We start from the raw sequence: 58,455 nt of genomic DNA, 5'->3' as shown, positions 1-58,455 counted from the left end.
GACCATGACATTCACTTAATAACTGTTGCAAAACAAGGTCATAAAAATCAGATCACTTGTGACCACCCACTTTACAAATGTCACAATTTATTGCTGTAATTGGCAGGCTCTAATACAGTCATAAGTTGAGGACTACCCTATAGTGCTAGTTGGGCCTACAGTATATGCCTACCAGCATCACTCTTTAATACCTTCCAAACTACATGCACTATCTGATGTTACCTTTGTGGATTTCTTTTGGTTTAACAAAAACTTAAACTTTCATCTTTAGTTGTACTACAGTCCACTATTTTATTTAGAAGTGTGTTTACTTTTTCAGGAAAAAAACAAAACAAAATACAAAAATCGTAGAGAGCATATTGGGTGGCTAGAATGGATCACAGAGAACAACTACTGTATATCAATCTGCCTTCAATGCTATTTTCCACAATCTCCACACAACATTTTTTTTTAAAGTAGTGAAAATATCTTAACATTCCAAAGCAAAAACAGTATAATTTAGAATGGAGGGTGGTAATTATGCATTTATTTTTAAATAAATTATAAATTTATTTATAAAGGTATTGTTTGCTCCCTTTTCATCCTAAATGGATTGTTGTCATGCAGTTATCAAATAATTGGAATTTAGAAAGATTATTGATCATTCATGTTTTAAAATACAACTTTTTAAGTATAACCCAATAAAATGTTTAGAATAATTTTATTTAGCGGTAGATAAGGAATTATTGAGTCTATCATCTCCTCCTCTATAACTGTCTGGTTTGGTTCTGCAACCCAACCGGACAGACACAGGCTTCAGAGAATAATTAGGACTGCAGAAAAAACAATTACTACCCACCTGCCTTCCAGCGAGGACCTGTATACTGCACGAGTCAAAAAGAGGGCTGTGAAAATATTTACAGACCCCTCACATCCCGGACATAAACTGTTTCAACTCCTTCGCTCAAAATGATGCCATAGAGACTACACACCAGAACAACTAGACACAAGAACAGTTTTTCCCCCGAAAGCCATCACTCCGCTAAATAAATAATTCTCTCAACACTGTTCAACTGTTTACGAAATCTGCACTCCTATTACTGTTAATCTTCTCATCACTCCTTATCACCCATCCCCTCCCACTTGTGATTGTAACTTTATCGCTTGTATCCTTACAATTTATATTGACTGTTTCCTAGTATGATTTAATTGCTTATTGTACCCTATGACAATCATTAAGTGTTGTACCTTATGATTCTTGATTCTTAACGAATGTATCTTTTTTTATGTATACTGAGAGCATTTACACCAAGACAAATTCCTTGTGTGTCCAATCATACTTGGCCAATAAAGAATTCTATTCTTATATACAGTAGGCTTTTTTAAAAATAGCCCAATGTTTTAACTCCCTCTGCTGGATTCATGGTGCAATTATTGAGAAGTTGATGGCATTAAAAAGATAAAATACATGAATTTGCTCAAACATTTGAATTTCTGGGGCTCTAAATATTTTTTAATTTGTAATTAATATCTGATTGGTGGAGTCCTTGGTGTTTCCTGAATTTGTTTGCTTGCAGACATTTCATTACCCATATACTACCGTATATAAACGTTTGCACTGCAGTTGTTAGGTTAGTAACACGGTTGTTAAATGAATCTGACTTCCCCATTGACTTTGCTTGTCAGAAGGTTGCAAAGGGTGATCACATGATCCCAGGACATTGCAACCATCATTAATACATGCCAATTGCCTGGTGTCTAAATTTTGATGAGGTCTTGAGGGTGCTACAATGATCGTAAGTGTGAAGAATAGTTATAAGTCATCTTTTTCAGTGCCATTGTAACTTCAAACAGTCACTAAACAAATGGTCAATGACTATCTGTACTTACAAAGTAATAAAGGTGGAATAAAAATCAAATCAATCAATAAAAATGTATATCGTGTGTTGCCAGTTAACAAAGTAACAAAGCTATTTCGTTAACTGGGTACCGTTCACCACATTCAATAGAATAGAATAGAATAGAATTCTTTATAGGCCAAGTGTGATTGGACACACAAAGAATTTGTCTTGGTGCAAATGCTCTCAGTATACATAAAAGAAAAGATACATTCATCAAGAATCATAAGGTACAACACTTAATGATAGTCATAGGGTACAATAAGCAATCAAATCATACTAGGAAACAGTCAGTATAGATCATAAGGATACAAGCAACAAAGTTACAGTCACACAGTCACAAGTGGGAGGGGATGGGTGATAAGGAGTGATGAGAAGATTAATAGCAATAGTAGTGCAGACTAGGAATTGAAACAGTTTATGTCTGGGATGTGTCTAAATATTTTCACAGCCCTCTTTTTGATTCATGCAGTATACATGTCCTTGATTGAAGGCAGGTTGGTAGCAGTTGTTTTTGCAAATGACATTAGTGCAAAATTGAAATTCAGGAAAATTATGCATAAATGAACATGTTGCACACTATATTGACATTGTTTCTATATCTATCAATAGTGCAGAAAAACCATGGACTATATGACAACTGACTAACTCTAACCCTAGTTTGGTCTTCTCTACCTTTTTTTGTTCTTCAAATGTATTGGAATAAAGCTCCTATCATCTGTAGCCAGCAATGAGTGAAATGCAATGAGTAATTTTGGGCCAGTCACTACCTTTTTACTTGATAGGATTGTGGTTGTGGAGAAAATAGAGGAAGGAATGCTATGCACATTCCCTCCTGCTCTTAGTGGAAAGATAGGACATAAATCCAACAAGTTAAAGGAAATATCAGTTTTATAATTGTAATTATGCTTCTTGTTTTTATTGCCTGTCATCTACAACTTAGATTGTGTTGCCTGAAATTATATGTTTTGTGCGGGAACAACATGTAACTGTACTGTATAGCAAGCCTTTTATGAAAAGAATATGCCACCTGTGGTGTGAATGTTGGAACTGTAGGAATTCATCTTGTTAATAAGATGATTCATGTAATAAGATAACCTATATTGTCACTTTTTTCTGTGAACCAACTGGCACACATTTAAAAAATGAAATTCTGATGCCCACTCTCAAAACACACACACAACTACAGAGCAGAAAAAGAGTCTTCAGAATTAACAAGGTTAATATTATATGGTATAAAGCTATTACAGTTACAACAACAGGGCTGTTATGGGAAAAATATGAGGCAAAAATATTAGATATGTTTCCTGCCTTTTAGCTGACCAATATATGCCAATAAAAATGAAAAGTGGTATAAAAAGCTAATCATCATCTTTTCCTGGGAAATTTTAAGTTATTAACAGATTCCGAGAGGAAAAAGAGTGATAAAAGATGAACTTTTAAGAAACTGGCATTTATATTAATTTACATTCAATTTTCCTGTGGGAGCTGTGGGTCTCGTGACCTTTCTCTATATATTAAATAATGACAATGTATAATATTGTTGGAATCCATGTGGTTCAGTTCCCAGCTGGGAGAAAGATGCTGGAAACAACATGGGGTTTGATTGGAAAGTTTATTGTTGAACACAACCCCACACAAAGACAGAGTGCAGTTCTGGGTCAGCTGAATAAATGATTGAATGAGCGGATGGATCTTTATAGCTTTCTGTGACTTTGAACTGTTCTGGGGGTTGTGCAACGAAAGGGCTTGTGTTTTGAAAGGGTGTTGGGCAATTCCTATTGTAGCTATTGGCTTTCATCCTGTGTTCGATCTTGGGTGAGGGGCTGCTTGTTCGAATCTTGCCATTATGCTTTTGTTAGCTGACAAACTTTGCTGCAAGGAGTTTCAAAATATCCTGTCTTGAATGGGCTTCTGCTGGCAGCATTTGCTTTGCTTATGAATGGAGCCATCTATATAGTTGACCTCCTCTTTCAATAATCTCTTTATCTCCTTAAGTGCTGGCATCTGCTGTGGGCTATTAAGAAAGATTGGGGGATGCTTTCTGCCTCTAAAAACATGTCTTTTGTTACCAATTTGTTTAGAGCTATGGATTGCTCTAACTCTGCTATAAGAAAACAAGCTAAACTTAAATCCATACAGAACAGAGGGGCTGTTGGTTTGTAGGAAACTGGAGTTCAGTGTGCTGGATGGGGGTCTCATTCTGCTCAAATAAGTAGATTCTCCTTGATCCTTAGTTGTCACTGGTTTTGCAGTGATGGCTGTGATAAAGGAGTGCACTTGCACAGTTACAACTCCTTCACCAGTTGCAGCCTCTTCTGAGCCAGTCAGATGGGGCAAATTGTGGAAGCAGTTTATAACCATTAACCTTTTCTTAATAATAATTACATCACTTTGAATTGGTTTATTAACCATAGTTTATCATTTTGGGGTTGAATAGTTTGTCATTATCTGCCCCCCTCACATTTTTCTAGGAATTCCTTTAGTTGCAATCTTCATAATAGCCAAGGGTATGAAATTGATTTTCTTAATAAATATACATTATTATAAAGCTTTTCCTGCTATAATGTATGCTGAACCCATTCATTTCTTGAAGAACCTACTCTTACTGGAGCCCCTAGAACTGGGCACATGTTCTGCTCAATCCCTTTTTCAGTTTTCACCCCCCAAAATGTAGGTATGGAGATAGCTATGATACTGGTATGTGTGTAACACACATGTGAAGATATTTATGTAAGGATTGATAAAACTGAATTTTTGGGATCCTCCTGTAATCTTAGGTCACTTTACTCTTAGGCCACTTTTAATCATAGTTAAAGACCCACTTCTGTTATCCAATTAGTAATCCAATAGGATTACTCTTACTATTGAAAATTGTCGTTCACAAACAAATAAAATTCAACGGGATTAGTTTCTGCATGTTACATATCTGCCCGCCACGCAGCCTTTCTTAATCTCGGATCTCTAGATGTTCTGCGCTACGCAATGGTGTCCGCAGGGTATGGTCAAAAAAAAAAAAGATATAAACAACAAGCGGAGCTTCGTTCGCCCCGCCGCGGTCACTATCTTGATTTTTTCGACCATGCCCTGCGGCTACCTGGGCAGCTTCTGTTACCCTCGATAAGCAAGATCGCTCGCAATTCAACAAATGCGGGGACAATCAGGTTGATAACCAAAGGGAGGCTTAGAAACAAATTACACAGCGGTCCAGCCAACGTCATCTTAGACATACTAAAACGCGCAAATGTTCCAAATCCCAGACCTCAAAACTCAGCAGAAGCCAAACGTCAAAAAAGATTCAGCCTTCGCACGATGGAGAAACAAGTAGCTCTGTTTCACGGGAAGCCGCGCTCGCTCCAAGGCGATTGTTTTCCAGGTGAATCAGCGCGATTTCTAATTGGACCCGCATCTCCCTGGCGAGCCCCTTTTAAGATGCCACCGTTGCGGCATCTCTCCTCGGCGGCAAAATCTTCCGGAGATCCCCTGGGATTTTACCTCTAACGCGATCGCGCCACAGGTTCGGGCGTTTAAAAAAAGAGAGACAAGACACACACACACACACACACACACAGAAACAAAGTGGCGCGCCTTGTTATGTCTACAGTTGCAAAGACTACAGTAAAGACTGTAGCGGGCTCCCCGGGCTGAAGTAAAGACTGTAGCGGGCTCCCCAACTGCGTAATTTGCTTTCCTGCAAACTCTGCTCCTTTATGTACGTAGAGAGGAGGCCAAAGGAACCAAGCCCCTCCTATGCCGTGAGTGAGCAAACCCGGAGAAACCAGCTCTTCCCCTTCCTGCTCCCTCTTGGGGTGTTGCCTCTCGCCCGTCGTCTTTGTTATTGGATGGCTCCTCCCAAGTACTGCAAAAAGCCAACGGTATTTTTTTTAAAAAAAGACTTGGCCATAACGCCAAGGCCTTTAGATTTTTTTTTTTTTTACGATTGGGCCCTTGCGTGGATCGTGTTTTGGCTCCCTTCCTGCTTATTCATCTCCCTTTCGTTGTTTAACCTTCCTGACTAAAAATTCTTAAGACTGCACAATGCTCCGCTTTTGGGGGGGCTTTGTGTTCCCGGAGGCTGCCTGTGAAGCGCCCGAAAGTAAGTCGAGGTACGAAAACCTCTTCAAGAAACTAGATCGCAACCAGGATGGTCGAGTAGACATTGCTGAGCTACAAAGTGGCCTTAAGGAGTTGGGCATCCCTCTGGGAGACGACGCGGAGAAGGTGAGTGTAAGGTATAAGTCTTCTTTAAGAGGAGGAGGGAAAAGAAGCGCGGGAGTAACTCTTTCTTTCTGGATTCTGGACCCCTCATAAAGGAAAATCTTGGAAACCCGAAGGCTGGTGTGTAAACCTTCACATATCTCAATACAAGATTTATATATACATACACACACACACACACACACACACACACATACATATACATATATAAAAAGCGCCAGCCTTCCTTCCACTCATCCCCATTCATTCCACTTGGGGATTTTAAAGAGTTTTATTGTTCCTTGGCCCTACTTTTCCCCTAGAAGGTTTACTTCCTTATACATTATTTTATGCCTTGACGTGGCTCTTTGCTGTAAAAGTTACAGGCAATTCCCATTCATAGGGAATTTGTGGAATTCAGGTTGTGAGAACAGCTGATTCGTTCCAGTGGACTGTAAGTAAAATGTGAGTGGTTCCTCACTCTTAAAAAGAGGGAACAGGAAAAACAAGACAACTGCAAGAAAAGTGGAGTGTGCAAATGACAGGAAACCATAGATGGCCAAGAAAAAGAAAATAACCAGTATTTATAATTTTTTTAAAAAAAGAAATTTGATGGTAGACTTCATGTGACAACCTCAACAGTTATTCTGAATTTGTGATAAACCGAATAGCTCTTGAAGGAGGTTTCTAGATGTGTTTCTTTAAGAAGAAGCAATTTACCTTATCTGATACAATCTATTCTTGGATTATAGCTGTAAAGGAAGGCAATTTATCGTAACTGTACCATCTGTTCATAGATTATAATTCAATAAAGTTTTATTTGATCAGTGTCTTTATAGTAAATGAGAGATGAGATATAATATCCACACACCGAAGATTAGCCATAGCATCTCTAATCAATGTTACCAATTGTGAAACTGCTAGATATGAGATAATAACCTTCATTATAGACAACTTATCATTTTGGGGTATGGTACCAAATATACCTATCTGCACAAACGTGGAAGAAATATCACTTTGTCCAAAGAGATGGGCTTTCGTCACATGTGATAGCTAAGCAATGATAGATGGATTCCATAAAGAATAAGCCTGAAGATTGAATGGATTTCTACATCATGACACAAAAATTGTGACTTCCACACAGGATTCCCTCACTTCATGCTAAGAATACATTCCCTGAAAACCTGACATAAAGTGAATTTGCATAAAGCAAGACACTGAACTAGTCGAAAACCAATTGAATTGTATGTAACCCAAATGCATTGACAAATGGACTCATACAGGTAATCCTCACTTAGTGACCACAATTGGGACCAGCAGCTTGGTCATTAAGCAAAGCAATTGCTAAGTGAAACTGCAATTGTGTTTACAATCTTACTTCAGCTTTATAGAACTAAAAATGTTCTAAACGTGAGGATTGGTTACTTTTTTACCACCACCATAACTGCAAAGGATTGCTAAATGAGACAATTGCTATATAAGGACTGCCTGTACATTTGTAGAACTTTAGTCTTAAGCAAAATGTTACTCAAACCATTTTTCTTTTCTTGTCTCATGTCCTCTGTATAGTGAAAGCATTATCTGTCTTTCTCAATCTTGTCTACAGCTGGATTTCTAAGATGCACAGTTACCACGGCAGAGAAGGTGGTAGAATACTTTGTGGCATCATGAACTTTTATTATTCTTTGCTACGTTGTGATGTATAGATTTACCTACATTAAAAGTTTGTCCTAGGATTGATGATTTTGCAGCAGCTTAACTTAATTTGTTCAACTTTATTTCTTTTTGTTTTGAACAAGATTATGGTTTGATCTCTTAGTAAGAGTAGCAGCTGTTGCTGGCATGGAGGCAGGACATACAACTAGAACCACTGCATGACCCAATGATAAATGTCGGAGTGAGGGAAGAAACTGTTTAGTGTGAAAATGTTCAAGCGGTTTTAGCAGGATGATGGCTTGGCATGTTCTCAGATTTCTAAAGCAAATTGACTATGGTGGCCCAAATAACACAGTACTTTTGTCACATGAAGTGAATTATTGCATAAAAACGATCATTTACATAATAGCAAAACAACATAAAGCAAAAGAAACTTTCCCTTTTGTCAGATGTCAAGACGCAAGCATGTAAGGGCAAAGTTTGCATTGTGACATCATGTGAGTATTATCATTTTGATGTGAGTTCAGTTTGCTGAACAGAAAAGACAGAAATTGGAGATACTTAAAATTGTGAGGAAGAAAATGCTTTGAAATATGCCAGAGAAAATTAGAAACAACAGAGGAGGTACATGCAGTTAGAAGATATTTATTCAGAAAGGGGAACAACAAAATGAAAAAAAAAAGGCTTCCAGATTGAGCACAATGTGCAAAGAGCATAGGAATATGAGGAACATGATTTCCAGGAAGTTGCTTTGAGATTGATTCTTTTTTAAAAAAATAAATATTTTAGTCAAATCAAAATATTTTTGATGAAAGAGTTGCATCAGCTGTACATTGGGACCTGTGCAATTTAGCTGTTTTGATCATGAAACCAGTTCAATGGTCACAGAACATAGCAAGGGATCCCCACTTATAGTTGGCAACATAAGGCCTTTGTAGAGGATGACAGCAGATTTTCCAAGATCACATCTACTCAAGTTGGAGTCCTTATGCTATGCTGGCACAGTACCCTTGCCCATGGCCCTAATTTATCCAATTAACCCAGTTTTCTGAGTTTCCAATAACCTTTGGAACTATAAAAAGAGTGCATGGGCTGGATATGTATAATACTGATCCACAATTCATGAAATTCTTTTGGTCTATCATGGGATGTCCATCCAGCCTGTATGATTCATTGCTCACTAAACCTAGGCATGGAAGTGATTGATAGCTCAGTTAATCAAGGATAAGCAGCATATCATGCTAGTCATGTCAGTGTGTCTTAGTACACTTAAGATAATTTGAAAACAGAATGGGCGGACTTCAGGTTGAACTCTATTTTTTTAAACTAGACCCAAGAGATTCACCCATCTACATTTGGTGCCAAAGGCTTATATAGATAGTCCTTAATTTATGGCCACACTTGAGTCCAGTGAGTTTTTCCTCATTTTATGAGCTTTTTTTGGTCACAATTGTTAAGTGAATCATGCAGTCATTAAGTGAATCTTGTCAGAAGCCGCTGGGAAGGTTATAAATGGTGATCATATGACTGCAGGACAGTGCAACTGTCATAAATACATGCCAGTTTCCAAGTGAACAAATTTTGATCCTGTGACCATGGGGTTCCAAGATTGTAAGTGTGAAAACTGGTCATAAGTCATGTTTCAGTGCTGTTGTACCTTTGAATGGTCACTAAACAAATGGCTACAGGTTGAGAACCACTTATATGTAGGTAGAATTCAATTTGTCCCGAGTAGTACATATAAAGAGCACATACAATATCTTTTCTGTTCTCTTGGGGAACAGGTAGCCCTCAGCTTATCACAATTGGAACCAGGAGTTCTGTTGCTAAGTGATGCAGTTGTTAAGTGAGTCACACCTGGCTTTATATCTTTTTGCCACGGTTATTAAGCAAATCACATATTAAGTGATTTCATCTTTCTGCATTGGCTGGCTTCTTGTAAGCCCCTGGGAAGATCACTCAATTGGGAAAATCCCAGCTACCCCCAACTAATCAGGTACCGATTCATGCCTGGGAAGAATATTTTAGAGAGCTTTATACAGACCCCGACTATGTAACTAAAGAGAGCCAAATTAGTTTGGACCAAACTCCTTACTGGCCCCTAGTTACACCAGGAGAGATATCCCGGTTGATCAGAACCTTCAAGGCTAATAAGGTACCAGGTGCTGACAATGTCCTGCCAGAAATAATAAAAAAATAATGCCAGTTGGTGGGCTCCACTTTTAGCATCTCTGTTTACATTTATAGATAAAACGGGTCATATGTCAAGAGATTGGGGAATAGCAATTATCATACCAATTTATAAAAAAAGGTAATAGAAATGATTCAGGCAATTATAGACCTATTAGCCTTCTGAGTGTTATTAGTAAATTGTATGCCAAACACCTAAACTATAAACTTCAGGATTGGCTAATTTCCGGGGGGATAATCAAAGATGAACAAGAAGGAAGATCAACTGTGGATCATATTTTGGTCCTTCACCATCTGGTTCAAAAATACACGAATAAAAAAAAATCCTTTCTTTTCGTGGCCTTCCTTGATTTTAAGCAGGCCTTCGATTCAATATCCGGAAACACGCTCTGGGAGAAATTAAAATGTGCTACCATTGATAAATGCCTCCTTTTCCTCATACAAAAATTGTATGCTAATTCCACCTTGAAAGTGAGGTGTAATCCTCAAGGGACTTTAACCAGTCCAGTAAGGGTACAAAAAGGGGTACGGCAGAGTTGCATCCTGTCCTGCTCCCTTTTTAACTTCTATGTTTACCCCCTGGTTGATCTTTTACAGAACTCTGATTTACATCCTCCTAATGTAGCACAACGTCAAATTCCAATTCTCCTATATGCTGCTACTATAATTTCATAAAGTCCCATAGGACTGAAGAGAGCAGTTACGACAACAGTTGAATATTGTAGACAGAATAAGCGGGTCCTTAACTGTCAAATGAGAAGTTTGAGTTTTTGCTAAAAGACCTAGACAATACTCCTGAAAAATAGAAGGACATAGTTTAGAACAGGTTAGGACATTTAGATATGTCGGGGTGGTTTTCCACTCAAGGGAAGTGAAAGGCACTCCTGGATCACACATTGCAAACAGCCTATAGGTCCTCAAATGCAATTAAACATTTTGTTTTACACTGGTGGAGGGCAATTAGTACCTGCGGCCTTAAAACTTTTTGAGGCCAAAACATTGGCACAAATTCTATAGGGCACAAACAGGAATCCTTGAAAAAAAAAAGATTTGCTAGTAGAAAGTATACAAACCAAATTCCTGAGAGCCATCTTAGCTGCACCCAAAGGAACTCCAAATCCCCAGTTAAGAATCGAGACAGGCATGCCTCAAATTCAGGTAAGAGCCTGGAAGATGATGATCATTCATTCATTGGCTAAAAATGCATTTCCAGAGGGACTGACCCTGCTAGTACTGACTGATAATTACCTCTCCCCCTGGAAACAGGCAATAGACCACAAGCTGGGCTCCTATGGGCTCTTATTAAACACCAATAGCAGAACAGGTATGTATATGTGGTAAAGGAGAAATTGAAGATATCTCACATGTTTTATTGCACTGTGAGTTACATAGAGTTTATAGGTCATTGTATATTCTCCCCTTACTAGAGAGATTGCCAGGGAGGGCAGACAGTTTTTATGTAGGCTGTCTCCTCCAGAACTCAAATCTGGTTATTACGCGTACAGTGGCAAAATTCTGTGTTGCTGCAATGTCTACAAGAAAAAAAAATGGTTACAGAATTATAGCTGTCAATTTGTGCCAATTTTTGGAGATAGAACAATCTTTGGAAAATGATATTTACACACATACTTATTGGCTCTCCACTCATATAAACCAGGGAGTGACCCTAACTGTTTGAAAACATGTATTTTCTTAACAGGGATGTTTTTATCCACTATTAATGTATTATAATGTGTCAGTACTATTTTGTTATATATTGTAAGTAGTGACGCCTATAGCGGGTCTAAGACTGTAATAAAGTTATATTCTATTCTGGGAAGATCACAAATGCCAATCATGGATGACTTTAGGATTCTGCAACAATCATAAATATATGCTGGTTGCCAAGTGCTTGAATTTTGTTCTTCTGACTCTTTGGAAACATTGCAACAGTTGTTAAGTGCAAGAACTGGTTATAAGTCACATTTTTAGTGCCATTGTTACTTTGAACAGTTGCCAAATAATGGCTGTAAATTGAGGACTACCTATATTAGATCAGCCCATCATAAGGTACTCATAATCCCAAATGGATTAGGGCGGAAAGTACAAAATTAAAATATTTCAATGTATGTTGCTACCTGTGCATTTGTGTCATTCTTATAAACTATTTTATAAACAGAAGAAGCATGAGAAAATATTTTAAACATAAGCTATTGCAGGAAATATAAATCTCTGGCAAAAATACTCCACCAGCCTTCTCCCTTTCTTTTTTTTCTTGGTGATTCGTAGGAAAAAAAAATGCACATACAGTACAATTTTATTACACTCTCAAGTATATTTATTGTTTATTATTTTGGAGCAGAATACCATTTTACCAGTTTTGCTCTTTTCCTCTTTTATAATGCCCTTGGTCTTGTTTCTGAAATCATAAGAACAAAGTGAACTTTAACAGTTTCACGAGGCGCCTATTATAAGAATTTAAACTCATTATATAGAGTCAGATCTGTTCAATCAATGATGAGCTTCAGTACAAAGTTCAGTCTAAAGACAGTTTAATGAATCATGGCTTGCTCATAAATAGATTGGCATGATGTGATTAATACATTTGGAAACTTATTTGTGATATGTGTACTTTACACTTGCATGTCTAATCTAAAGTACACTAAAACAATGAGATATATGAAGTGGTATATAGGTTGAATAGATTTACAAACACACGAGAAAGGAGCATTTTGTGTTAGAAAGTTTCCAGGAGAAAATATGAATTCATAATTTTTAGTAGCCTACTTACAGAAATAACAGAATCAGTAATGGTCCTACCTGGGCATTTTGCCACCTGAAGCATAAATCCAAGTGATGTCTAATAAAAATATAATAAAGAAGCAAATACATGTTTCTTTTTCCCATTGATAGTTTGTTTATACAGTTGTCCCTGGATACTACACAATATTTGTTTAATGTGACTTAAAGCATTGTATACAGCACTTTAAATACTGTCTGTGGTCATCAAAGAACAAGAGATCCAACAAGGATCTGTATGACAGTGGCATTTGAGAATGTCTAGAAAGCATGTCTTCTTTATCCCGGCTACTGCCCTATGGAAGAGTTTATGCCCTGAGATTAGGATTGCCCTAACTCTGCTGGCTTTGAAGAAGGGACTTTTTCCATGGGCACTGGTCTGGGGTGTAAGTCAGTCTGAAATGCCTTGATATGAGATGTTTATGGGTTGGCCTCAGTTGTGTCATGGGATTGTTCAGTGTATTGTTTTGGTATTCATTTTAATCCATCAGTAGCTACCTAGAGTTGCAGCTTGCTGTATAAATAGACTAGATGAATAAATATAAAGCAGAGAACAATTGCTATGCACATTTAGTGTGAACCACAATTTGAAACTACCTGGGTGGTTCCATCTTCTGCTTTTGTGCTACCCGGAAATGACAATTCCCTCAGATTCATACAATATGCTTGGTCAAATCCATAGAATGCAATTAAAAGAACCACATGGGACAATGATAAGATGGTGGAATACTTATTTACATATTCAGGTAGAGTGGGTATGTGAACTAGTATGAACTAGAATATGTTCGATATCCACAGTAATCTGATCTTTCTGTAGTAATGTAACCAAACCTGTTGAATTCTGCAATCCTTCACCAAGCTATCTCTGCAATTCATGCAATGTTTTCCTATCAGAAATAGCAAAGGACCTCCAGATGGCAGAAGTAGATGGTGATTTAGATAGCATGCTGAATTAGAATTTAGAGCTCACAACTGATTATAATGGAATTTGAATCAGTAACTTTCTAATGAATGTTTTGTTTGTTTCAGTCTCAAGCTGCTTCTGGATTTTCATTCGTTACACTTATTTGAAATGTAGAACTAGAATAGAATGGAATACTTATTTGGGGTGCAGAAATTGGCACATTTATTTGATGGGAGCAAAGACGTACAGAAGACTCTAAATTTGGTTTCCATCTAGGAATTGATAGACTTTTGCAGTCCAGATATTGTACAACTAATACATCAGTGGCACATATTAATATTAGTATTAACATTTATTAGGGTAATTAGCATTGTTGTTTGAACTAGTCAGGTAAGTAAAGAATTGCTGGGCTTGATTCTTTAACATAAGTAAACTCACATTTTTGAAGATGGGGAAATTCAGTGCATGCTATTTTAGGCTGTTTACATTATATAATATTAAATCAGTTTAGTTTTTACCAATCACCCTTTGTGTGTTACTATATTTTATTATTTTTCTTTTTATTTTGTTTATATTGCATTTTATGTCCTTGTAAGCCACCTTGAATTGCTGTGTGCCAGGTGGAAATATACAATTTCTAAAATAAATAAAATATTTACCACATTTTGTACAAATCTAATGTATTCACAAGTTCAGTGCTTTTCTTTTGTATCTGAGCTTGTTGTCAGATAAATGTTGAATTCCTTGATACTTAATTTAAAAGGGTTTTTTTTGTTGGTGTTAGTTAACATATTGTTTTGTATAAGGCTAAAGTTTGATAAATCTGTCCTGCCCTTTTAAGAATAAAAGCTGGAACTTTCATTGGGTTTTGTAGGCATTGCCTTTTCAAAGTACCAGCTGCTCCCATGCCTGCTTATATTGCAGATAGGCTCAGGACCTATTGGATCACAAACCTACACAGGCAGTCCTTGACTTAGAGCAGCTCATTTAGTGACAGTTAAAAGTTACAACAGCACTGTTGTAACTGTTATGACCATTTTTCACATTTACGACCGTTGCAGCATCCGTAAGGTCACATGATCAAAATTCAGATGCGTGGCAACAGATTCATATTTATTATGGTTGCATTGTTCTGGGGGTCATGTGATCCCCTTTTGGTTTTTTAAAAATTAAATTTTATTGAATAAACATTAAAAACAATGGAACACAGTGCAACTTTCTTGGACATCATTTTGGCCATACAAGCTGTAGTATAGAGATACACATAACAGTTAATTTCCTTTTTCCCTATGTTATTAATATAGTGCTAGCTGCTTATTATTTCTATTTACATTTATCTCATATTTGTCCATTATTTTCCATTGTCTTTGGTTTACAAAACTTTAGCTTTCATTCCTATAAAGTGTCAACTCTTTCTTTCTTTTTCCTTGACTCTAGCCATTAATACATTTTATTCCAGGCTTCATAATACTCTGTCTCACCCTTATCTTTGATTTCTAAAGTTAGCCTGTCCATCTCTGCACAGACTAATATTTTCCTTATTTCACGTTCTGTAGGGGTATCTTCATTCTTCCAGTTTTGGGCATACACCAATCTCGCAACTGTTATTATATGTATCATTAAATATATTGTTCCTTTACTGTATTTCTCATTAATAATTCCCAGTAAGAACGTTTCTGGTCTGAACTCTACTTTCTGGTTAACCATCTCTTCTATCCAAACCTTTATTTTCCACCAGTATTTTTTTGCAATTCCCCTTTGTGACCTCCTGGCAAGCAAAGTCAGTCGGGAAGCCAGATTCACTTAACAGCCGTGTTACTAACTTCACAACTGCAGTGATTCACTTAACAAATGTGGGCCGTTAAATGGGGCAAAGTTCATGTAACAAATTTCTCACTTAGCAACATACATTTTGTGCTCAACTGTGGTCGTCTGTTGAGGACTACCTCTACTGGCTGGATATTGTGGAGATATTCTCCACCTCATCTGGAAGACAGTAAGTTGGGCAAAGCTGGTTTGACAAGCTTTGAAGGGAGTAATGTGCCACCTAGTCAGAGGTGAAGAATGTTCAGATGTTGTCAAGACAGGCCATTTCAACTTTATGTTGCTTTTTGACACAACTCCTTGCTTATCGCACCTCTAAAAATGTAATGACAGTGTTGCTGATAAGATAGAAAGCTGCAGAGCAAAAATAACAGATGATAGTTAAAATATTACATCCCTCAACATAGCTAAATCCATTGAAATATTACTGGAATTATTCTTGTGAAGGACTACATCTTGAAAATGTTGCACCAAGGTGCTGTTTCTGATGCATTTAAGTGCACAGAAGATAATGTGTTAGCAAAACAGTTAAGTAGAAAGCATATATACAAGGAGAGTGTAACTCTTTAAGAATGTGAATGGGAGGATAATCGGAGAAGCATGAGGCTATTAATTTTTTTTTATGGAAATATATGTCAACATTCAAATTAATTTCTCAACTGATGGATAATATTAAAGCAAAACACTTAAAAATGCATCTTATTCCTCTTCAAATAAATTTAAATCAAGTCTCAATTCTCAGCCAGCATGGCAAATTTTAGGAATGTTAGTTTTCAAAATTTGGAGGGCATAAAGGTTGAACTAATAGATGAAAAGCATGTTTCAAAATCATGGGGAAAAAATCATGTTTGTAGAAATAAAAGCATCTCTTACTGGTGCTGAAATGACAACAACTCTGCAAACCTCAAAATAACTGAGGAGCATTCAAAAACAAGGAAGCCCATTTGTTGTTTATTAAGAGTGGGCAACCCTCCTCTGATCACAAATATTAAAATACCATGGCATAGCTTCTTGCAACTTTAAGATAAGTATATTAAGATAAGTTATATCATGATGTAAAAAACTGAGAAGCTCTCTAAATACCTTGAGAACATTTAAGTCCCCCTCATCTCTATGTTACATGATCCTATATTGTGACCCTTGGCGGCCCAATCATTAAATGGTTGCCCTCCCCTTCAGCCAAGATCACTAGTGAAACATGAACAGTGAAACATGAATAGAAGAGGCAGATGGTTGGTTCTTCATGTAGTCTAAGCAATGAAAGGCTTTAAAAAAGAAAATCAGAGTGGACGCAATATCATCCTCACCAGATAGACCAAGAAATCAATTCCATAGGAAACCTAAAACTACTTTCACTGAGAATTACCATAATAGCAGAAACCTGCAAGTCTGATTGTGATGTACCTTATTCTTTTTTCTTATACTCTTATGAAGTAGGGAGGTGTCTTTCTGAACTGCTGCTGCATATTTTCTGCCTGTAAGATATATTTCATGCCTTTTTGATTTAGTAACAGAGCTTAGATATCTCTATCAAGGTCATCTTCTTTAGTGTATATAGTGGAATTCTGTTCAATTGGCTGATCATCACTGTAAAAAAGATTACAGTATCTAATTGTGCCCATACTCTCCTTTTGTGTTCCCAAGGGAATATACCTGGCTATTTTTAGGAAATAATTGGTTAGAAAAACCATAAAGTTACTTACTGCATTTCTTTATCATCAGTGGCTTTAGGAGGTGCATTTTCTTCTGTGAAATGAAGTAATATGATTCTTGTGTATGTTTATGTACATATGTGTGTTTATGCTTTCCCCTTAATAATATTATATCTCGACTTCCAGTTTGAGCTTCTTTGGTGACAGTACGAAACCTCGTCTCTGCGACAGACCTCGAAACCTCAGCTGCTCACCGCTGGAGCACCCCGAGCTGGCTGGTTTCGGGGCTAAGCCACCCCGTAGAGGTGGTGAAGAAGGGGAGACTGCCTGCAGGGTTGAGGAGAGCTCCATCTCTCCTCCCCAGCTAGCCATTACTCCCTTTCCCAAAGGCGGTTGTAGCGGTGGTCAAAAATGGCCACCATAAAGAAGAACTCGACCGGAAAAGAATGTGCAGGAGGAAGATAAGAAGACAAAGTTTTGGTTGACCAGGTCAAACAGCAAAAGCAACAAATAAGGTACCCTGGAATTGAAACTATTTAAAAAAAACAATAACATTGTTCCCTAAGAAGATTTTTAAGCTGCAAAGGAGAGAGAAAAGGGAAAAGATTTGGCCTTTTTTTTTTTCTCCTTTTCCTATACTGACAGCTAAGAGACTTAAGCAAAAAATTGGAAAAAAATCCACTTTGACATTAATAGGCATTTAATGCTGAAAATAAAAAGTCAAAGGGATAATAAAGATTTCTGAATAATCAAAAGCTTTTGAAAACAGGAAAGGAGAGAAAAAGAATAAAAGGGCAGGATCTGGAATGGAGGAGACTGCCTGGAATTAAAAAGAACTTTCAGCAAAATCTCAACAAGACTTCCAAAAGATACATTTTAATTGAAATATCGCAACAAAAACCCCAGGAAGAGAAAGTGGAAAAAGAAATAAGAAGAAATAACTTGGGACTATTTGGATTACTTGATGATTTCTGGATTTTTGGTTATCGTATTTGAATGACTAAAATCAATCAGGTGGTTGTTTAAAACTGTTTAAAATGGCTCCACTTTTAGAAGAACTGAAAATGGAACTTAAAAAGTACAAAGAAGATGCACAAGAAGGGAGAGGTTCTTTTGACTTCATATTTCAGTTTTTAGAAATGGAGATTTTGAATTATGAGAAACAACAAGAAATGCCTGCAGAACAAGAAGATTGCGACAAAGAAGAAGCCATCTTTAATGAACAAGCAATCTTGGGGAGGGGGGAGGAAAGAGGGGAAAGAAAGTGGAAAGTTTAAGATTGGGAAAAACAACTCCCCCCTCCCCCAAATAGAGTGAAAAATAAGTATAAAATCAGAAAGCAACAGAAGAGGGAAATGCAGAAGAGAGAATTAGAAGTAGAGAGACGGGGTATAAAGGGGAGGGAGACGATATGAGGGAAGAAAGAAAGGAAAAGAAGTTATAAAGGACAGACACAAAATATAGAGAAACGGCCTATTTAGAGATAATGGGTGAAAATTTAATGGAAAAAGGGATTCTGCAAAGGTACATAAGATAGTATTGTTATATTAGAAACAAATAATTTTAGAAAATATGAAACAATGTATGATTAAAATGTTTGATAAAATAGTATTGTAATTCAGTGGAATGCTTGTCAATAAACAAATGTAACAAAATGAATATTTAATGATTTACAAAACGTGAAGAGAAATAAAGGCAAAAATTAATTATGGAGATTATATATGTCTTTAAGGAAGTATGATATTTAATTGAAAAGAAGTGTTAAAGATGTTAAGATTTTAATAATTATTAATGATAGAACTGAATTGGAATGGAATGAGGGTTTATAATTACATATATTTATATATTTTTTAAAGAATATAGTGTGTATTATAAGAATGTACCAAGCAGAATTCGATAGGAAGTTATGTATTATGTATTATATTGAAGGTCATAACCTTAAGGTATATATTGAAGTTTAAATAAGAGTTGAATGGATGTAATTAAAAGATATAAAGGTGTCATACTCCAATTAGTAACTACAGGAGAAAATTTGTTGAATGAGAAAAGATAATATGAAATTGAAACAGAACAGACAAAAGTATAAATATAATGATTTGAATTGAGATGAGATAATCAAAATAAAATTGAAAAAATTAAAAGAGGGGAAAAACTATATAGAAAATGTAGAATAGTATAAGATATAGAATAGAACACAAAAAAGAGCATGAAATTGAGTTTTGTGTCTGTATAAAGAAGTTCAACCCGGGACTATGCTATTTTCAAAAAAGATGTTTTACTTGTATTTTGTATGTGTGAAAACTCAAATAAAACTTTATTATAAATAAATATTATATTTCAATATGTTTGTGCAGCTGTGTATTTGGAAAATATAATGGGTTATCCAAATAATCTTGGGAGACAGGAAGAAGAGCTGAACCTTAGATAATGGTTTGATAAGAGATACCCACATCCATAAGAAGGATGAGCATAGAGAAAGTGCATTAGAAGGTACTCTCTCATTTTCTGGAAAGCAAAGGCAGGAAAGGAACATGCTTTCAGACATTCAGGATTCTGCAGTATTTCTGTAACTTTGTAGTAAAAGTAGTATTAGTATTAATGGTTTTGGTTTCCTGCCTACGCTACCTTGAAGGACTAACAGAACTACCAGTGGGCTATGTGCGCTTCACTCCAGGTCACGTGATTAGGAGATTGGCTTAGAATGGAGGAGTTGATAGCATTATGGAAAGCTGCCCAATTCCGTATCAGAATTGTCCTTCTAACTAACAGACAGTGCTAAATCCTCTCAGACAATTTCTTTCCAGCATCCTGCTTGGTTGGAAAGAATAAAACTGGATGTAGCATAGAGGAAATATGGCTCTTCAAATTTTATTGGAGTCTCTTTTCCATCATTCTACAACCCAAACTTTTAAGGGACACAAATGAACAACTTTTGCTAGGACTTTAGATTCTCCAGTTCTATTCTAAAGAAATGTTGGATCTGATCCAATATATCAGTTCATGCTTTAATATCCCCCTATGTCTTGATGTATGGGAATTACATTGAAACCATATCTACTGAAAAAAGTGACATTAGAGTAAGTCATTTGATAATATTTACTTTAGTTACTGATAGTCTATAGAAATAACTAAAGTGAGAACTCACTTGAAATCACATACAACATTAATAATGTATCTCCTATATATATTTTTTTTAACAGAAAATTTTCAGGGCTGGCGACACTAATAAGGATGGAAGACTGGACTTTGAAGAATTTACACGTTATCTTAAAGACCATGAGAAGAAAATGAAACTTGCATTTAAAAGTCTGGACAAAAATAATGATGGTAGGATACAATTTGTGGCATTAATTGAATATGTTAAGAGAGCAAATTTAAATATAAATAAATAATAAAGAATTGCCACTATGAGTTGACAAGTATTCATCTGTGCAATATTAAATAATTTTTAAAAAATGTAGGTATTGATGAATATCTTCTCATTCGTTAATTAAGAAAAATTATAACTCACTAAAGAGTTCTTTAAATCCTCTAAAAGTGCCAGTAAAAGTAAAATTCAAGTTAAAGTTATTTATTGATATAGAAATGAGTAAGATACTGAAACTCTTCAAAATCGAAGATGTTTCTATCATGAGGTTAGTGCTACACTGACGCTTTGAGGGAAGAATGACTTAGAATTGTGGTGAAAAGCCAATCGAGGTCTATTTAAAAAGAACAGCAGCCTACAATATTACATTTGCTATGCTAAAATGCTTAATGGTAGCACAGGAACCAGATATCACTAAACTTCAACTTAGAGTAGCCCCAGCCAGCTACTGGATGATAAGGGATGCTGGGACTTGAAGTTCAGTAATATCTAGAGAACAACAGATTTCTTTGCTTACTTTAATGTCTTGGCCTCAGATTCTTAACCCTACTAAAGTTGCAGCAGAATTTGTAATCGAGAACTCTGTTCCAAGCAATAGTCCTAAATTATTTTTGGCAGCATCACAGTTGTAGAAAGAAGGACCAATGACATTTATTACCGAAAACTATTTTCTACAAAAAGGATTTACCACAGCCTTCACTATACAGCAGAACAGCCAGGAAGGGTTTTGTGAAAGTCCTCCTTATTTGTTAAGTATTGGGTAAGACGCCATTACCAGAGGGGGTATTTAGCAGGTTCAGTTCTGGAGAACTGGTAGTGAAAATTTTGAGTAGTTAGAGAAACTGGCAAATACCACTTCTGACTGGCCCCACCCCAAATTATTCTCTGCCTTCTGAGTCCCAGTTGATCGGCTGGGTCTTCTTTTGTTGCCCTGCACAGGAGAAGAGAGCTGGAAAGCAGGTTAGTGGGGTGGGGAGGGAATGGAGATTTTGCAGTATCCTTCCCCTTGCCATGCCCACCAAGCCACGCCCACAGAACCGGTAGTAAAAAAAAAATTTGAATCCCGCCAATGGCCGTTATCCAGATACTGTGCTGAATATTTCTGAAGAAATTTATTCTATTTTGCTGAGAACATCTGTGCTATTTTTTAGAAGCAGCTGATGAAGGAAGCCATGGTTATTCTTTAGTGTTTGAGCAGCACGTAGCGGGCCAGAGATTATAAAGTGTAATTTAAAACACCCGCCTACACTCACATATCACTTGTATTGTTCAACTATTGAAAAAGCATAAACATCAGGGAAAAGAAATTCTCATTTCCCCTTTCCTTACTTTAGATTTTTTTAAAATATTAGCTAAGGAATGGAGAGATTTTGGCTACAATGAGAGAAGAATACATGAGTGTATTTGTAAGGCTAAATAGGGGTGGGAGATGGCCATCTATGTTGATTTAAAATGTAAAATCCTTGGAGCAAAGGCGGTACAATAAGAAAATGGATATTAATTTTTTTTATTTATAAATGAAATAAAGTCACTATTATTTGCACTGCTTGGGAAATGTTACAAATAGCAGCAATTGAAAAGGTGTTCAAATCTTCCTTACATTCCATTTCTGACCATACATCGGGGCAGGTTTGCCTTAAATTTTACAATACCATGGTTTGTGGCACCAACAGTTTTAAGCACTTGTGATGCTTCAGGGTTCAATACAGAATATGTTTATTTTAAAAATATTTTTATAATGTATTGAGTTGTAGAATCTTATCAGAGTTCTTCAATCCAATGCTCTCTAAATGAGCTGAATTACAAACACTTAAAACCCATCCAGCATAGATAGGGATTTCAATTATTGCTCATTCATGAATATCACCTAGTGACTGGTTCATGATTCAGTGGAACATACCTTGCATGGCTATTAAGATATCTGGTAAAAAAAGTGCATGTTGAAGAGGTGAGCCATATACACTGCTCTGAGAGTACCTAATTCCTTAAAATTAATGATACGTATGGATAATAATATAATAAATAAGTAGAAATATATCTCTGGGAATTATAATAAGTTTTGTGTCAAAACTATCATATCTGTACTAATAATTAAGGAAGTTTTTATGCTGTGCAACATATCAATTACAAGAGCATTGCATTTATATAAGTGAAAAGAACTTATCCTGAGATACTTCATTCATAACTGAATATAATACATATCAGTATTCAAACTTCTTAAATCTGGATCAGTTGACCTGAAGTGGTGGAAGTTGAATAGCTATTTTCACTGTTCTCTCTCTCTTTTTTTTAAAGGTGTAATTGAAGCCTCAGAGATTGTTCAGTCCCTGAAGATATTGGGCATAGATATTTCTGAAAAGCAGGCAGGCAAGATTCTGAAAAGGTCAGCAGCTATTATTATGCCTGGTTATTGGAGTGACTCATGAGAAGGCATGTCCCTTGAAAAATAAAATCACACATTGGATGGATGTGTTCAGGACTGTACTCCATTGTACTTGCCTGGCTTTGAATTATTATATTAGTAATGTCATTGCCTTGAGGAAGGAGCCAAGGACAGACCATGATTTCTTGAGACAACTCTTGGGACAGGTTGACAAGCTTGAAACAATTTTGGTGGTATTTCTGGTATCTGAAACACAACATCCTTCTTTAGATTTGTGAGACACAACCTTCTTCCTTAGCTTAAGGTAAAAGGAAGGGTGGGTCATGTAATATTTACAGAACTATCCCATGATTGCAGATAATACTGTAAATTATCTCTTGGTCTGACTGGGAGGCTTTTTTAGCCTGTTTCCAAGGGAATTGAATGGATGTATCCATTTATACACCCATGAATTCCAGGTGTGGAATTCAAAGATGACTTAAACATCCTATATATGCCAGGTTTGGAGAAGATTTCTTTGAATCATGATAAACCAGATAACTCACTGTCTGGCTATTTTCACACAAGATATTGTAAAAAACCTAGTTACAAGCAACAATGGCTATTTCATACTGCATAATAATCATGATATAAATCAAATCAAAGTAAGATTTTAATGCTTAACTCAGCCTCCCCTATTAAACATTTATGGAACATTCATAGTTGATAATACTTGCTAACATGTAGCAATAACAATATATTAGGATTATAGCATACATGTCAACAAAAATGTTCCTCTTTAGAGTCTTATTTAGACTGAACGGGAACATGGTATAATTGTTCAGAGCTCTCCAGAAACATATTTATTAATGAGAAGCAAAAAAGAAATGTTTCTTTTCTATCTTTCTCCCCCCATCTTCTTGAAACATTCTTTACCTCTAATAAATTGTTAACCTCCATATTTGCACACCACAAGAAGCTCTTTGCTCTAGGAATCTTATACGTGTTTACAGGAAACTTTCCTTAGAGCGATAAGACGATTAAAAAGAAATAGTGCTCTGTTCTGTAGAACCTTTGAAAGCCAAATAAAATACCAGATTGAAGCATTTTGCACATTAGCCTAACATTAAAGATTGGCAAATAGAACAAGAGTTTAGAAGACTGGTTACAGGAAATTACTAACGAACAATTAGATCTAGAACCAGAACGCTTCCTATTGGAGATCTTCCAAAAAAATATAAAGAATACAAAATATTTACTATTACATATATTAACTGCTATCAGGATTGCCTTTGTTCAATGTTGGAAATAGCCATGCATACCCTCAGAGAAACTTGTTATACAAAAAATTATGAACTGCGCAGAAATGGACAAATTAATGTTGAGCTTAAAAGATAAAGAGACACTGATATTTTATAAGGTGTGGGAACAATGGTATAATTGGGTAGAATGGAGATAGATTAAAGATAGATAGTTATTAATCATAAGTAATAGATAAAATAAGAATGCAATTACACATAATTTAATATCTGTAAAGTATGAATTATTGTCATAAGAGAATCATTACAAATGGCTGTTTTTGAGTAAAATATTTATTTACTTTTTTTGAGGTTTTTAATGTAATAAAAGTTTGATAATATAGTTTAAAAGGAAAAAAAAGGAAAATGAAGGAATTTAAGATAACCAATCTATAGATTAAATGTATCTATTTGCACAAATTATATATATATATATATATATATGTATCTGTAAATATGCACAAAAGATAGAAATGTATGAGATTGATGTCATAGAACTGTTAATGTAATGATTATTTTTTGTTTTTAAAAGACATAAAAGACTAATAAAGTTTATTAAAAAAAAGAACAAGAGTTTAGAATGTGAGTGCAAGTGTAATGTATTTTGAACACGATTAAGTAAAAAAAATCATAATCCATTGAAATTATTTCATGTTGAATTTTTAGCATGGACGCCGATGGGACAATGTCAGTGGACTGGAATGAATGGCGGGATCATTTTCTCTTTAACCCTGCTACAGACATTCAAGGAATCATCCGTTATTGGAAACATTCCACAGTGAGTATGGTTTGCATTTTTATCGCAGTCCTGATCTGGACTATATCTAAACAACTTGTGCATTAGCTTATTCAATGATTATCCTTGGCAGCTGTTTTTTTTTAAATTAAAACTGAAATTCTTGACAATCTTTACTAGCTAAACAAACTGTTGCTCCAAAATTGATTGAAAACCTTGCTCTTTGTGTCTTTTTAAAAATAAAGTACCCTACTTAAAATGTTGAATTAAATGGAAAGCCAGTTTGGGGTAGTGGTTTAAGACTCCAGGATATGTAAGATAGGTAGGTAGGTAGGTAGGTAGGTAGGTGGGTAGGTAGGTAGGTAGGTAGGTAGGTAGATAGACAGACAGACAGACACAGACACAGACACAGAGCAACTCATTGTCTTAATGGACAAATGGGAGAAAGCCTGCCTGTTAAAGCCAAGTGTCTGCTAAATTAAGAGTTTATTGGTTAGTCCTAAACCAGTAACAATAGTTAAGAGAAGCCCAGCAAATATTGCTCCCTGCCTATATCCAGCTTCCAACTTCACATTTCTTTCCAACCTACCTACCTCCCATTTTGTCCAGTGTGTTATTTCTATCACTTGTTGGAGAATTTTGTTTTGGAGTATTGGGAGTTGGTATAATGTTGGTTTTATGGTTATTTTGTTTTATTGTATTCTTGTGAGCTGCCCAGATTCATTGTATATAAATAAGATAGGTGGTCATATAATTCTAAATAAATAAATAAGAGATTGTGGATTCACATTTTAACGTATAAATTTATAAATAGTGTTGAGTTTGGGTAAAAATGCCAGAAGGTTTCTTATTTGAAGATACATTAAAGAGTTATTTAAGTATCCCTTATTGTACTTCTCACTTTGGTAACTTGAAGTTTTATATGAAAAATACATAATATTGTATATTGTGCTTTTAAAAAAAAAACTAGGATGAAGTAATAGATCATTGGTTTAATAATATTTTTAAAAGCTTAGCTTCTTGAAATATCACCGCAAAGACATTGTTTGTAATCATACTGTAAGATTTTCAGCCTAGCCTAAGGATGTAAAATGCTTTTTAGATCAGGGGTGCCCTACCTCTGGTCTGTGGAATGAAATGATGGATTTTAGAATGTATCATTTATGCTTCTTTTCAGTTTTAAGCTGAATGTAATTGTGTTTCATCACAACCAATCTCTTTGCTGAAATAAAGGCAGATTGAATTTAAGCCATTCATTCTCTTGCTTGCTCTTTCTCATTCTCCCTTTTTGCATTTTAACAGGTATTAGATATTGGAGATAGTTTAACTATTCCTGATGAATTCACGGAAGAAGAGAAGAAGACCGGCCAGTGGTGGAAACAGCTTTTGTCAGGTGGAGTTGCTGGTGCTGTGTCTCGAACAGGCACAGCACCCCTGGATCGTCTCAAAGTTATGATGCAGGTGGGCCTCTTAAACAAAGCATCCAAGGTCCAACAAGCTTATTTGGACATGTTAAAAGGTGTGGATGCAAGCATCATTTCCAAAAGAGCTGCTTGCTTTCTCGCAGATGTTTCATTACTCAAACTAGGTAACGTCATCAGTTCTAGTGCAACGTCTGAGAGAGAACAAGCACGCTCAGCGAGCACCAAGGACCCCTCGTGTCAACCTTGAACTACAAATATTCTTCTTTATTAGAATTTACATGAGTCAGTTGTCATATTTTATCAGAAATAATTTGCTGTACAGATGGATAGACTTAGAATTGATCTATGATTTATCTGACATACTCAGAATTGGGGAATGAGAACCAATGGCATTTTTTTTAGTGTCAGGACTGAATGTAGCTCCTAGAATTATTGCACAAAAATCCATTCCATTTGCTCACCTAAGCTTTCTTAATTTCAACAATAATATTTAAGACTAGTGGTGGGGGAAGGAAAATTATTTTGTGGCTGCTATTGTTGGTCAGAAACCCTCGCTAATATTTTATAGTTTACTTAGACATTCTCAATAGATCAAGATTTTCTTTCAGCAATTCCTAGTTAAGATGAAGTAATAAATAAAATTCTGATGTGTGCTGAAAATAACACTGTTTTGTGTTTAAAGACAAAGTTCCACCTGCAAAGTGAAAAAGTAGTCAAAAAGCAGGTGAGGACCTGAACTGGGCCCGCCCGCCCTAGCCTCTTGGTGGCACTGCCTTAAAGAGAGCAAAAGAAAGGACCAGATAGTTGACGTGAGAACTGCTTTAGAGACAGTTGTACTAGGGACTGACGGCGTTTTCTCTTGACCACTGCAGCCTACCCATGGTTACATGATCAAAATTCAGACTCTTGGCAACTGGCTCGTATTTATGCCAATCTCCTTTTGCACACCTTCTGACAAGCAAAGTCAACAGGGACCAGATTCCCACTAAACAAACTGTGTTACTGACTTGACCACCAAGAGTGATTCACTTAGTAACTGTCTGCCCTGTTGGTGAGTCTGACTCAAGGGAGAGATGGAACAGCTGACAGGGAGTGGGAGTGTGGCTCTGGTGGTTGTGGAGGAAACTGGAGAAGGGCACAGGCCAGATGGCATTTAGAGTGAAGACCCAGGCCCATCCCTCTCTTCCTAGGGCATGCAGGGAGGAACGGATAAGGGAGCAACATGAGTGGCATGGTCTATGGGGGAGGAAGGGGCCTGATCCCCTTCATGGACTACAGCTGGAAAGACTGTTTTAAAAGGACAAACTGCACATGGCAAAGTTACTGGAAGCAAAGTGTGCATTCTTGTCGGAGCTTATCTGTGTTTTGGCTTCCTCCCAACTTTGGTTGCTGCCTTATCTGGTAGAAGTCTGCAATTAATCATCCTTGCCTGCCATAGTAATTCCTTCAGTGTGGTTTGTGTTGGGCTTTTTATTTTGAATTAACTTTACTTTGGGTGCGGACTGCATTTACTCCATCCGTAAACTGTTTTCTTTAAGAGTTTGATATCCAACTGAGGATAATTAGACATTGGGGCAAAGTTGGAGGCATTAAAGGGACTTTCTTCTATTTTTGTGGTTATTTTTGTGTGACGCCCTGGGTCATCACAAACTGTGGCAAGAAAGATCATAAAATGAGGCAAAATTTAACAAGGTCTCACTTAGCAACATAAATTTTGGGGCTCTGTTGTGGTTGTACGTCAAGGACTAACTATGCAGAAGTTCCATGCTTAAGCACCTGGAGCTGCCACATTTATGTTCAGTTTAGCCCAGCAAGGAAATTGGTATTGGAAGAGAGAGTTGAATAAATATAAGAGGGTTAGATGTTAGCTCAGCTGTTGCTCTTTTTTTCATTTAGCCTAAAGAAGGAAGGAGGCTCCCCATTCTTCTGTATTTTTAATGGCCTGTGGGCAGGGGAGCCTTGACAAACAGGTTTTGTGTACCTGAATCTTTCAGTTGTGTGTATCAGATGTCATGAGAACAGGCACTATCTAGTGCACAATCTGGAATGGTTCCAATTCCTTTCTTGAAGGATTTACTTACTTTATGCCTCTGTTGAAACATAAAAGAGAGTTATGATTCACCAGGTTTTTCTGTATATGTCAGTTAATTATGTTTCCTTTTCCTTGTAGGTTCATGGTTCAAAGGGGAAAATGAACATAGCTGGCGGCTTGAAACAAATGGTGAAAGAAGGAGGAGTCCGTTCCCTTTGGAGGGGAAATGGTGTGAATGTGGTCAAAATCGCTCCCGAAACAGCTATCAAATTCTGGGCCTATGAAAGGGTAGGATGTCAAGAAAAATAGAAAACTGTGATGTGATGAGCTCATTTAGAGTCCAGTTATAGTTCATGTTTGCTTCAAGTGATCAAGGACACATAGAAGATAAGTTCATTTGATTCTTCTGGTAGTCTTAGGAAACTGAGACTCAGTTTGGTGTGTAATAACGGTTGAGCCATCAGGCTAGAAGCCAGAAGACTAAGTTCTAGTCTCACCAGCTTGGTGACCTTAGGACAGTCAGTCAGTCTCTCTCTCACCCTAGGAGGCAGGCAAGGGAAAATCATTTCTGAAACACCTTGCCAAGAAAACTGCAGAGAGTTGTCTTGGCAATCTCTAGGAGTCAACATTGACTCAAAGGCACACAGACAAACAGAGTATCCGGAGATTAGCAGGAGGGAGGGAGGGAGAGAGAGAGAGAGAACAATTACATTAACATTGTTCAGGGAAATGCAGAAAACAAATCAGTATTATATCTAAAAAATTTTCCCTGTCAGAAATTCCCCCCCTTTTTTTGTTACATTGTAGGTTCCATATGCCTCCCTATGTAATATAAGAAGAGAAAGTGGGCAAGCGTTTCAGTCTTTTGTAACAGTTGAAATAGTTATATGCTGCTGAGCTAGGCGGATCACAACACCCTGGAAAAAGTTTACCGCATTACAGTTGGACATTTGCAATTCTGTATTTGATACTGGCTGAGGGAACTGCGATATGTCAAAATGATTCTCGTCAGTCTTCAGCGGAATGCACTTTCAAGCATCAGCCTTGCTACAGATGTATCAATCTTATTTATGGTTTTTCATTTTTTCCCTTCTAAAGCAACTCTAAAATAGAAAACGAGAAATTTCTTAAACTAGAAAATTACCCTGGCAACATTCTGCAGGCACCAGTGCCCGTTGCAGCTAAGTTTTGCTGCAAATATTTAGAAAACCCATATTTTCAGAACTTGTCCTTAGACACAGAATTGTCTTTATTTTATCCTTTGTGAAGACATCTTCAAGTAGCAGCAGCAGCAGTTGTAGGCTACAGAATAATAGAATAACAGAGTTGGAAGGGACCTTGGAGGTCTTCTAGTCCAACCCCCTGTTTAGGCAGGAAACCCTATACCACTTCAGACAAATGGTTACCCAATCTCTTTTTAAAAACTTCCAGTGTTGGAGCATTCATAAGTTCTGGAGGGAAGTCAGTCCACTGATTAATTGTTCTAACTGTCAGGACATTTCTCCTTAGTTTTAGGTTGCTTCTCTCATTGATTAGTTTCCATCCATTGCTTCTTAATCTGCCTTCAGGGGCTTTGGAGAACAGATTGATTCTCTCTTCCTTGTGGCAGCCCCTTAGGAATTAGGATATTATTATGGGCCATGACTAGAAAATACTCAAATTAATAATAAAACTGAAAAACGCTATGAAATCAATAAACCAATAATAAATGCAAACCAATAGAAACAAAAACTAAAGCAAAGCAGCAAACTCTGTACAAATTATATGAGTGATAACATTTATATCCCACTGCTGCAAAAAGTTGCATTTGTTTCTGAGAGCTAGAGGTTAGTGATATCCAAGGGATCGGAATTCAGCAGTGGTGGAGCAGGTTAGGGAAAGCTTTGCTACATATCGTTCGTTTGGTCCATCATTAATGTCTTCATAGGGATTATTCTCATTCAATTTTGACCATGAAAGCCTAATCTCACCGTGGGTATTTATATCAATATTGGATGTGTGAATAGAATAACTATATTAGGTAGCCTTGAATTGATCAGATGGTGCAAGAACCTACTGACTAAATTACTTGCTTTGACATGCACACAGACACAGAGTTCGTGTCCTACCAGGCAGAATCATTATTAATAGTTTTTGGGGTGTGTGTGTGTGTGTGTCTAGAATTAATGTGCTTTTTTTTGTATCTTGTTACTACTTAGTATAAGAAAATGTTTGTTAATGAAGAAGGAAAATTAGGAACTATTGAACGATTTATATCTGGTTCTATGGCTGGAGCAACCGCACAAACATCTATTTATCCCATGGAGGTAAGTAGTGGATAATATCTTTTTAAAATAATGCCCTGTTCCTCCCTCTCTCCTTCCCTCCCTCTCTTTCATCTGTCTGTCAATGTTGTAATCTGATAATAACTGTAGTTACTCTAAAAATAATTTAAGCCAAGGAAAGTTCCATTTTAAAGCTGCTTTGTGGAAATCATAAAACAACCACACCTTGTGCATCTGCAGAGAACCAAGTTACATCTCTCTTCTAGTTCCATTTAAAACATCAAAGTCTGAGGTGTCTTTATCTGTTGTCAAATGATTTTTAAGACCACAATGGAATTATTAGATACTCCATCTGAATTAGAAATTCCCTCATAGTTCTTCGCTGAGAACTATGGCCTGTATATTTAAAGGACCTAATCTAATTTGCATCTCCCAAGTTGTGCACAAGGTGTAAGCTATTTCTACATATTAATATACATTTTTATTTAAAATTTACAGTGATAGGGATATCAGCCAGAATGAACTGATGTGAAGGAAATGATCCAGCTTTAGATTGATCTGTATACCCTTAATATTGTTTGGGCCATATATTTGTTCTTAAATCCCTTTTTTCATACGTTAACTCTCACATGTGTAAATATGACTGATATTCTGGGTCTATGTTAAAGACTAAGTTGTGATATAATATTTAATTGTATTCTTTTCTGAACTACTTCCGTTCAATGTTAATTCTTTAGGTATTAAAAACAAGACTGGCAGTTGGTAAAACAGGACAATATTCTGGGATGTTTGACTGTGCTAAGAAGATTTTAAAAACAGAAGGGGTGAAAGCCTTTTACAAAGGTTATATTCCTAATATTTTGGGAATAATTCCATATGCTGGCATCGATCTGGCTATTTATGAGGTGAGTTGGTGTATTCCATAATAATGGAGTGAAAAAAATAAAGTGTTTTGTAGATAAAGAATTTGATTCAACTTGGAACAGGGACTCAAGATTTCTGTTCTTTTGATGCCAATGGTCGCAAATTACACTAATTTTTAGGGGCAGGTCAGTTTTCATGACTGTTCCTTAAAACAAGGCAGTTAATATATTTAGGGAAACTGTAAGCTTATGTGATAACTTTGAAGCTTTCTTACTTATTTGTGAAGATGCTGTTAAATATTGATAGTTTAGTTTAGTCTTATCTTAGTCTTATCTTCCCTGACTAAAACTGTTATAGAACACAATTTGTGTAACACGGTTGTTACACAGCTGCACTGGCTATTAGTTTGCTTCTGGGTCTCATTCCAAGTGTTTAATCATTATCTTTGAAGCCCTTTATGGCATAGGTGCAGAGTATCTGAGGAACCATCTCATTCCAATGGGACTAATCTGCCCCACTTGTTCCATTGGAAAGAATCTACCCTGGATCCCACTGGCCAAAGAATTTCAACAAGTGAGGTCCAGAAGAATAGCCTTTTCTGCTTTGGCTCTCGCCTTCTGGAATATTCTTCCATCAAAGGTGAGGTCCACTGCCACACTCCTGGCTTTCCAGAACAGCCTACAAATATGGCCCTGCCACTTGGCCTGGGACACCAACAGGGACCCACTATATTGAGGATGGCTGACAGGTTAGAGAAGATTCTCACCCCAAGTTGCTTGGCATCTTAGTTTTTAACGTTTAACTTTTCTATTTAATTTTAATTGGTGTTTTAAAAGTACTTTTCAAGTTTTTATTATATTCTGAGCTGCCCAGAGTTGCTATATTGGTGAGGTGGACAACATATAAATTTAATAATTAAATAGTCATTTTATTCTAAAATGGCTACTCCTTTAAGATGTTAAGAGTTTCATTAGTGTGGTTACTACTTATCTTTTTAAATTCTCATATTCTGCTAAGCCACACTTCATTTTAACCATGATTCATTGATTAAACCATAATAACTGGCTTTATACATCGGGCTAAAACAAAATGTAGCTTAAGACGCTAAACCAAACCGGTAAGCTGTATTATAACTTGCACGGCTCTCTGAGGAAATTGGAAGAAAGGAGATCTATTAAAGAAATAATGAATGGTAATAGGAACATGGTTTCTCCCCCACATAATTTACTCTACAGTAGCTTAATGAGTACTTAACAGACCAATCACAAGATGAATCCTTTTATGCCACGGTTAAGCAGGATGAGCTATGAGATGATTCAATTTTGGGTTTACAGAAATACAGATAGTCGTTGACTTGTGGCCACAATTGACACTGACATTTTCTTCATAAGTTGATGAGGTCATAAAGTGAGATATTACATGATTGCACCAACGTATGATGACAATCCCAGCTCTTCCCATTGCAGATGTTAACTAAGAATCATGTGTTGTTAATCAAGTACTCATCCCAAGCCAAGCTATTCTGGATTTGGTCCCTCCCAGCCCTCAACCTTATTAAGTAAGGAACTGCATCCCCTCCCCCACTCACTTACTTGCCCCACTCATCTCTGTCCTTTGGGACACCTTGCACCCTGCTTTGCACGGTATTGTGGCTGCTTGCCAACCCCTGGGAAATTTCAGTAAGCATCAACAAGTATTCACTTGTTAAACTGTCATTTCTCCTTAGCTCCATGCAGCTCCCTAGCCCACCCCAGCAAACAAGCCAGCAAACATTCATTCACCCAGTGTGGTGGAATCAACAGTGGAAAGGAAGGGCTCCCTGGTGGGACGAGTTTTAGAGACGTGTCAGTCTGGACTCTAGATTCCCATATGATGGAATTGATTTAGGTCAATATCTGACTCTCCCGAGGGGAAAGCAGGAAATTTGGTGAGCTTCTAGTGCAAGGTTCCCAAACCCCCGGGCAGTGGCCCACTATTGGGCTGTGGCCTATTTGGGATTGGGCTGCGTGAGTGACTGGCTAGAGTACGCATGTGCAGCTCAACATATGTGAGTGGTGGGCTGACAGGCACTTGCACATGCTTACTAGCCCACCACTCACAACAGCCCACTACTCATGTAAGGGCTGTGTGTAAGCACGCACATGCACCAGCCTATTGCTCATGCAACCCACTTTCCTTCCTCCTCTCCAGCCGGGCCACCAAGCCACAAAGATCGGGGACTGCTGTTCTAGTGTATAATGAAATCAACAATAAAATAACCTCTTGACCTGAGTTCTTGTGCCACTTCGTTTGGTTTTCAGCTGACACTCAGCTGCCTATTTCTCTCCTACTTCCTTGCACCAAGCTTTCATCTTTGCACCCAGCTGCCTTCGCTCTCTCCTTTTCAGACCCAGCTTCTCTGGCAGATATTACTTACACATGACTAAAGATATATTTTATGACGATAGCTGTTCTGACCCAACCGGGTTCCCAGACAGCAAACACAGACAAAGCAGCAGCCCCTACCTTTCAAGGTTTAATCACGAATTCTGTTCCTTTACAGATAAAAGGCTGCTTTCCAACAATTACCTCCGACAAGAAAGAGCCTTGCCAAGTTGTTTGTCAAGGCTGCCAAAAACCCAGAGATAAGAACTAATTTACAAGATTCACGAACTAAGATGTCCACCAGTTGAGCTTAAGAGCTTCTTTGCTTTCTGCAAAGAATGCTTTTTCAAGCCTGGCTTGTATTCTCTTAAGGGAGGGGCCATTACCTTGCAGCCTTACTCCCGAGTTGCCTGTGCTGCTGTAATTGTTCTTTCCTCCGAGTAATCCTTCTTGCATGTTCACTTGCCACAGGCTCCTCGGGAACGTCCTCGTCACTGCTGCCAGCTCCCACAATCTCTGAAGGCAGCAGTCCACTCCCTGATGGTCCTGGCCCCTCATCAGAGTCATTGCTCTCCTCAGCCATCTGCACCTGCTGCCAGCTAACCACAACAATAGCGCATCTTTAGCCAATTTGGAAATGGCTCCCCCCCCCCAATTTCCCAAGAGGCTAAAGCTTCATTGACTTTGGAAAGCAATCTGTTAACTGCTAGCAGTTCAGTCCTGATGGGGCTCAAGGTTGACTCAGCCTTCCATCCCTCTGAGGTGGGTAAAACAAAGACTCAGATTGTTGGGGGCAATATGCTGACTCCGCAAACCACTTAGAACAGGGATGTCAAACCTGCGGCATTATGGCAGCATCACATCACGACTTTCCTTCCCTTTGCTAAACTGGGTGTGGGCATGGCCAGCATTTGACTCATCCGGCCCACGGGCCACAAGTTTGATAGCCCTGACTCAGAGCTGTAAAGCACTGTGAAGCAATATATACCGTAAGTCTAAGTGCTATTGCAATGGCAAATATATGGTATTTTTAAAAAAAATCCTTGATTGATATAAAAAAACAAGGCACAATAACTATAATTAAAACAAATCCTTCTGAATTCAGGGCATAAGAGAAAAATATGTGTGTGAATGGTAGAGCTTAGAAGCTCAGAAAGGTGTTGAATGTTTAATGTAACTCGGAATAGCAGTTTATTATTACATCTGAATAATTAACATAGCTGTCTTTCTGAATTTTCATGCTTTTTACCTAGCTTCACAGCTGCTATAGTTTATGCTGTAGTTTCTGCTAATGGCTGTAGATTATTAATCTTCATGTAGTTAAGCATGTTTCATCTGAAATAATTTTCTACCTCTACTATGCAGAATATGCTACCTGTCAGCCATTTATAGTGTTCCTTGCAATTAGCTGAAGTGATGTTTCTGGTTCTGTAATGCCCCACTTAAACCTAATTTGTTTCCATCCTGTATGAACAGTTTTTACAAACAATAGTTATCATGTGCTTCAACTTTGTTACGCATATCAATTTCTTAACAAGCTTCATTTTTACACCAGCCAACATTTGGCATTTGCATAGGTTATATCCAAGGCTTTTATTCAGAATTTGAAGGAAGACTCACTGGTGGCCATGTTTATGCACAGCCCACTTTCATTTTGGGGCAAATAGATTCTGTAATCACAACAACAGCTTTCTGACATTTAATTAGGCCCAGCCATGGAGGACGGGTTGGAAGGACTTAAACTTGTTTATGAAAGTGGAAAACAGATGAGTGTGCTGATAGGAATTGTGATAGTGTTCTTGTAGTGAAGTGCTAGTCAAGAGGCATACTTAAAACCCCTTCCATTCCTGTTTGCAGGCTTTTGTAATATATTGATTTAAAGTGCCTGAACACTTCAGAACACTTTGGGAAAAATAAATATGTAAGTAATATGAATGTAAATCACTGGGAGTGAACTTTTTCAAATTACTTTCTGTTTTCTCCTAAGACTGTCATCTCCCCATGTTGTCAGTCCTGGAGTATGGCACCACGGGGGGGAGGGGGAGGAATAAATCCAGTCCTTATGACAATATAGCTAGTCCCACTGTAGCCAAGGGAAAGTTGTTTATCTCTCCCAAATAGATTCTCCGGTCCAAGCTACTTAGAGCAGAAGTGAAAAGAAGAATGTATTCAGTAAGACCTTTGATTTATGAGGCATATGGGCCTGGCTTTCTTGCCCTCCCCACCCCCCTTAACCTTCTTCAACTTGGTATACTCCAAAAATGAAAGTAGAGAATGTCTATAATGGCCGGGTTCTGGAAGCTGCAGTATCAAAATAGCTGAATAATGCAATTTCTCTGAATATGTTTCACTGAGCATCATTATATTCTATGAACAACTCGCAGATGAGTTGTGAGAATTTATAAAACAATTCACTCTTGCATTCAGTTCCCCAAACAACCCAATCAGCCTTGTGGCCAAACCCATAGCCAGGCCTTTTGACAATACCCACCCCAGGGTACTGTCATGGGATTTGGGTTCCTCAACAAAGATCTACTGGCCCTGCTGTTGTTGTTGAGTCGTCTTCTCAGCTGGTAGCTGGCAGAGGAAGCTGAAATTTTGAGCTTCCCAGGTTCTCCTGATTCAAGCCACCTGGAAGTAGTCTCTCCAGTTATAATTCCAATAGACATGTTGCTCCACCAGAGAGACTGTGACAACGGGGAGAAGAAGATCAGAACTCATAGAATTAAATGTTTCTGCACTCCAACCCAGACCCAGATCATCCATATAAGCTATATTACAATATGGTGGCCATATTGCCAGTCAGTCATTTTCTGTACTGCATGAGCAATTGGTTGTGAGTAAACAAAGGTCAAATATAGAATGTTTATGGAGAGTCTGAGTCATCCAGGGCAGGGTTGTCCCAAAGATGCTTTTTCAAAAGGCAGCTGGACTTCGTTTTTCCTTAAAGACATTTCGCTTCTCACCCAAGAAGCTTCTTCAGTTCTGAAGTTCTGGGGTGAAGAAGCTTCCAAGGTGAAAAGTGAAATGTCTTCAAGGAAAAACAAAGTCCAGTTGCCTTATGAAAAAAAAAACATCTTTGGAAGAAGAAGAATATTAAACTGATGAAGAGATTTCTTTTAATAAGCCTCATCCCAGACACCGATGAAATATATTCATACAGGTAGTCCTAGACTTAGAACAGTTTGTTTAGTGACCGTTCAAAGTTACAACATCATTGAAAAAAGGAACTTATGACCGCTTTTCACACTTACAACTGTTGCAGCATCCCCATGGTCATGTGATCAAAATTCAGATACTTGACAACTGACTCATATGTATGATGGTCGTAGTCTCCCAGGATCATGAGATCACTTCTTGACAAGCAAAATCAATGGGGAAGCCAGATTCACTTAGCAACCGTGTTAGTAACTTAACAACTACAGTGATTCATTTAACAATTGTAGCAAAAAAGGTCATAAAATGGGGCAAAACTCACTTAACAAGTGTCACACTTAGCAACAGAAATTTTGGGCTCAACTGAGGTCAAGGACTACCTGTCATAACTCATAAATTCCATTCATGTGCCATTATGATTGTAAACTTATTAAAATGTATGCAAAGATAACATATTCAGTTTAAGGGTAAATAAAATGTATTATGGAGTATGTTTTCTCTGTTATTTTCTATTATTTTTAGGGAAATAGTCGCAGGTTCTGCAGTATTGAAGAGTCTGAAACACTTCTCTAATTTCAGTCTTTTTTTCAAGTCGTCACAGTGATTTTTCTAAGGCTTGTTGGGCAGATAATTGAAAACAGGACGAGGCTCTTATGCCAGTTCAAAATTACAAGCTGGCTCTTTTCATGCCAATTATGTTTGTGGGGAAAAAAGATGGAAAATTAGTATAATGAACTATCACAAAGACAGTTGTCAGCTGGAAGCTGCTATTTCATTTCCAATGTAACCTCAGTAGGCAGCCTTTGAGCTGCAATATAATATAGATGAAGTGGTTAGCATAATACATATGTGAACCAGCTGATGAATGTCACTCAGTGTCCAAGTTTATAAGGGCACTTGGAAGATGAAGGGAAAACAAGCATTTGTCTCAAATGAGAAAAAAAAGGAAGAAATCACTTTCAAAGTATGTGATCAGTATTTTAGCTTGTTCAATGTGTTTTCAAAGGCTCCAACTCTTGTCCCATTTTCACAAGGTCATAAAGACGTAGCCGCATCCTTTAATAGTTTAAAAGCTATGTATGATCTAACAAGATCAATATCTTGTTCCTGACAGGCATTGAAGAAGATGTGGTTAGAAAAATATGCCACAGATTCTGCCAACCCTGGTATATTAGTATTGCTTGGATGTGGTACTTTATCCAGTACTTGTGGCCAGTTAGCCAGTTATCCACTTGCCCTTATCCGAACTCGAATGCAAGCTCAAGGTGAGTGTTGAGGTTATGTTACTCTGCCTATATAGAAGAGATAACTTGATGGATCAATATTTAAGGATACCATTGATCATTAAGAGTGTGGCTAACTTTTCTTTCTGGAATTTATGTATCTAGCCTTCAGCCATCAGTAATCACCTTTTAAAAAAATACTCTTTAAAGTCTGTCCAATATCCTTAGCCCCCTCAGTGAAAATGAGGTGGCAAGCCTCTATATCTGTGATGCATCCGTGGACGCAGAGCCATTTGTGCCAGCACTCAAGCAGCAGGAAAACTTACCTCACTGTGCATGTGCGTGCCTCCCAGCTGATTTTCGGCCTGTTTGACACTTTTTTCGGCCTCCCAGAGGCTTGATGAAAGCTTCTGCAGCCTGAAAAATAGGCCTGTTTCATCACTTCCTGTATTTCTGGAAATACTGGAAGTGACGAAACAGGCCTATTTTCGGGCTGCAGAGGCTTTCATCAAACCTCTGGGAGGCCGAAAAAGGCCTCAAATGGACTGAAAATCAGCTGGGATGCGCAGTGCAGGTAAGGGGGTGGGGGTGGGGATTGCACGTGCATGCGCAGGGGGCGTGGAGGGATATGGCTGCTGGCACGCGAGCATGAGATCACAAGTGCACGCACAATTCTGGGCACAGGAGCCCAAAAAGGTTAGCCACCACTGCTTCTATATGAAGTGAACCTATTGGGATTAACAGTGGTAGACTAAGATCTACCCCTGAGAACAGGTAACCTTTGTTTGTAGAAAAATAATATTTTGGGAGAATCCCAAGGGTGCTTTTTCAAAAGGCAACAAGACTTCCTTTGTTTTGCTTGAAGACGTTTCACTTCTCATCCAAGAAGCTTCTTCAGTTCTCAGAAGTGAAACATCTTCAAGGAAAACAAACAAACAAACAAAAAGGGTCTAGTTGCCTTTTGAAAAAGCATCTCTGGGACAACCATGACCTGGATGACTGAGAATCTCCATAGACATTTCGGGAGAACATACACTACTCATAGATTTATTTCAACAAACACTTTATGTACATGGAGACAGATCTGATAATGAAGGGGTGTCAAACTCGTGTCATCATGGCATCATCATGTGACATATCATGACTTCCCCCCCTTCACTAAACTGGGCATTGGCATGGCTAGTGCGTGACACATCCAGCCTGTGGGCCGCGAGTTTGACAGCTCTGTAAAAATGGGAGAGTTCATCTAAAGTGATGGAGGAGTTGAAGAGACACAGGTTTTCTACTTCTGTCAAAATTAGGTCTTTGCCAAATTGTATCAATAATGATGAAAAACTTTGCTGACTTGTAGAAGCCTGGTCAGGGTAGAAGACTGTTCTGGGACAAGACTTTGTTCTACCCTTTTTTAACCAATAGGACCAACTTTTGCTTTATATCTTGTTGGGGGAACAAATAATATGTGGCTATTACAGGAGAGAAGACATTTTTGAAGCTATACTTTCCTATTTTGAGGGGGGCAGAGGGACAGCATTTTAAACATTACAGAAGCTTAAGGTATCTATTTCACCACATTCCCTCACACAAAACAAAAGGGTCTGAATATTGTAGTCTCAGCCATTCTGTAGGAACTTGGGGATTATAAATGAAGTACACAGAAATTCCTGCATGTAGAGTGTAGGGTTGAACAGAGAATAGAAACTCAAATATAGGAGAAATATGTTTGTAGGTATACAAGCAAAAGATTACTGTTTTATAGACATGTTACAGAAAGAAATAATGTACTTCCTGAAAGTGGAACACAACTAAGTACATATGTCAGGTTTCTTCTATTTATTAAGACAGCTGAATAATATGTCTTTTTTTTTTCTTTTTAATTTTCTGTAGCAATGGTAGAAAGTGGCCCTCAGCTAAACATGGTTGGCCTTTTCCAAAAAATTATTGCCAAAGAAGGATTCCTTGGACTATACAGAGGCATAGCACCAAACTTCATGAAGGTCCTTCCTGCCGTGAGCATCAGTTACGTGGTATATGAAAAGATGAAGGAAAACTTGGGAATAGCATAAAAGAAAGACATGAGAAGCTCTCAAAGAATATTAACCCAGATGAAATCCTCTTGGAGGCTAAATTCATGTTTACAGTTAGCTACAGTTCTCTATGCAAAAATTCTGCAAGCCTTAACTTTATAAAGCCTGGATGGAGTGAAAAAGAATGTATTTTCTGAAAACAGCTAGGTAATGAGAAAATTGTCAAGAAATATTTCATTGCTCATGTAGCTGCTTTTTGGAAAAGTTTGAGGATGTCATAATTATTTCCCCAACTTATATATTTTTGGGTTAAAGCTATACATGCAGTCTGTTAATGACAATTTGCATTTGATTGTCTAGTGGGCAATTTATGAGCATTCGGAACACCCAATATTATTTTACAGGCATTTTTTGCAATATGATAATAATTCTACTTTTTTGTTAAGCTGCTTTTATAAACAAAAAAAAAAATCCCTCAGAAAAATGATTCAGAAAGTCATAAAAGGTTGCACTGAAATTCTTGATATATTTATTTGTTCAATTCCTCTTATAACAAATGAACAGAAAGAGCTTGAAATGAAATGAATATATTTGCACATTTATTAGTCATTTATATAGAAGATGCCTAGGTGGGATCTCGTTTTCCAAACAGTAATCTTAGAAAATTGATGGGGATAGGAACCAATCCAGACACATGTGGAACTGACATATTAATCAAAGTGAAAGTTATTGCTATTTACAAAAGATTAATAATTGATATTGTTTGGGTGCTTATTCAACATCCTATTCCTAATTTATATGAATGGAAGTAATCAAAAGCATATTTTAACAAAGTGGTCATATCCTTGCTATCGAATTTGTTAAAGTTTCTTAAATTTCTTTTCTTTTTTGCATCCTTCCATCTTCCACAGTTGCTTATCAAATTGCATGTTTTTCAATGCTAATGAGTTCCTTAGCTGGGCTTGCTTTCTCTTCCAAGAGAAAAAATTCTTGTGTTATCTTTTACTACCCAAAGGAAGGGGAAAAAAAACATTCTTACATTTTCCTTCTTACTTAAATTCCTTTCTCTCACTGACACCTGAACCATCTTTTCCTCTCTGCAGTGATACTTAATCCAGATCTCAATCTTAACCCAGGTCTGTTGCATGGTTTTCTTTTCTAACTCTGATTTGATTCCTTTTTAGACAGCCTCTCCTCCCAGATGCTTCTCTCGCAACTAGTTCATGGAAGATGTTCCCTCCATAGTTCTCCTCTACTTTGGAGCTTTGGATCCCCTAGGTACCCACTGTTCCTTTTTGGCCCTCTGCTGGTTCACTCTCCTTTTTCACTGTCAGCATATCCAGACCCTGAAAGAACTAGCTATCCCATTACTTATTTTCTCTAGGTTTGCCTTGTCTGCAAACAATAGATGTGTGAGATTGCAGGTGCTTCAACAAGTTGTGGATTTTTGTCATTGCCAGTGTGCTTTAAGCCATACATCTGATTGTCAGGCCACAAAATAAAAAATACCCTTTTAACCTTAACATTTGCAACATTGAGAAGAATGGCAGGTGTTTTTGTATCATGGCAAGCTCATTCTTGCACACTTGGCTAAGTCCTGCTTGAAGCAGCTGGAAGTTTCACTTGCTGTTTAGGGACTTAACTAATTTGACTGACTTTGGCAGGAAATGTTCTGGGCAGATTGCACCAGTCATTCATAAATGTCAATTACAATCACATCAAATCTTAAATGCCTCCATGGGTTGCTTTCCAGGTAATATGTTGATATAACAAATTAAAGCTGTTCTTGTGATTGCTTAGTAAAGATAAGAGACTGTTAGGAAAACCTTATTGCATCTTTCACATAACAGCTGAGGACATATTCAAAGTCCTGCTTTAAGTTTAAACTGATCATTTGTTTTATATGCTGTGTGTGTGTGTGTGTGTGTGTGTGTGTGTGTGTGTGTGTGAGTTTGGCAGACCAGAGCTGATTTCCTTGAGGGAGAGCTATATTTTTTTAATAGCATTAGAGAGATTATTGATAGTTGGAAAGATCCACAAATCTTAGCTCCTCAAATCAAGATAGATATCAATATACTGAAATGTTCAGTTTATTTTATCAAGCAACCATGTCAAATTATATCATAATAACATAATAAAATATAATAAACTGAAATTTTATGAACTAAATAGTAAAGAATATTGCCTTCAAGTTATTACATTTAGCAAAATGATTGTAAGTAACTGGAAATCAAACCACAAGGTAATGATAGGCAACCAAAAATTGTATTGAAAAATCATGGCCAGCCTATATTAATCCACTTCTTGAGTATATTTTAATTATCTTTGAAATGAAAGGAAGGAATTGCTTGTGTGTTAAATCATTGTTTGCTTATTGCAATAAAGTAGGCTCACTTTAATTATAGATGTAACCGCATCATAAAAGCAGATTGTTTTCTTGGCATTGCTTGTTTCTTTAAAACCTGGCTGTTCCTTTCAACTGATTAAAATTTTCTTCAAGAATGGCTCAGAGAAGTGCTTGTGTAAATGATGGTTGTTCTTTGGAGTTTCTTATGCTACTATCTGGAAATCTTATTACCTAGCTGTCTTGAATAGAACTCTTAAATATGCAGAACAATCATTTGGGAGAGTATTGGGCGATAGAACTTTTATGCTGTGAACCATGGATATTGCTATTATAAAAAGAGATATGTGATCATGTCAACAGATCTGTAGTAGCTATTGGGTACAGATGGATGATGATTTGCTATACATGGCCATAACTTTTTTGGGAGAATGTAATGTAAAATGTCCAAACAATTCACTTTACAAAAGAGTAAAATCATAATATTTGTTTCCAGTGCCTTCAGCAAATACTCCCTTAATAATCCTTTTAAAACCATCATGGTTTTAAAATAAGGCATGGCCACCTCATAATCCTCTATTAATGTTGTGATGCTAAGATATATGGCACTGGTGCCTATTGCATCATGTTCAACACGCTTGAATGACAGCTTTTTCACACTGCCTCTTGTCATATAGAAAACCACACTTGATCAAAGCCAAAGAGTTGTTCCAAAACATGCAGTATATAAAAGCATCATATATATATATATATATATATATATATATATATATATATATATATATATATATATATATATATATATATATATATATATATATATATATATATATATATATATATTTGTTTTCTGAGGTTCTCGGGTATTTATATGTAGATCTTTGGTTGTTCGGTTTTCTCCCGCGTAAGATTTGAAGTATCTAGGCAACGTTTCGATGAAGTCTCATTCTCTTCATTCTTCATTCGATGAAGTCTCATAGAAAACCAAGGAGTATACGAAATCCCCTGCACAGCCTGCCCTAACACATACATTGGACAAACTAACAGAAGAATAAGCGCACGCATTGAAGAACATAAGAACTCAATCAAAAAGAAGAAACGACCTCTTCCCTGGTCCAACACCTCAAAGCCACAGGACATGAAATTGATTTTAAAAATACCAGAACTATCGCCAAAACCGAACACTTCAACAGCAGAATAATCAGAGAAGCCATAGAGATAGAAAAACGCCCACACAGCATGAACAAACGAGATGACACCTCCCGCCTTCCAGCCATTTGGAAACCCGCCCTCATGAACAGACGAGTACCTAACATGAAGAAGGACACTGGACCCACACCCATGAGAGCCACACAAGATGCCACCACCACACTTCCATGTAGAAAACAGACTCCCACCCATTCAGAAAATGAGAAGCGACCATGGACCAGAAGCTGCACTGCAGCTGCATCACTACCCACTTCAAACCCCTCTGAGCCATACATGAAGCAAACCAACACCCACTATGAAGATGCAGCAGGACCACGAACTAGAAGCCAAACAGCAAGATCACAACTCTCTAGCTCAAATCCCCAGCAACTAAAACTAACCTGAGCACAACCAAGCCCCCTCCTGAACAGAACACGCCTCCAACCAATCAGAACACGGCTAACCCCCAACCAATCAGAACACAGCCAAACCCCTACCAATGAGAACACACCCCCACCCAATCAGAACACAGCCAAGCCCCCACCCAATCAAGTTCCACCCCACTGGCAGTTAAAAGGAGGAAGCAGCTGCAATCTCCATTACTCTGAGAAGCACAGAGCTGGAGACAGAAGCCTGAAGATGATGAATGAGACTTCATCGAAACGTTGCCTAGATACTTCAAATCTTACGCGGGAGAAAACCCGAACAACCAAAGATCTACATATATATATATATATATATATATATATATATATATATATATATATATATATATATATATATATATATGCATTTTTTTAATGTAGCTTTTTTACATGGTTTAGAAAAATGTATCTTTGAAAAATAAAGTTGAAAAATGACATAAATAGTACATGAACTAGATTAATTCTGTTTTCTTGTATAAGTGCTCTTATTGAGTATTGATTTGGGTGATTTTGTTGTTAATTCTTGGGGGATGATTTAAGCTTCAGTAAGATTCCTTTTATCTTGTCCCTGAACATGGTTAGGTTGTAATTATTGTAATGATTATGTTTCCTCTGTTCCTTGGTGAAAGTGATGCTGATACTTTGAAAACTGTTTATAATAAATGGGTTTTATAGCACAGTTGTATGTTCCTTTTGTAAATTGTTGGATCATTCACTATTTTATTAACATTGATTCTGGTGGAACACAATAGCTACATATTTTGGGTAGTGTATTAGTTTCTTATTCAGGTACTGAACAAACCCACATCTACTGAACTTTCAGTTGCATTTGGCAGTTTCAATTTCTTTCAACAACATTTGGTAGCAATCTCTCTTTCCTGGGAGAAGTTGTGAGAGGTTAGCCTACCTTCCACTTGTGCAATAGTAACCATCATTTATTGCGCTGGTGACAGGGAACATTAGTATAGGGAGAGCTTTACATGACATAATTTTATCACTTAGGAAGCAAGTTCTTGTGTATTACAATTTTACCATATTTCGTGAATGTCAAAAGATATTCTGCCGACTGCCAAGAGTTCAATTCTGGCGGATTCAAGGTTGACTTAGCCTTCCATCCTTACAAGATCAGTAAAATGAAGACCCAGATTTTGGGGGCAATATGCTAACTCTAAACTGCTTAGAAAGGGCTGTAAAGCACTGTGAAGTGATATGTAAATCTAAATCCTATTTCTGTTGCTAGCCATGAAAATTTTTAGAACTCACTTGATGCTAAAAGTGAAAACTTATTTACACATGCAGGTAAAAAGGTCATGATAAGGTCATTAAATAATACAGGAACATACATGCTTTATACGAACACATTACTCAAGACATAATTACCATGCAACAGAGAGCTCATCCTGAGGGCATTCACATCATTGCTGGGGATTTAACAGAGCATGCCTAAAAACTGTGCTCCCCAAACTTTACCAACATGTTAAGTGCCCAACCAGGGGAAAAGCACACTTGATCATGTGTATTCAAATATTAAGCATGCTTATAGAGCAAAACCTCTTCCCCACTTAGGACAATCAGACCAACTCACCCTGCTTTTACTACCAGCCTGCACTCCCCTTAGGAAGAGAACTAAACCTAGCAGTCAAACTATTAGATGCTTGCCTGAAAATGCCCTCTCCCAGCTTTAGGACTGTTTTGCCCGCACAGATTGGAGTATCTTCAAACAACAGGACTTCGAGTTATACACAGAGACTGCTTTTCTACATGAAGACCTGTGTAGAAAATGTCACTTGTGGACAAACGCATACAGACCTTCCCAAAGAGGAAACCCTGGATGACCAGCGAAGTCCAGACTCTGATCAGGGCTCATGACCTGGCTTTCAGAGCAGGTGACACCTCACAGTACAGCACTACCAGAGCTGAGCTGAGAAGGGGCATCAAACAGGATAAGGAGATGTATAGGAGGAAGGTCGAGGGCCACTTTACTGACAGTGACCCACGGCAGGTGTAGAGGGGGATACAGGCCAGGGCTCAACAAAAAGTGAGAGCAATAGCACTCTGGCAGAGGAGCTAAGCAGCTTTTTTGCACACTTTGAGATCACCAAGAACCTGGACATACTGCCTCACGAGGACCACGACGTTGCACCTCTTTCTCTTCAGGTGCATGAGGTGAGAAAAACACTGAGAGCAGTAAATCCCAGGAAAGCTGCTGGCATTCCTGGTGCAGTAGTTAAAGCATGTGCTGACCAGTTGGCAGAAATACTTATAAAGCTGTTCAATCTATCTTTAACACATGCCATCATCCCACAATGCCTGAAGGCTGCAACCATCATCCCTGTTCCCCAAAAAACAAATATAAACACTCTCAATGACTATAGGCCCATAACAAGCTCAATTATGAAGGTTTTTGAGCGACTAGTTTCACAGCACATCAGAGACTACCTCCCACCCTCCTTTGATCAACATCAGTTTGCTTATAGAGCAAACCGATCTACAGAGGATGCTGCGGCCATCACACTTCATAGAGCGCTGAGTCATCTGGAGAACAAACAGAGCTATGTGAGGATGCTCTTTGTGGACTACAGCTCTGTGTAGTCTCTCCCAGATATACTAGTAACCAAACTGTATAATCTGCAGGTCCCCACCCCCACGTGCTCCTGGATTAATAACTTTTTGACAAACAGACCACAGTCTGTTAGACTTGGTCCACACCTTTCTTCCACTATTACACTCAGTTCTGGTTCCCCCCAGGGTTGTGTCTTGAGCCCCCTGCTATATGCCTTGTACACCTTTGACTGCTCACCAAGCCACGCAACAAACACCATCATAAAGTTTGCAGACAACACAACCATGATTGGTCTCATCTCCGGAGTGGATGAGACGGCATATAGGGCAGAAGTAGAGAACCTGTCTATCTGGTGTTCATAGAACAATCTGTCACTGAATCTCCATAAAACCAAATAACTGATTATGCACTTTAGGAGACATGGACAGGACCACGCCCCACTCATCATCAATGGAGAACGAGTGGAAACTGTCCCTACTATCAGATTCCTTGGCATCCATATTTCAGCTGATATCTCCTGGTCCCCTAATAACAAGGCCATAGTGAAGAAGGCTCAGCAGCGGCTGCACTTCCTGCGGGTTCTCAGGAAGAACAATCTGGATAAGAAGCTGTTGCTGGCTTTCTATAAAGCCTCTGTGGAGAGCACTCTGACATATTGTCTGGGTGTGTGGTATGCAGGCTCCACAGTTGAGGACAGGAAAACTGTACAGAGGGTGATAAATACAGCTCAAAAGATAATTGGTTGCCCTCTGTCCTCCCTGGAAGACTTAGCCAGGTCCTGCTGCCAAAGCAGAATCAAGGCCATTATAGAAGACCCCTCACACCCTGGCAATTATCTTTTTAACCTGCTGCCATCTGGACAGCGTTTTAGGTCAATAAAATCCCACACCACTAGACAAACAAATAGTTTCTTTCCCTGGGCCATCCGAACCGCAAATAAACATGAAGTCACCACCTTATTAAGATGTGAAAAGATGTGAAATCTCAATACCCCATTCAGATGTATAATAACATATTACAGTACAATCCATCTCTTGTGTATTATACTTGGCTAAGTGTTACAGTCAGTGTTGGATGTATATTTTGTGTATATTCATAGATACTGAACTCTCAAATTGCAAATGGAGACATGGGTACTCTATTTTTCTTATCTTCATTTTTAAGTGCTTTGGTTTTATTGTATTGCGAACAGTTGCTGGGGTGCATCCACAGTTTCACTGTACTTGTACAATGACAATAAAGTTCTTCTAATTCTACTCAAACTGAAGTATTCAAAGCAACTCATATGTAAATAGCAATAGCACTTAGACTTATGTACCATTTTACAGTGCTTTACAGCCCTCTCTAAGTGGTTTACAAAGTCAGCATATTGCCCCCAATAATCTGGGTCCTCATGGGCCTAAATGGGCTATCGTGGACAAAATGCTCATTTTTTTTCTTCAAAAGCATTCATTTTCAGTTTGGCCTACTCATATATTCAGCTGTCTGCAATCAGTGAGTGAATGCAGGATAAGCATGAGTGTGTATGAAACTAAGGAATTATGAGGATGGAAGTCCATCGCATCTGGAATAGGGACAGACATGAACAAAACAAAAATTCTGCAATAGCAGTTAATGCAGTTGCATTGTGGATCACGTGTTGGTTATCAACATAGTGTCACTTCATAGCCAGTTAAGTTGTAAATAAGAACTTAGAAAGAAAACAGTTGGCCCTGGGAAGTGCATGAATTGTTCGCAAGCCAATTATAACTAGTCCTTCACTAACAACCACAACTGGGACTCAGAACGTCCATTGTTAAGCAGGATTAAGTGAATTGTACCCAATTTTATGAACTTTTTTTTTTTTTTTTTACTATGATTGTTAAGTGAAATCGGCACAGTCAGGCCATTAAGCGAATCCAGATTTCAAACTGACTGTTTGTTGGAAACTGCTGGGAAGTTTGCAAATGATGATCACATGTGACAGCCATCATATATCCATACTGGTTGCTAAGGACCTGAAATTTTGACAGAGTTGTTTTAACTGTTGTAAGTGCAAATTGTAAATTACTGTTTTAAACAACATCATAGCAGAACAAACAGTTGTAAGTCAAGTATTACCTGTATTTGTTTCAATAGCTGATGGCAAAAGCTATTTGTATTGTATCCTTTACTTGTTCTAATGCACATTTTTCATATTCGGAAGCCTAGTACCATTGTCCAACTTGGCATTATCTCCAAAGAAATCCGGACTTGTGTAAATGTTTTTATTTTATGTGCCCAGCATGGAAAATGTCAACTCTTCTAGTAAGTGTTATTTGGGTTGCAATATCAGTACTGCCACCTGCTGGTCCATTATAACAGCAGCTCAACAAAAGTAGCCTTTGAGTTCCAACTCTTGAATGCCTTCTGTCCAAAATCTGGCATGGCTGTGGTAACAGCTGCTGAATCCAAAGACAGCAGACTTTGAGGGTCATTCTTAGAAGCAAAAAGCAGCAGGGTAGCCAAATGCAGAAACAGCAGGATGGAAAAGTTCCTTCCTAATTTTAAAAACAAGACGTGATAAGGTCAGGCAGCTACCCAGCAACAGAGCTGTCATTATTATGTTTTCCTGCTGTGTTCGGGACAGCAGGCAATAATTCATGGAAGTAAATGGAATAAGTCATGAAAGAGAAAGTGATACATCTTTCAGGTTTCAGCTACAAGGGTAGAATTATACAGACATCAACATGCAAGGCAAGTGGTTGTAAACAACAGGAATGGAGACAATCGGCATCTACACAAGGACAATTCTTTGGCTCAGCAGAAAAAGGTCACGGAGAAACAGACTTTGAAAAAAGGAGTATAGTATCTTAAGAAACAAGTGCAAGTTATAGTTGACCCATAAGTTACCCTGCTTGAACATCATTGCTTGATGATTGAAGTACAATACATAGATATTTTCAAAGACACTATGTGAGGAACGCTCTACTTTTAGTATGGGAAAAAAATGAAATAACAAAATTATAGGAAAATACTAGTCTGGCTTTCCATAATGGAAGCACTGAAATGTTGTCAACTTGGAAAAAATTGTATCCTACAAGATATCTTAAATGAGAAAGGGAAACTTAAAACGAGACAGGAATTACAAAACCAAGGGATAGATTTAACATGGTGGCCACACTTGCAAATACATTCGAGGTATGAGAGATGCGAAAACATGGGGTTTCTATAAAGAATTAGCAACACTTGATAAGATATTATTAGGAACAGATAAAAACATAAGAAAACTATATAGTTACCTACTAAGCTTTAAAATGGAAGATAACCAAATCAAAACAATGATAGTATGGGCAAAAACTTTGGTTATACAATAGAACTAGATAAATGGCAAAAACTTTGGGATAAAAATTATAAACTGACAATGGCTACTGCATATAAGGAAAATCTTTATAAAATGTTTTACAGGTGACATTTGCCACTGGCAAGATTAGCAAAAATATTTAACAACATGTCTGCCAAATGTTGGAAATATAATCAGACTCTGAATACCTACTATCATATGTGGTGGGCATGTATAAAAGCAAGAAAATATTGGACGAAAATATACATATGGTGGAAAAGATTATAAAGCAGCATATAGACTTAAAGCCAGAAATATTTTTGTTAGGTATAATACCAGAAAGCTATGATAAAGGGACTATATATTTAATGGTACATGTATTGACAGCAGTGAGAATTGTATTTGCACAATATTGGAAAAATGAGAACACTCCACCAGAGGTAAATATAATTCGGAAAATATTGGATTGTGCAGAGCTGGATAGACTATTATTGAAAATAAAAGAGGAAGACAGTACTAGTGTTGAAAGGTGTCAGAATGCCTTTCTTTCGAGGATTCGATTTTCCCGCTGGGAGAGCTCTGGCACAAGGATACGGACAACTGCTTGAAAGCTGGATCTTTTTTATTTTTTAGGAAGGCGGAGAACAGCGAGAAGTCTGCATTCCTGGGCTAGCTAGCTTCTTATGGTAAGCCCCTGGTTTTTTATACCCTTTTCTCCCTTTGTAAGTTGATTTTGTGTGAGTGTTTGTATTTGTGCCTAATGTTTCAAATCCTGTTTGAGTTTGTCTTTATTCCTGCCGAAGGGCAAACTCCGTGGGGTGCGGAAGGCAAACTCCGCGGGGTGGCCAGATTGTATTATTGGTTTTCTGTAATCTCTTTTAGCTTTAAGAAAGTTTTTCATATTTGTTCTGTGCGATCTCCTGTCTGTCCCTTTTGTAATTTATATTTTGTGCCTTTTGTCTGTTTGTTTTGCTTATTTGGTATGTCCTGTGTTTTTAAGGGTTTTCTAAATTATCTTTTGTTTCCTTTTCCTATTTGTCTAGTTTTCTTAATTACTTAGGCTTTTGTCTATAGGGATTCTTTAATACTTTTTATTTGATTCCTTTTCCTATGTAAGTTTGTTTTCTGGCTGACTTGATGTTCCCCTTGGGCTTTTCCTGTTTTTTTGTGACACTACAGCCTTCGTGAAATTCCCTTTCCCCACTAGTCAGGGTGAAAAATACTGTGTGAGGAGGAAGGCACCAAGAGCAGCAGGAGACTGTAAATCTGTGAGGGATGAATAACTACTCCTACAAACAACCATTTAGGCCTAAAATAAATTGAGGGCTTTAAATATAACTTTTTTTTAATGAAGACTTCTGGATAATTTATCTGAGGAATATTTTTGCACTTACAATTGCATGCTCTTTTGTTATCATAGGCCTTTTTGGTTTGTTACCTTTTTTTAAATTAAGGAACTTGAGGTTTTATTTTCCTCCCAGGAAAAACATGCTTATGTTTGCTTTTATATGATTTGAAGAATACTCACCTCAGCTAGAACTGAGGATTGTCTATTACCCAGTGGTGGGATTCAGCCAGTTCACACCAGTTCAGGAGAACTGGTTGTTAACTTTCTGAGCAGCTTGGTGAACTGGTTGTTGGAATAAATCATTAGGGCAGAGAACCGGTTGTTAAATTATTTGAATCCCATCACTGCTACTATCTGAAGCTCATATGAACTCTGCTACTAGGTAGAAATCCCAGGCTTTTAAAATTGATTTTTATTCAGATTATTAGTATAAAACTCACTAATTTATTTGTATTTCTGCTCTTCCTTGCTTCAAGGAATATTGTATATTTGCATGCCAGGAAAGAAACAGATCTCATTTAAAACAATTTTAGAAAATGGCGGAGAAATACTCTTCATCTGTATTCTTGCAATAGTGGTTAGGGCCACACTCCTCTTTTACTCTTGACTACTTTGCCTGAGGAAGAATTTTGGAAACTCAAAAACCTGGACATGTTTTTGTGACCTATCTTTGCTATTTTCTATTTTTTTTTTCCTGGTCAAATTAAACCTGTCCAGTAGGTGGCGTGGCACACTTACAGAAGAAGATTGAGGATGCAAAAAAGAAAAAGAAAAGGATCTTGGAACACACCAAGGATTTTCTTGATCTCTGGCTATCAGCTGCGGGGTAAACAGACCTGTTCCTGAGTATAATCAAATGAGGAATCGGAGCAAAATAATCTTATTTATTAAGAGACCTTCTTATCTCTTTCTCTGCCACTGATAGGAAAGGAACAATGAGATGACATCCTTCTGAATTTAAAGGCATCTTGTGTTTTTCTCCTCTACATATAGGTAGTCCACGATTTACAATTTATTTAGTGATCTTTAAAAGTTACAATAGTACTGGAAAAAGTGACTTATGACCATTTTCCCCACCCTTGCAGCATTCCAAGGGTCATGGGATCAAAATTCAGACGCTTGGCAACTGATTCATATTTATGACGATTGCAGTGTCCTGGGGTCATGTGAACACCTTTTGCGATTTTCTGACAAGCAAAGTCAATGGGGAAGCCAGATTCACTTAACAACCATATTACTAATCCAACTGCAGTGATTTACTTAACAACTGTAGCATGGAAGGTCATAAAATGGGGCAAAAATCACTTAACAAATGTCTTACTTTGCAACATAAATTTTGGGCTCCATTGTGGTCATGAGTCAAGGACTACCTGTACTTTAAGTTGCTTTTTCCTTAATTCCAATTCATGTTTTAATACAGGGGTGTCAAACTGGTGGTCCGTGGGCCAGATGTGTCACGCTCAGGCCACGCCTACCCCAGCTCCGCAAAGGGGAAAAAACATTGCAAAAATCACGTGACATGGCAAGTTTGACACCCGTGCAATAAAACATATCAGCTGTGGCGTCAATTTTTTCTCTGGAAGGCTTGGAGAGAGTAACTTAGTGAGCCCTCCTCCTTCAATGCATATCTCTGCCGCCATTTGCCTGCCTGTCCCACTGCACTGACTTTGTGCTGTCACCCTGGGGGAAAAGAAAAGCAATAAGTGGAGTTTGATTAACTGATTTTCCAATAAAGTTACAATAGAAAGGAGAAGTCGAAAGATGAGTTTCTACCAGGAACCACGGTTTGACCCAGGTGAGGAGCATCCCCCTGTTCCCAGTATGACACAAACCTGGACTTTAGCTGGGCCCTTTCTCTAATAGAGTATTTCTCAACTTCAGCAATATTAAGATGTGTAGACTTCAACTCCCAGAATTCTCCAGTCAGCATGCATTCTGGGAGTTGAAGTCCACACATCTTAAAGTTTGTTGAGGTTGAGAAGGGCTGCTTCTAGTTTCCCTGAGCTTCTCCTAATTAGCATTTGTTTCTCATCTGTTTTCCTCATCTTATCTACAGGGACACCAGAAATGGGGGCAGAAGCCTGGAAGTGATGAAACAATCTGAGTTCAAGTGGAGTATCATATGTTTGAGTTCGCTGTGCAACACCAAAGCCCTCTGCAGATTGAAAATTAACTAAGCCACCAGAAGATTTTGGTAAGGATTTTCTCTCTGAGAAGGACAGAAGAGATGAAGCAGAAGTATGACCAATGTATGTATTTGTGTTCCCTAATTTTGTGGCAATGTGAAAAGCATATACTGTTTGTTCTCACCATAGTGCATTTGAGGAATTCTAGCTAATCTGTGCAAGTCATAATTCTTACTACTAGTGACTCACTGTCTTTTTAACTCACTGGGGCTTTTAAAATGCATTTGAATTAAGTACAGCGAGACATTTAGACATTACAAGACTCATGAGGCAACCCAAGTTCATGAACACAGCAGCTGCAAACAACATGTCACTTAGCAAGTGACAAATTTATTACCATACTGATTTCTCTAACTGATCCCAAAAATTGAACCTCAATTATTTAATCTGTTCAAAATCTTTTGGCATCATTTCTTCTATTTTGAAATTCAGGTGGAATTTTGGGTAGCCAAAATAATACAGCAGTGGTGCTATTCTACCGGTTCGGCCCAGTCCTGACATACCGGTAGCATCGAAGATCAGTGGAGACCGAACTGATTCTCTCTGAGGAACTGCTGTTGGGCCTACCTGGGCTCCCATACTGTCCTACTTTTGAAGCGCAGCCGCTTTGTGTGGCACAGCAGATTGCTGCACGTCGGCTGCTGAAGCGACAGGGAGAGTGCAGGATTGCAGGAGGTGAGTTGGAAAGCCTCTGCACCTGTGCAAAGTACATGTTTTGCATGTGCACATGTGCAAAGTGTGTGAGTGCAAAGCGCGCCCACCAAGCCATGCCCACCGAACTGGTGGTAAACTGTTTTGAAACGCACCACTGTAACACACCCAAACATAAAAGTCATAGTAAGTTTGAAACAACCCCAAGATTTTTTAAAGCCTAAAATAATTTGGGAGTGTGGGGAAGAAATACATAATAGATTTGCAGTTTCTTTTCTCCCAAGCAATAAAGAAAGAAGCGGAGGAAAATGGAAATGCTGTAGGCTGTCTGGAACCTTGATCAGAAACAATCCATTTCAATTGTTATCGAGAAAATACTAGAGTGGGAACCACTTTTTCACTGGTAGCTTATATTATTACTCCTGATGTCAAGTACTGTGTGATGGGTTTATACATCACCTTAAGAGATAACAAGGCTTGTTTTGGCTTAGTGTTTTATGAAAACACAGCTACTGGAGTTTATAGATATTTTTACTATTTATTAATAATTACTATTTAGATATGAAGACGGCCACTATATTAGTCATATGTTGAAGTCGCCCCAGGTTAAAATGGCCAAGGTTAAGAGACAGTGGTATACGGGATACTCAACCAATGTTATTCGTTAAAGGCGGTGTAATGAAAATACTTAAGAAAAAGTGCTTCAGATGCTGTTGAGGTAGCAGTGCTCTGTGTCTTTTATTAAAGGAGCCCGGTATTTTTCAAGTTTCTATTTTTCCTGGGAAAACAAAAGATGCTGTTGCTTTAAGAGTCAGAATAATTTTAATAAGTGGATTCCTTAAAGGTGTGGTATATCTTTCAGCTACAGTTGGAAGCTTTAAAAATTATGTCTACTTTCGGGAGCCATAAGAGCAAAGAAATTCTGTGTGTATGTGAGTCTCAAGCCGTTTTTCCAAATATTTTTTTAAAGCATATACAGTTTTTTGTATATTTATATTTCTGCCTTCCTTCCAGAAGCTGAAGGCTATTTATACTGTTTGTTTAAAAAGTATTAGTTTGATGAGAAGAATGAATTCATACTTCTCAGTAATGTTCACATCCAGCTTCACAACTATGTCTCATACTGGCTTTCAAAAATATTTATTTTGTCACCGAAATTCAGATGTTTGCACATTTATTTCTATTTGTTACCCTTAAAAGGCAGAGCCAATTACTCCTCTGATCACAAATAATTTGAACCAGTCCCAACAAATAATAGCATGTTTCTCATTGATTGGGATCACAAAGTTTCCATAAAAACACAGAATTCTGCTGTGATCAGATGTCATTGGATCTGAACATAACCTGGGTGTGCTTAGTTTCAGCTATGAATGGGCCTGTATGTTTTGTATTTTGACTTTGTTTTTCTTTTGATCTATCGCTGTGAATTCTTTATTAAAACTTACAGCTATGTCAGACTGTCTTAGACAAGAACAATTAACATGTCCAGCAGATTTTGAATCCAACTATCTCTTTACCAGTGCTGACAATCAATTAATAATTTGCCTTTTGTTTTTTCTTTTGTTTTTTCTTTTTAGACAAACATACACAAACAAAACAGAAAAACATAAAGCCATCTTCCAATTATGTACATACAGTGCGTCGGTTGGTTACAAATTCTTTTGTGCTTCCTCTCCATAGTCCTAACTTACAATTATTCGTATATATTCTCATATTATCAATAAAATATTTCTAAATACATTATTATCATTGTTAATCATTCATTTGACTGTACTTTTGTTCCTTCATGTTATGCGAGATATTCTATATTTTTAAATTGATTTATATTATAACAATTCATATTATTATCCTAAATCCATCCAATAATAATACATCTTATATTATATTCTACATAATTCTATTCTCCTTATATTGTAAAATTCTACATATTTCATTACGTTATTTTATTTTCTAACCATTGATAAAATAGATCCCAAATCTTATAAAATCTTCTTGTTTATCTTCTTGTTTTCTAATTTCAAATGTCAATTTGCTCATTTCAGGACATTCCATTATTTTCTTAATAACTTCCTCCTGCATTGGTATTTTCTCATTTTTTCAATTTTTAGCAAATACAATCCTAGCTGCTGTTAATACATTTACAATCAAATATTTCAATTCTCTACTGTATATTTCAAGTAAAATTCCCAATAAAAATATCTCTGGCTTCAAGTCTATGTGTTGCATTTTGTTTTTTCTAACTTCCAGACCTAGACTAACTAGTAATCCTTCCTTTGTTGCGGAAACTTTTTTTAACTCAAGCTGGTGAGGAAAAGAGAGCACGCACCCCCTATATTTTGCAAGCTAAAAGAGCTGCTTTGTAAAGTCCTCCCAGGCAGTAAGGAATCAGGTGTCTTACTATGTAAATTGAAAATTAACTAGCATTGTCATGAGCTTCTATTAGTCTTTGCTAGTGCCAGTGCAGGTTTCAAATACATGCCAGGTGAAAGCTTTAACTTTTTAAGAATAAGCATCCAACAAGAATCTGTGTTTGGATTTTTGAGTTCTTTCTCCTGTTCCATAATCCTGATATCTTTCTCTGTTGGCGGAGAGGGGTTCCTATTACATCTGCCAAATGTTTAACAGCTACTTATCCATTGTCCATAAGCCCTAAAATGAGGGTGGAGAGTAACTTGAGATCTAAAATCTTCTACCTCCAGATTGGGTTTTGTTACTATATCATTTTGGAATGGATGCATCTCATATCTCACAGTGTTTTCCATGGTGAGAGGGTTTTTTAAAAAAATGAAAGTGGATGGATTCATACTGCTTGCATGAACTGGTTGGCTTTCAAAGGGATTGTCAAACCACACCTCTATTTTCAACTTTCAGGTCCAGTCGCGATTGGACTCTAGTGTTCTACTCCATTCCTTTCCACACTTTAGACTTATATGCCACCCCATAATGCTTTACAGCGCTCTCTGTGTTGTTTACAAATGTCAGCATATTGCCCCCACCAAACTGGCTCCTCAGTTTCCCAACCTTGGAAGGATGAAAGCAGGGATGGGATTATACCGGTTCGGATCAGATCAGTTCAGGCAAACTGGATGTTAAAGTTACAGCTGGTTCACCCAAACTGGTATTTCAAACAACCGGCTGGCCCCACCCCTCCTGCCCGTCCCCTCCCAGGAGTCTCCACGCGGCCCATTTTCGATTGAGGTAAGTGCAGGGTCCACTCAAAGGTTCTGGGAGGAGGAAAATGGACCTTCCAGAAGGCTGGGGAAGGCTGTTTTTGTCTTCCCAGAGGCCCAGCAGAGGCCTCTGGACCCTTGGGAGGGCGGCTTTCCTGGAAAAACTGGAAGTGGCAAAACGGGCCTATTTCCAGCTTCCAATGGACCTCCAGAGGCTGGGGGAGGCTGTTTTCATCCTCCCAGTGGCCTGGGGAAGGCTTCTGAACCCTTGGGAGGGTGAAAATGGCTTCCCCCAGCCTCTGGAGGCCCACCGGAAGCCAGAAACAGGAAGTTCTGGTAGGTTCCACCCACCATGGCCCCACCCACCCAGCAACCGGGCAGCAAACTGGTTGCTGGGATTTTTGAATCCCACCCCTGGATCGAAGGCTGAGTCAACCTTGACCCCAGCAGCCTGCAATACTGCATTCTAATCACTGTGTCGCCACGGCTCCTTTGACTTTACCATAAACTACTAGTTGTTTTTAAAAAGAAGAATGTGATGGTTGTATCGTTATCCTTAAACTCCTCCAACTCTCTCCCGCTCCCTCCTTCCTTCTTCTCAGATGATAATTTCAAACAAGGAAATTATGTTTCTGGAATTATTTTTTTAAAGACATAATTCAACTTTTATTTTTAAAGAGCTACATATATATACTTCAGATTTTTTAAAAAATTTTTATTGTCCAGCATCCACCATATCAGTAAAAGTCTCATTGAATAGTAGCCTTCTGGTTTTAAAAATACACTATTGTATTCTCAAATCTTAACTCTTTGCTTCTAATTTAGTAGTCTTTCCTATTTTTTTCCCCTGAAGGATGATTTTGCAAGGCTGGGTTAGGAGGAGTCAGGGTGACTAGCCCAGAATCCCCAAAAGAATCTGTGTAGCTTACGAAGAACTTGATTTTTGTGTAAACCGCAGCTCCTATATAAAATAAATCAGATCTATAAAATAGATCAGAGAAAAGAAAAGAATCATAGCATGCAATTTGAGTTCTGCAGCAAAATATTTGGAGTTTGTTGGCAGTTTTGGTAGGTCAGTTGTGTAGCC

At 37.7% G+C, this 58,455-nt stretch overlaps 1 protein-coding gene across 1 annotated transcript; it reads left to right on the top strand.

The window, feature by feature from the left end:
• Positions 1 to 5,447: 5,447 nt before the first annotated feature.
• SLC25A24 (solute carrier family 25 member 24) lies at positions 5,448 to 40,359 on the top strand. Its single transcript, XM_026700430.2, has 10 exons — positions 5,448 to 6,098; positions 20,279 to 20,405; positions 22,741 to 22,828; positions 24,772 to 24,883; positions 26,144 to 26,302; positions 28,436 to 28,585; positions 30,496 to 30,603; positions 31,299 to 31,466; positions 38,060 to 38,210; positions 40,053 to 40,359. Exons 1-10 carry the CDS (start codon positions 5,916 to 5,918, stop codon positions 40,229 to 40,231), a joined length of 1,425 nt encoding a protein of 474 aa, XP_026556215.1. The 5' UTR covers positions 5,448 to 5,915; the 3' UTR covers positions 40,232 to 40,359.
• Positions 40,360 to 58,455: the final 18,096 nt, after the last annotated feature.

This window comes from Pseudonaja textilis, chromosome 3, assembly GCF_049901715.1.
Source record: "Pseudonaja textilis isolate UNSWEBS1 chromosome 3, rPseTex1.2, whole genome shotgun sequence".
Classification (NCBI taxonomy): Eukaryota; Metazoa; Chordata; class Lepidosauria; order Squamata; family Elapidae; genus Pseudonaja; species Pseudonaja textilis.
This window is presented reverse-complemented; position numbering and strand designations above follow the sequence as displayed.

Bases quoted from the DNA above. Each gene is read 5' to 3' on its own strand.
- SLC25A24 (XM_026700430.2), top strand. From the start codon at position 5,916: ATGCTCCGCTTTTGGGGGGGCTTTGTGTTCCCGGAGGCTGCCTGTGAA. The intron at 30,604-31,298 runs GTAAGTAGTGGA...TTAATTCTTTAG, and splicing joins CATCTATTTATCCCATGGAG to GTATTAAAAACAAGACTGGC. The intron at 31,467-38,059 runs GTGAGTTGGTGT...TGTTCCTGACAG, and splicing joins TCGATCTGGCTATTTATGAG to GCATTGAAGAAGATGTGGTT.